Source organism: Sceloporus occidentalis, unplaced genomic scaffold (assembly GCF_023333645.1).
Source record: "Sceloporus occidentalis isolate IW3139 unplaced genomic scaffold, rSceOcc1.0.p SCAF_139, whole genome shotgun sequence".
Classification (NCBI taxonomy): domain Eukaryota; kingdom Metazoa; phylum Chordata; class Lepidosauria; order Squamata; family Phrynosomatidae; genus Sceloporus; species Sceloporus occidentalis.
This window is the reverse complement of record NW_028317119.1, coordinates 119026-188092: the sequence shown is the minus strand read 5'-3', so window position 1 is coordinate 188092 and position 69067 is coordinate 119026. Positions and strand designations below refer to the sequence as shown.

Below are 69067 nucleotides of genomic sequence, written 5' to 3'. Positions count from 1 at the left end.
GCCTGACCTCTCCTTGCCTGCGGATTTTGTACTGTTGCCTTGCTGATCTTATTGCTGAACCACGAATTGTCTGGCTACCCTCTCTGGATCTCGACCACGGCTTACCTGACTACCCTCTCTGGATATCGACCACGGCTTACCTGCCTACCCTCTCTGGATATCGACCACGGCTTACCTGCCTACCCTCTCTGGATTTCGACCACGGCTTGTTGTGTTCCTGTGTCCCTATCCTGGCTCGGCTATCCAGTCTTTGCTAAGCCTTTCACCTTATACTGCCAACTCCGTATCTTCTACCTATACCTACCTTATCTGGCCTCCTTGCTGTTGGGATCATCTAAATCCTGGAGTGCTGCTGCCAGGGGCTCCTCCTTTGGTCATAGTGTTCCAGGTGGAATAACTTCCGCGGTGAGTGCCAGTGTAAGGGAGGTCGTGACAAAGATACCCTATCCTTGCTTAAAGGAAAAGCGTCTGTGGATTTCAGCTCCTTACTCCATCCCCTGTGTTCCTTGCCTTGTTCCCTGTCCCTTTGTCCTGTTCCATGTATGTCTTGTCTGTTTGTTTCTTGCTCAGTCTCCCTGCTCCTTGCTCTGTCCCCCTTGCTTGTTATGTTTCTCCTGTACTATCAGTGCCGCCCCAAGCGTTTTTTGGTTTTTTTTAAGCGGAGGAGAGAGAGGGGCGCCGAGTGGTTTGGTATGTCTTGGGCCGGCCCTGTGTACTATGCTTAGTTTCCCTACTCCCAGCATGCCGCATCCTGTACATTCGTCTGTAGAGCTATGTCTCATACGCGCTCCAGGGTGCCTGCAGGTTATTACTTTGTTTTGAACTGGACAACATCCGCTGATATGTCAGGGCGCTGGTACGTGGCTGCACAACCCTAGGTGCTCAACACCCTGGAGTGTGCAGTCGCCCTGCACCAGGCCCTGTCCAACTCCGCTACTGCGCAATAACTCCTGAACACCATCTATGGGCGCTCTGGGTCATGGTAGCCGTCTGACCACAGACCCGGGTCCTTACAGGCAGACTGCTAGATGCCGCCTCATACATCTGACTGGACAAGGATAGGACACCCTGATCGCTTCCAAAGATACCAACAAACCATTACAGGTTTTATCTGTTTTAGAGTACCAAACCACGAGGGTAAGCTTGTTTCTGACACAACAACATCATTAAACTGCAAGCCTCCCCCCGAAACACCCCGAAAAAGGCAAATGAAAAACTTACGCAGAACAAGACGACTTTAAATTGTGAAGAGCATATTGAAGATAACTCCCCCATGAGGTGGCCTAAAAGCTCCACCGTAACCATCACCGACCTTAAAACCCCTGCAATAACCTTTGACTGTCTGCGCTACTAAAAATTATGAGAAAGGGGGGGATACAGGGTGTTTATGTATGTTAAAGCAAGTATGTCTAAGGGCAAGCAAGTGTGGATGCAAGGCTAAGCCAGGATGTCTATGTGTAAGGGCAAGTGTGAATGTGCGTGTGTTTGCATGTGTGTACATGCAGATGTGTGTGTTTATTAGCAAGCATTTTTAAAGGGTGGAGTTATGTGTAAAAGGGTAACACCTCAATAGGTTGGTCTGGAACCCAATAGCACGCACTGACAAAAAAAAACCAACAAAAAAGAAGTCCAAGAGTGTCAAATTCTATGGGAGTGAGAAAAGGCCCTAGTCAAACAGTACGAGTTCGGGGCAGGCAGCACAATAGCCGAGATCCAGATAAAGTTGGGGATCAATAAGCCAGGAGTCCAAAAGGTGGTACAGGAGCGGAGGAACAGGATAACAGAAACCAATGCTTGGTCTCTGGAAGCAGGGATGCAGAATAACCTTGCACTGGGTGAGCAGGAATGCCCCTGTTGCTGGAGTAATGAAGAAGAAGTCTCCCTAGCCCTAGCAGTGTGTCCTGGATCAATGGGCGTGGCTTCCGGATCCTCACTTCATATGCAAGTGAGGGGAGTGTGCACACCACACCCCGCCAACCCAAGTGTGGACTGTGACGTACATGCGCACCGACACAGAGCGAGCAGCTCCATCCTCGCTGCCCTGCTGGCATGCAGCGGGACATAAAGGACTATGTTACTGTTTGGGGCCTAACGGGTACAGAATTAATAAAAGGTGCGTGTGAACCAGACTGAGGGGATATCTGACTTAGAAAAGAACTGAGACTCTGAAAGGAGACCACGGTGTGAAATCTTGGTGCTGGGTAAATCCTGTGAATGCAGACTGGGCATGTCATGTGTCTGCGTGTAATCTGGGTGCTGGGGCAAGTCCTGTGGGTGCAGTTTGGGCAGGTCCTGTGTCTGTGTGTAATCAGGATGCTGGGGCAAGTCCTGTATATATTATTTAGTTAAAATTGGATGTCTAAAGCAGATAGACATAATTAAATCCTGACTCGACCAACATGCAATCAATCCTCTCCTACTATTTCACCTTCTCTCAACCACCTACTAGATTGTAAGGTCCTCTTCTCCCTTTGTACCAGTTTGCTGTTGCTTGTGATTTTCATTTATTTTACTGACTCTGTTGTTGGGATCTGCTGGCGCTATAGAAATTAATATAATGTAATGTAATGTAACGTAACTCTTCCTTTAATGAAAAAACCCATAGCGGTGAAAGGATCTAAGCAGCTCTGCATTGTGTGTCAAAGGACACATGAGGGTAGCAGAAGCATTATTAACCCCTTGATGACAATTGCCGGTCCGGGCACGTCACCGAAAATCGTGACGATTATGACAATTGACGTGCCAGGACCGGCACGTCTTTAAACGGGTGAAAAAATCGATCCGTGATCGATTTTTTCACTCAAACGGTGTTGCTCTAATGCCTCGACATCGAGGCATTGAGCAACACCAAAAAAAACATTCCTGGCCCCCCCCGATCGCTCCTAGGAGCAAATAAAAAAACATGTTTGAAAGACTGCACGTCTTTCAAACATGGCGGCGCCCGCCGCCGAAAAACGGGTTTAGGAAGCGATCGCGAGTCGCTTCCTTTGCTTAGCTGGTGTTGCTAAGATGCCTCAGTATCGAGGCATCTTTTCAACACCTGTTTAGCAAAGGAAGCGACCCGCGATCGCTTCCTAAATGCTTAACTTACCTTCCCGGTACCGGCGTCTTCAAAACACACGCGGTGTTTCAAGATGGCGGCGCCCATCAAGCCGGGGGCGGAGCCTGCTGTCATCATCGGGGGGGGGGGTGTTGCTGGATGTCATGGACATCCAGTGAATAACACCCCTAGTGGTCAGATCACTCATAAGAGTGATCATGATTTGCTAAATCAAAGGCAATGTTTTCTAAACATTGCCTTTGATCAGTATTGGATCTGCCTCCCTCCTTCACTTGCTTCTAGTGAGGGAGAGAGACAGATCAGTGTGTTTTCAGGTATTCTCAATAATATATATATATATTGATCCAAAGGCTCTTATAAGAGCCACCCATTTAATATTAACCCCTTCATTGCCATTGATCACTGCATAAACAGTGATCTTGCATAGTGGCAATTGTTTTTGGGGTTCTTTTTTTTACATTTTTTTTTACTTTTTTTTTTTTGTACTTTTTTTTTAGGGTTTTTTTTATTTTTTTTATTAGAGCCATTAACCCTTTCCTTCCCCACTATTTTTGCTGCAATTGTTGCCATGCAGCGGTATACGGCTGAGGAGGCATGTTCCAAATTTGGCCCTTTTGCCCCCAAACAATCTGACAAACCCATGCATGTGGGGTATCAATGTACTCAGGAGATGTTGCTGAACACATATCGGGGTGTTGTGTGACAGCAACAGCATACCAGGAGCTGTAATTTTACACCTGAAGTACAAAGTATGTTTAAAAAACAGCAAAAACAATTACTATCACAAACTTTGACAAGGGTTGGTGGTAGGATTAGTGCATGGAAAGGGTTAAACTATCAGCATCTAAAATACCCTGGGGTGTCTAGTTTTCAAAAATATATGGTTTGGTGGGGTAAATTTAATTTGCTGGCTTCAAAGATGCCCCAAATACCACATGGAGACAGAATTACCAGATTCAGAGAAAAATGGTTTTGAAATAGCAAACTTGTACTTATTGCCCCATAACGTGTAGAAGAAAGCAAAAAAACATAAAAACATTGGGTATTTCTAAACTCGGGACAAATAGTAGAATCTATTTAGCAGGTTTTTTCAGTAGTTTTTTATGATGAATAAAAGATTTTTCAAATAAAAGTGAGAAAATTTTTTTTTTTTTCAATTTTTCGTCATATTTTATTATTTTTATTATAGAAAATTACATCATATATAAAAAATTATGGTGTCTGAAGAAAGCCCTTCTTGTCCTGAAAAAAACAATATATAACTTGTGTGGGTTTAGTAAATGGGTTAAGAGAAAATTACAGCTAAACACAAACACCGCAGAAACGATAAAACAGCCATTGTCACGAAGGGTACAAAAAATAGAATCAGCCTTTGTCACGAAGGGGTTAAACACTACTCTACACCCACCAGACAAGCCAGAAGGCTTGTTTTTCCCTTACAAATCTTGTGGTGCTGCCATAACCACACGGGATTCTGGGTGGGCGTACGCACATAAGGTTAACAATGATCACCTTTCGCCTCTATATCCAAAGAACAAATTAAATTGACGGTTTCCCAATTCACTTTTATTTTTCTTCCATCCGCAAATCTGCTACTTGTTTCTATCTTTTTCAACTTTTCTTCTTTTCTTTATTCACACACTCTTTCTACGTCTGCCATATTTTTCCATTTTACTCTCAAATTCTCTTTTAATTTTTTCCATTCTCCTTTTTCTTTAACCATCTATTATTTTTTCCATTCTCCATTACTGTACTCTGCCCATGTCTTATACCCCCCCTCCCTCCGCATCTTCATATTTCTTTATTTAGTATTGGCTCTGTTTCCTTCTAGCTCTAGCCCCTGCTAACCTCTCTTTTTGCCGCTTGGCTCTTACTGACTCACTATGACTCACCATGTAAACTCTCTTTCCTCCCACACAGATTTCTCCAGCTGGACATCTCTCAATACCAAGGTCACATGCGTTTTGTGACTGCCAGCGCAGAATAGATATTTCCATGCACGCCACTCTGGCTCTGAAACCACATGAACCACTTTTCTTTCCACTCTTGTTACTACTTGCTGCAAACTTCAAAAAATACCTTCCATGTTTAAAACTTGAAATCTACAACAATAAAAATGTATTTCCATGTGTATTTACCTCTATTTATTGACTTTTTAAAATTCCTTTCCCCGGTCCAGGGTTTTTATTTCAGGCTATCCTCTCTGGTAAGACTCATTTTTAGAACTTGTATTTTTGAATCTCATAGTTCCCGTTGCAAAGTGAACACAGCTGTTTCACATTAGCATCACAAAGAAAGAGAACGCTGTGGTTCTCCATTGCTCAATCCTTCTGTGCATATTGAATTTTACAATTAATTTTTATGAAATACATTTTCCCTCAACAAATAGATATATATACCAAACAAAAATACAACATGTTACAAAAAACTATTTAATCAAAATATATAATTTAAAGCATATAACTATTAAAGGTCCTGTTCCAATGACTGTGCTTAATTTAACACCTTTTTACATTTTTTTCGGCAGGAATACTTTTATATGTTTCATTTTAATGTCACATAAGATCAGAATGTTGTTGATAGGAATCAAATTAGTTTTAAAATGTTTTAGTGTTTTTATGTAATTAAACATTCAGGGAAAAAATAAAATGTCAATTCTGGCAAGGTTTATTTGCCCAAGATGCTACAAAGTGTAATTAATGCCTAAATAGAACACATTTAAGTCCTATTAAGTGGCTCATGTCTATTATCTACTTTGATCATGATCACAGGATGACTTGCGCACGGCTCGCCTGCACCGCTCACGGGATGACGTGCACGTGCCACGCTAGCTAGATGGCTTATGCGGCAACGCAGCACACCTGCAGCGCTCACAGGCAGAGGTGCACGTCGACACTGCCCGTCCGTGGCGTTCACGACCTAATGAGCGAGTTGAGTTACAGTGCACGCCGACACAGTACATCAGTAGAATGACGTGCGCAACAACGCTATTCTATTGCGTTGCTTGTGATGGCATCATTCTCGTTTCCTATTGGTTGTTTTCTGCTCTTTTCCCGTTCAAAGGGTATTGCTGTTGTTTGCTCTGGGTATTTGTGTTTCCAGTTCCTTGTGCTATATCTGTGTCTACCGTGTACTGAACACTTAGCCTCCAGCCCAGTTTAAAAAAAAAAAAAAGCTCAGAAATAGACATGCAATCCTGATGAGGTTTGTGACTTGTTTCATGACACACCTTTTCTTTTCAGCTACATCCACACTTTTTTATTTTGGCCCGCTGTCATCTATGAAAATTCCATATTTGAAACTCATGAACATGTTCCAATGTGATGCCATTATAATGTACCAAACCAATGACTTACCTATACATATGCTAAATGCAAAAGGAAGTTGCCAAATGAAAAACTGAGTGATTTTCATGTGCTTAAAATATTCAACCAGAGAAAAACATGACAAGATTGTAAAATGTCATAGTTACCAAATGCACTGTAATGGTAACCTCAGAGGGACCAGTCATAAATAATACCAAAATACAGACACTCTTTCCTTCTTTTTTCTTTAACCCTTCAATCCCAGGGGTTTTTGGTACCTCAAAGCCCAGAGCAATTTTGCCATTTTTGCGGTATGTCAGTTAAGCGATGATTCTCTTTTCCTGTGAATAGTGTACCCATGTAAATTATATATTGTTTTTTCAAGGAGAGATAGAGATTTCGTTTGATACCATAGTTGGATGATTAGCTGAAAATTTAGAATGAGAAATTTAGTAAAAACTAGCGAAGATTAGAAAAATAAACTAATTTCTTTTACATTTTTCCTCTGAATCCTCACAAAATTAGGTAAAGTGATGGAAAATCCCCTCCAAGTTTATCAATTCAGGTGTCTTGATTTCAGAAATACCTAATTTATATAGATTTTCCAGACTTTCCCAGCACCAGGGAGCATACTATATGGTGTACAATTTTGTATAATTTTTATGCCTATGGCTTAACGGGTTTGGGGGTTGTGAACGGGGGAAGGAGGGTTATACTGGCTAGATGTTATGCTAGGGCAATGGGAAGTAAGGTTTTTTTAAGAATTTTTTTTATCTTTTTTTATGTTTTTTTTTTAAATTTTTTTACATTTTTTTGTATTTTTTATGTATTTTTTTTTACACAGTAATGGTTAGAGGTCCTCCTAGGGACCTCCTGAACATGCCAGCGATGTCACAGTGACATCACAGTTCACATTATAAATTTTTTAGTATTATTTATATTATTATTTTAATGATTTATTTAATATTATTTTTAAATGACTAACCGTTTTTTTTTCCCAGCTTTTCCATTTCAGGAGAGAGATGGTTTCTCACTCCCCTCCCCGCGATCCCCCTGCACCGATCACACTGTGACCTCTATGCAGGTCCTCACAGACCTGCATAGAGATCGCAGCGTCTCTTTGCCTCATCGGCAAATCCCTGCGGGGATGCAGGGATTTGCCTGGGTCAATGACCAGAATTTTTTTCCATTTATGATATGTGGTTGTTTAAATGTAATTTTATTCTCTCTCATTTCATGCACCCATACACGTTATATGTTGTTTTTAAAAGGACAGTTAGAGCTTTCTTTGGAAACCCTATTTGTTCACTATTTTCCCATTCATTTTGTCAGTCTGTTGTGTGATGCTGCAAGAAAATACCCCAATTTTTGTTAAGCATCAAAATGTTAAGCATCTCCTGAGTACAGTGATACCTATGATGCATAGGTTTGTCGGGTTGTTTGGGGGTAAAATGCCACATTGTGGACTTTCAACATGGGGTTTTGACATCTAGCCATCCATGGCCCATGTGTTATGTGTGATATCGTTGTAGCCTGCAAATTCAACCATATATTTTTGAAAACTAAACACCCCAGGGTACTTCAAATGCACTAATTCTACCACCAGTGTAATTTTTTGTTTGGTATTTTGTTTCTAACACATTGTAGTTCAGGTATGAATTTATAGCTCATGGTATATGTCACTGCCAATCAACACCCAAATATGTGTTCAGAACCATCCCCTGGGTACAGTGATACCACCCACGCAAAGGTTTGTTGGGTTGTTTAGGTGCTAAAAGTCCACATTTGCACGAGCAATTCAGCTTTTCAACTTGTTAAAAACAGCCAATTAAATTTTACCCCATCAAATCGTGTATTTTTAAAATTAGACACCTCAGTGTATTTCAAATGGTGGTATTTTATTACTTTTCTCACTGCCCATTTTACTCATCATAAGGATGCAAACGGGTTAACTACAAGAACCCCTTTCCTGTTACACCGGGTAATGTCATTGCCCTAAGTAGTGATCAGATGGTTACACTGGTGTTAAGTAATCCATAGCACATGACAATACATTGATTCATCCTCTTCTCCTGATGACTCATAATCCATCAATTTATATTGTTGCAGTAAAGTGATTATAGGACCACACTGAAAAGGGAAATCCGTATATAAGAAACCAGTTTTGTCTGTAGTTTTTAGACAGAACGTAAAGATGTACTACAGTCATTACATGGACTTTAATACATATAGTACCGTATTTGCTCGATTATAAGACAAGGTTTTTTTCCAGAGCAAATGCTCTGAAAAATACTCATCTTTATAATCGGGGTCGTCTTATAATCAGACCTCAAATAGGTCTGACTATGAGACTAAGATCCAGATCCCACTGCAGGGGACCTGGATCCTCCTGAGATCAGAGTTCCCCGCACCAGTGCGGGGAATTCTCCCTGACAGCCGGGGAAGGTCTGCACGATGGACGCAGACAACCCCCGCTGCTAACCGCACCTCCTTCCGGCTGCAGCGGAAGTTGCCTACGTGAATCGCATAGATGTCTACCTGCTGCCTGGACAACACACCGGGAGTCAGAAGCACCCGTAAATTGGGGGGGTGTTAAATGGGGGGCATATAAGACATTTCTGTAGGCAGAGTGCTCTATGAAATACCTTAATGCCACTCTGCCTCCTGAAATGCCTTATACCTCCCTTTATGCCACTGTGCCCCATAATATGCCTTAGGCATTTCTGGAGGCAGAGTGCCACATAGGGGGTCAAAAGGCATATCATGGGGCACAGTGGCATATAGAGGGTTAAAAGGCATATCATGGGGCACAGTGGCATTTAGAGGGTTAAAAGGCATATCATGGGGCACAGTGGCATATAGGGGGTATAAGGCATTTCTGGGGCAGAGTGGCAAGTCTGGGAGCAGATGTACATAACTGGGGGGCAGGTTGGAAAATAAAATGAAATAAAAACTAAATATTTTCTCAATCATAGCTTTTATTAAAAAAAATAGTTTACATGAATTAACATTTACTGGTAAAACTTTTTTCCAATAGGGTTGTCTTATATTCAGGCTTTTTCTTTTTTTTTTTCTAAATTAATATTCAGATTTTGGGGGGTCGTCTTATAATCAAGCAAATACAGTAGTTTAGTGTCATTCTATATCAGGGGAGTTACTAGGTCTCCAAAAATCCAGGACTACAACCCACAGCAGATTTGATAGCAATGGAGTCAGCTTTGGAAGAGGTCGCTACAGTAACCTCTGTGAAATATGCAACTAAGCCTATTTGTTTTAGACATGCCATTTAAACTCTATAATATGTACATAATGCCTTACTCTGCACATAGATTGCACTCACAGTCGTCTCTTCTAAAAATTTCACGTCTCCTCTTGATCCTCCCCCTTTCTCATTATGTCTTCCATTTCTCTTCTCATCTCAGCACTCCCTTTGCTCTTTATCTCACCTCCTTTCCATTTATGTCTCCATTTTTCCTTTATCTTTTCTTTTTCTTTAGCTCTTCTATCTATCTCTTCCTTTCTGTTCTATTTCTCTTCTTTTCTATCTCTTCCCACCGTTGTCTCTCTCTTTTCTCTCCTTTCTCTTCATCACACTTTGTCAGGGTTTTGGCCTACCTGCATTGGTTTTTCTTCCTCCTCATGACTTTCTGTTTGTTAGGCCGCATCCACTCCCTCTTGCAACTTCTGAATCCAAGCTAACCCCTCCTCTTCCTTCAGGCTGTGACTAACATTACCTAGCTAGTTCAGTTGCTGGTTCCAGACCCATGAGTGTGTTTTCCTCCTGTGTTTGCCTGACTCCTATTCTGGTTCTAAACTCCTGCCTGATTTTGGACTATGCAGATTTCTGGACTCCTGACCTCGGCTTGTGTGTCTACCTGTTCTGGCTCCCGACTTTGGCTTGATCCACGACCACCCGCTTATCTTACTCTTTGGCTTCTTCTTGTTATTTTTTAATAAATATTTTGACCAGTACCCACCGTCCTGATTCAGTGGTGCCCTGACACTCCTCTTTCTCTTTACCTCACCTTTATTTTCTACCTCCCCCTTGCTCTTTATCTCACCTCCTTTCTCCCTATCTCTGCCTTTTCTCCTTTATCTCTCCTTTTTCATTATATCTCTTTTTTATTTACCTTGTCTCTTCCAGTTCTCTTTATCTCTCCTCTGATTTCACTCTCTCCCTATATTCCCCACTTCTCATTATCCCTCTCTTTTGTCCCTATCTCTCCTCCACCCCATTATCTCTCTCCTTTCTCCGTTTCCTTTTACATAAACTCTCACATTTGCAGACTTACACACTTACCCCAATACACATGCTCACTAACACCCATGCACACATACACATGCATGCTCACACACATTTACAAATCGATGCTCGCACATACACATCCATACTCGCACATGCTTGCACATACATTCATGCTCACAGACCTTTGCTGAATATGGTATTATATTGTGGCACTCAGCATTCATTTAAAGCCGGTTACAGGGTGATCTAGGATCTCTCCAACTGGCCCATAGCCCGGTATGCCTAAGAGATTCGGGCCTTCAGCTCCAGTAGCCCCTCCAGGGAGACCCCTGCTCTATACTTGCTAGGAATCAAAGAGTGTAGAGTGGTTCTGAAGCTGCAATTTTTTTATGAGGTAAGAGTTTTAAGGCAAAGCAAAGAGTAACTTAATATATATATATGTTGTCACAGGAAAGACCTATAGACTGTTACTTTAAGAAATGCAGAGCTTTTGATTTTCCATGCATTGTTGTGGATTTTTCTAAATTTGAAGTATCTATTGATTTATCATCATTCCTGTAAAATGGGTAACATATTGTATCACACATTTCAGTTTAAAGCTGTGTGTAGAGTGGATGCTGATGTGCCAAATATTTTTAATTATGTCAAGTTAAACATTTTAACTTGAAAAAAAGATTTTCTGTTTGACTGTACTTCTGCTCTGTTCTTTTTGGGTTTTTATAACTTGAGAAGGCATCATGCTTTAGGGGCATGTTGCAAAAACACAAATGTCCAAAACAGGGCCTGGGTGAAATTTTGCGCTTTGTGGCCACAAGGTATAAGTACTTAAAATCCACAGAGGGGGATAAACAATGGGGGAAAATCGGCATTTGCCCCAGGGAGCCTGGTGGCAAGGGGCCACCACTTCCTGCTCTGTAATTTATGTATTTCCCTGCACTGCACAGCAGGCACACAGTTCTTAATATGCTGGATAATGTGGGATCCTAGATGGGTGCCATCTTTCCTGCTGCAGAGATATTTACAGAGACCCCGTTGTTTGAGTATAATCAGCTATGCCAAAATGAGCACCAACGTCTTGTGCCGTACCATCTTTACTTAGATTCAAGGTACAAGTTCCTCCAGGTGATGGCAAAATAAATGAGGCTGCCAGGAAAAGCAGACATCTGTTAGTCCATAGAGCCACCAGGAGACTGGAACAGATGTGATGTCACGTGACCCCAGGGTAAAAGCCAGGAAAAAAGCTGCGTATGAGGTAAAAGAGTGAGTGAAAAGGTAAATGAGGGAGCAGGTATGTATGCAAGAGTGTATATACGTGAATGTGAGCATTAATGCATAAATATGAGTGCAAGTGCATATGTAGGTTACCGGAGGGATGGCAGGGGGCCGATGGGGCCTAACACAAACATACTAACATGCAAACTCAATCTAACTACCACACAAAAACAGCCTAACACCATACAATTACCGTACACGCTCACTTATACACACAGAACCTAACACTGTATGCTCACATACACTTTCAACACCACCGACACACAGTCTTACACCATATACACACACCTCAACACATACACTAAGACACACACTCAAATAACATACGTTATTCTCTACTACCACAGGATCATGTAACCCTGCTGGTGCCTCCTTACTAGGGCACTACAATGCACTCCTAAAGCAATCCAAATAAACAAATATAGTTCTGAAGGTAATAGGCTCAGTGTGCTGTTTCCAGTCCTGTTCAATCAGCATTCAAAAAGCCACAATACAGATTAAAAACCACACAATGACCAACACCCAAGTGTCATTTTACTGCAATATTGGTAAAACACACACACACACGTTTGCAGTGGGCCAAGTTACCATTCCCCCGACGGTAGTGTTAAGGTAGGTGCACGGAACTGAGATGCCCAGCAGGGTCACTTAATGTGTATTATATGACCGTGTAGTGGTAGGGCGACACAGCACAGCAGCTAGCACACCGTGAGCGCCAGTGAAGAGAACGCTCAGTGTAAGATGGGTGTCCTAAGGCAGGTGGCACAGGCGGGCAGCACCCAGCGGGGTCACGGAATGTGTGTTACATAACAGTGTGTTGTTACAGGGTTACCATGCTTCCAGCAACACGTGGAATATTTCGTTGAGACTGCTGGACAATAAAATAAGTGGTTATATCCCAGACTGCCTCTGTTTTTAGCTATTAATTACTGGTCAAGACCAGTGAGATATCCCTTCACTAACAGGGCTGCTGCCTCCAAAGGGCAGTCAAACACATACGTATTAAACAGTAAGTTCCCGGACACCATTGCCTAATAACAATACCCCTTTCCTACCTTAGAGCCCTTTGGGAGCCGATCCCCCCAAGACCTCACATGGAAAATATTAATCTACACCCTCGCCTCCACTTTTTGGGTTCACACCCCTCAGAAGCGGCATCTCTTTTCTGATAGGCTCGGGGAGTGAGCTAAATTCAATATAAGGCGTAGGAGCCCAGAGCGCATTCAGTCAACGCAAGCAGCTGAAGATGGAGGTAAGAAAGAGAGACGCTTGCTGAGATATTGGGAGGGGTGCTCTACTTCATGGTGCATATTGACCTTTAAGATTAAATATGTGGCCAGTGAATAGTTTTTAATTTTGCAATGCGTGCCGATAGCCCCATTCGGTAAATCTGTAACTTAGGCTGCTTTTAGGCAACATTCCTCTTGAGTTTTCGCAGTGGATGATTAGTTATTGGGGATTCCGTTATACGGTGTTTAGCTCCATCTTTAATATAAATCCGTTAGAGAGTCTCCGTCTACAATTGTCTTCTAAAGTAATCTATCCCATGTTCTTTAGCCTCTTCTCTTTCTGTTATCCTATTGCTTCTTGTGTGGAAACTCGCAGGATTTGCCAAAGTCCGTTATTTTATAAACTACAGTCTTTAATTGGGATGAATAAATGACCGTGTTTGGCGAGATCAGAGTTTAGTCGTGGGTTTTTTTGTTCCGAGAGGTGCCACACCCTTGTTAGTACTGAGTGGCTGTGATTGATGGCACAGATGGTGGTATAGTCTCAATGGTTAAGATAATATTATATATATATATATATATATTATATACCGTGTTTGCTCGATTATAAGACGACCCCAGCCCCCCCCCCCCCCAATCTGAATATCAATTTAGGAAAAAGAGAGCCTGAATATAAGATGATCCTATAGGAAAAAATTTTTACCAGTAAATGTTTATTCATCTAAACAATTTTTTTTTAATAAAAGCTGATTGAGAAAAATATTTTGGTTTTATTTCCTTCTATTTTCCAACCTGCCCCCCCAGTTATGCACATCTGCCCCAGAAATGCCTTATACCCCCTATATGCCACTGTGCCCCATGATATGCCTTTTAACCCTCTAAATGCCACTGTGCCCCATGATATGCCTTTTAACCCTCTAAATGCCACTGTGCCCCATGATATGCCTTATAAACCCTATATGCCACGCTGGCATTTAGAGGGTTAAAAGGCATATTATGGGGCAGAGTGGCATATAGGGAGGCTTAAGGCATTCAGGAGGCAGTGGCGTATAGAGGGTTAAAAAGGCATTTCTGGAGGCAGAGTGGCATTAAGGGGGTTATACCACCATCTGTGCCATCAATCACAGCCACTCAGTACTAACAAGGGTGTGGCACCTCACAGAGTACTCTCCCTCCAGAAATGCCTTATGCCCCCCGTTTAACAATATTATTGTTTTAAATAGCGACATCATATTCCACAGTGTTGTACAATGACTTAATAGTACATAAAGTCTAATGTAATACATAACTAGACTTACAATCCCCCCCCCCCCCCCTTCTGACTCCCTGGTGTCTGGTGGAGGCCGGCATTAGTGCCGCTGAAACTTCTATGAGCACTGGAAGGTTATGTGAAGCCTGTGCTGTGAAGTGCCAGCAGTAGCGGGGGTTGCCTGCATCCATCCAGCGGCCGTTCGCCAGCTGCCAGAGAAGAGAATTCTCCGCAACGGTGCGGGGAATTCTCCTCTGGCAGCCGGGGAAGATATGTCCGATGCGCCTAGACAACCTCCGCTGCTGCCGGTGCTTGGTGATAGACGTACTGTGTAAGTGCCGGCAGCAGCTGAGGTTACCAGACGGGAGGATCCAGGTCCCCTGCAGCACTGAAGGGGATCTGGATCTTAGTCTCATAGTCTGACCTCTATTTGAGGTCAGATCATAAGATGAGGGGTATTTTTCAGAGCATTTGCCCTGGGGAAAAAAAAAGCTTGTCTTATAATTGAGCAGATACGGTATGTTAGTGGTCTATTTAGCAATGTGTGCCAAGTAGATTTTATTTGAGCATTTCTAGACTTTCCTTGCCACACATTAAGAGGGTTGTATATGTGAAGCCTGACTATTGTCACAAATGGACACTTTGCTATATTTATCTTTTTGCTGCAAAAAAGCATGACTCAAGTAAGGTCTTCTGATGCCATCTGCAGAATAAATATTTATGCAATTATGTTGTCATGTGACACTTCCAGATCACGAGAACCTGCTTCAAATAGCAGAGAGTCGTGAGTGTTTGCCATGGGAACCTGAAAATAAAATTACTATTTTACAGTGTTTCTTTGTAACTGTTAATTTCATCACAACTATGAGACTAACTAAACTATATAACACTATGGTGGAGGTTCCTGGTTTAAGCATGAAGTCACTGAGAAAAGCACATTCTGTAGGATGGTGTCCTATGTTATAGAATTATTCACAAATATATTTCATGCGGAGTTAAACGTTTCTAATCTAAACTATGGTTTTTCTTTCACAGGGTGTAGTCTTGAATAACCTTAATCTGAAGCAGGGGCATTGCTTAGAGCTGAAGGGTCTCCTCGCAAAAGATGCAAAAGGGTAAGAACCATTAGATTTCTTTGTTAAAAACCTCGTACCACCATGTATGCAAACTTGAGACCCTTAAAGAGTCCTGTTTTTTAAAGGCACACTTCTGTTTTATTTTAGGGATACATGTAAAGCCTTCTGGATTCATGTATGCTGTTTTAGACATTAATCTATTTTTCTTCACTCTTTATTTTTTCCTCCTAATTTATAACTTAAAATGTACACTTGTTTCACGTTTTGAGTTCTGTGCATTACATGAATAGCAATCAGTGTCTATTGTAATAAAATCACCCTTGTGATCGGATAGGCTGTGCCTTGTAAAACAAAAAACGTACAGTGCGCTTTAACCCCTTAAGGACCGGGCTCATTTTTCGTTTTGTACCCTGTGGGACCGAGGCTGTTTTGACACTTTTGTGGTGCTTGTGTTCAGCTGTAATTTTCTCCTCACCCATTTAGTGTACCCACATAAGTTATATATTGTTTTTTTCAGGACAAGATGGGCTTTCTTCAGATACCATTATTTTGATCGTATCATCTTATTTACTATAAAAAAAACATGGTGAAAAATTGAAAAAAAAACACATTTTATGACTTTTATTTGAAAAATCTTTTACTCACCTAAAAAAGCAAGAAAAAAAACTAGCTAAATAGATTCTACTACTTGTCCTGAGTTTAGAAATACCCAATGTTTTTATGTTTTTTTGCTGTTTTTTGTAAGTTATAGGGCAATAAGTACAAGCAGCGTTTTATGATTTCCAAATCTTTTTTAACAAATCTGGTCAGTCTGCCTCCATCTCCTCTTTGGAATATATTTGAAGCGGGTTAACTCAATTTAACCCGGTCAGACCATATATTTTTGAAAACTAGACACCCCAGGGTATTCCAAATGCTGTTATTTTAACCCTTTCCATGCACCAATTATAGAACTACACTTCGTCAAACTTTGTAATAGTAATTTTTTTTTTTTTTTTCACACAAATTGTACTTTAGTTATAGATACACAGGTCCTGGTATATGTCACTGTCAAACAACCCCCCAATATGTGTTCAGGAACATCTCCTGAGTACAGCGATACCCCACATGCATGGGTTTGTCAGATTGTTTGGCTGGTAAAAGGCTACTTTTGGGGCATGCGTAATCCAGGTGGTCATTTGGTCAGTCTGCCTCCATCTCCTCTTTGGAATACCTTTGAAGCGGGTTAACTCAATTTAACCCATTCAAACCATATATTTTTGAAAACTAGACACCCCAGGGTATTCCAAATGCTGTTATTTTAACCCTTTCCATGCACCAATTATAGAACTACACTTTGTCAAACTTTGTAATAGTAGTTGTGTTTTGTTTTTTTTTTCACACAAATTGTACTTTAGTTATAGATATACAGGTTCTGGTATATGTCACTGTCAAACACCCCAATGTGTGTTCAGGAACATCTCCTGAGTGCAGTGATACCCGACATGCATGGGTTTGTCGGGTTGTTTGAGATTTAAAATGCCACATTTGGGAAGTGCGCTTTTTTTTTTTCTCCATTTTGGTCAGTCTGTACCTATGCCCTATCTTTGAGCTCGGCCACTCCAATTTACCCCATCACTCATTTTTTTTTTATATATTAGACACCCCTTGGGTATTGGAAGTGCTTTTATTTTAACTCTTTGTTGAGATTTTTGAGAAATTTTAGCACTTGCTCAAAATAATAAACTTTATTTTTTTATCCTTTTTTAATACTTTTTTTTATATTTTTTTACACATTTTTGCTGGTACTGGATGGTTCATCAAGTGACATCACTGCATAATTATTTTTAAATGTTAGCACATTTTTTTTTATTTATTTTTTCCATTTTTTATTTATTTTTTTGAATATTTTACTAATCACATAGTGATTAGAAAGCTGGGTTCCATTGACTTGCTTGGTTGAATGCAGTACCTGTATTCAACCTGCAAGTGGAGCCAGAGTTCTCTAGAGGGTCAGGAGACCGTCTAGCGAACTCTTTCTTCTTTATTTATTTTTTTCCTGGGCCGCCGCCATCTTGCTTGATGGCGAAGATCACCGGCAGCTGCGGCTGTGACCGCTCTCCGGAGCGGTCACAGCCCATCCAAAGGTAAGTGTTTGGTGTCGCTGGATGCCTCCTGATCGAGGCATTCCAGCGACACCATTTAAGTTTAGGAGGTGATCGTTGATCGCCTCCTAAACGCTTTTAAAACGGGCGTCCGCCGCCATACAATGTATGGCGGCTGTTGACGCCCCGGGGAGGGGCCAGACATGGCCCCCGATGCCGATCTCGGCGTTACTGAATGCCTCTACATCGAGGCATTACAGTAACGCCGTTTAAGCGAAGAAAGTGATCGTTGATCACTTTCTAAGCTTATTTAATTTTTTGACGGTTCAGGACCGTCAAAGGTCATTTAGTGACCTTCTTGTCATGACGGTCCTGAACCGGCAAAGGTCGCGAAGGGGTTAATGGCCGATGAAAATCTCTAGTGATGTCTTCATGACATCACAAGGGTCTCCCATGTTTCAAAGGGATCCCTGGAATCTGAAAAGTGCATTGCTCTTTTATAGAGAGCAGTTCCCAAAATGATGATCTATAAATATTCTGATATAATATCCCATAGCTTCATCAAAACATGCCAAACATATGCAACATGAGTGTTTGGATTTTTGTACAGATCAACTGAAGAAATAAAAGCACCATTGCAACGTGAGCTAAAATGCTATATATATCTGAGAGCTAAAGGTAAAAACAAAGCCCTTGCTGCTCTCACATTGTGTTCAAGACTTGTTTCAACCAACAATCTACAATGTCTAATTTTAATCTTGTTTTGAATAGCATCTATCAGAACTCCCTTAAAATATTGGAAAATAAGACCATATTTAAGATCTTTGCATGTTCTTAATTAAATATATATTGTATACATTTCTCAATGTACTGTATGTTGATATTGATTATCATAGGTGACAGGCTATATTTTTATTTTCTAATAGTATATTTTTCAATAGCTGCATCACGTTCAATATTTCTCAAATACTTCACACACTCACATATATAACCAATACAGACTAAATATGCACATTCACATGTATTCACACATACTGAATGTATTTTTATTTATATTTATTCGGCCCTCTTATAACACTAAATGTTTGGTTTTTGTCTTTCCTTAGTTTTTGTGTAAACCTTGGGAAAGATCCTTCCAACATTGTCATCCACTTTAATCCACGTTTTGACCAACATGGAGACTCAAATGTTATAGTCTGCAACTCAAAGGAAGCAGATGCCTGGGGCACGGAGCAGAGGTCGACCAACTTTCCCTTTACGCTGGGGACTGAAAACACGGTGAGTTTGTCTAAAACTCCGTACAATATTGTCAACATTTCATCCTTCAAATATCCTTAAATCTGTATTCAGCATATGTTGTGCATCCCTTTTTCCATGCGTCTATGGATTTATTTTTATTTTTTTCCCCTTAGGTTTGCTTTGAGCACCAAGGAGACAAGCTGAAGATCAAACTATCTAATGGGGAAGACTTCACCTTTCCAATCCGTATGGCTGCAGACTCTATCTCCTTCCTATCACTGGAGGGCATTGAACTGAAGTCCCTTGCACTTCATTAATATAATTAAGTCTGTCTTGGTGTCGTCTACTACTGGAGACTAATGGTTTAAGATATGATAGTTTGGGCTACAGTAAAGTAACATTTACAAAATAACCATAATTTAAATTATGCACAGAGTTCTAGTTCTATTTGGTGGCTAGACAGCTTTGATATCTTAGCAGCTGCATGTGCATTTTTGGTGAACATTGGTCTCCAGAAGAAGGGATTGGAGTGCAGTCTTAACTGTCTTGTGAAATGACACCATTTTAATAAAATAACAATTCATCTGGTATAAAATGTTTTGTGGGTTTTATATACATCTAGTTGCCCTGGTTTATTTTAAGGCCAAGCCAGTTTCAGCACATTCCAGCTTGTATTATGTGCACACTATATCAGCTAAGGGATCTAGCCAGCTACCTAGTCTGTTGCCTCCAATGTATTGCAAAGTTGGCTTTATTGGCAAGATGTTGAGTTAAGCCTTAGTTCTACTCCCCAGACTCCTGATATTGCATTTTAACTAAACTGCAAGTTGTTACAAGTGAGAGCATGTAAGGGTATTAAGAGTTTAATGTGACCTCTCAAATCCTTGTCATTAACTTGCAAGATTAACCCTCCTGCTGTATTATAGAAAACATTTATACTCCATTTTATCATGTTTCAGTCAAAGGCATGCACGTTGAAAAGTAGCATGACTTCATCTGACATCTGCTGGATGACTACCCATCTTGCTGTATGTTGTACATAAATTAGCATTAATGAACTAAGGGGGTGGTACAACCAATTCCCCCACCCATTGTCCTTTGTATAATGGGGTATTTTAAAAGCCTATAAAAATATGGGAGACATGGAGCTCATTCTGTGCCTATTGGGAGAGAGGACAATAACTCATTAGCAAGACATAGACCCTATACACCGCCCCCCTTCAATTCCTATCCATAGGATTTTTCACTAATAAAATGTGCATGTATTTAAAGTATGGTGGTACATTAAAGTAATCCGTAACCCATTCAGTCCCAGAGCTTTTTGCCAGCCATTGTTTCTCACCTATCCCTTGGATCCCCCTACATTGTTCACCAAGCAAGTCTGTGTGATCGGCCAGCAGGGTCTAGACAGCCGAAAGATGTCGGCTTAATTGAGTGCCTTTTTAAGATGAACGTGTATGCCCATAGGGGACTGAAGTGGTTAATTTTGCATAGTGGTTCTATTGATCTCTCCCCTTCTGACCATAACGGTTGCCTGAAACTGTGAGGTTTTGGATTCCATCATGGGGTAGGTTTCCATGAGGGAGCAAACCTAATTAGAATGTTGAGAGAGAGAGAGAGAAAAAAATGTGTCTACAGTGCTTAACTAATAGTGAAGCTGCAATATGAACTGACAACCTTTTTCACAAATAAACATACAAATGGTAACTATGTGCTTCTCATAAAACACAATAGAAGAGGCATGCCTAGCCTAGAGGAAGCCCAGTTTGGCAGGTGAGACATGTTTTGACTTGTCCATTGATGCTGCGCTTTTTTTGCAAACCCTCACGTAAGATATTTGCTACTATTAAATGATATGCTTGTCTTGTTCAGAGGCTCCCTTATTACCACACTGGGAAGCTTTCGAGATATCTGCTTGGCATCCCTACAGAGAGCTACAGAAAGATTACGCAAGGATCAATGTTATCAGATATTTAGAAAGTGACAGCCGATAAGACCCATTAGCCCCATCCGGTCTGCCCAACCTGTGTTGCAGACTGGATTATTGTGCTGATTCCCTTTAAGGATTTAAACATTTCTATTAGATCTTCTCTCTCTTCCCCCCCCCCCCCCCCCCCCCCCTTTCACCAGTCCTGGTGAGTTTTATCCTGTAATCCATTTTAGTAGCCCTTCTATGAACTTTCTCCAACATATCTGTATCCTTCTGGAGATACTATCTCCGGTACTGTACACAATACTGGTCTCACCAGTGATCTGTACAACAGCATGAGTACTTCCCTCTTTCTACTGCTAATACCTCTCACTATTAAATTCTCAGAAATAATTACCCCTAAATCACTTTCCTCGCACGTTGAGGTTAGGACAGTATCAAATATTCTATACTCTGTCCTTGGATTTTGATGCTCCAGGTGCATTACTTTGCATTTATCCACATTACATGCCAGTTGCCACAGCTCTGACCATGTTTCCAGTTTACCGAAATAACTTGCCATTTGGCTTCTCCCTCCAGGAACATAAACCCTGTTGCAAATTTTTGTGTTGTCAGCAAATAGACATACCTTTCCATCAAAATCACTAATAAAAATATAGAGAATGGGTCCAAGTACAGATCCCTGAGGTATCCCACTGGTAACAAGACCTTGTTCTGAATATACGCCATTGACCACAACCCTCTGTTGTCTGTCACTCAGCCAATCCCTAAACCATTCAACAACATTGGGATCTAAACTCAGAGATTGCAGTTTATTTATAAGTCTTCTACGTGGCACAGTGTCAAAGGCCTTATTGAAATCCAGATACGCAATGTGTACTGCACCACCCTGATCAATTGCTTTAGTCCCCCAATCAAAAAATCAATAAGATTTGTTTGGCATGATCTTCCTTAGGTAAACCCATGTTGTTTTTGATCTTGAAACCCATGTGACTTACGATGTTCAACAATCCTGTCCTTTAACATAGTTTCCGTTACAGATGTAAGACTAACTGGCCTGTAGTTGTCTGACTCCTCCCTACTGCCTTTTTGACAATGGGCACAACGTTCCCTAATTTCCAATTCTCTGGGACGACACCTGGTACCAATGATTCGTTAAATAAATCAGTTAAAAGTTTTGCTAGTACACCACCAAGCTCTTTTAATAACTTGGGGTGTATCCCCTCGATAAACTCAAATACTTCAAATGACCATACCTGGGAACTTCTCGGCTCTGGCTACCTTCCCTTCCCTTACCTTGCGGGACGCAGCCAGTACTGCACTCTGACGTAAGTGGGCGGTCCCGCTGAAGTCAGGGGAGTTCCCGCTGATGTCGGTGGGCTGTCCTGCTGATGTTGGGGGAACACCCCCATGTAAAGGAAAAAATAGGCGGGTCTTAAACAGGAGGAGCAGTGTAGAGTTCCCAGGTATGCAAATGACTGTCTTTTTTCCTAACTGAGGTCCCATTCCTTCATTTTCATTTGTAAAAACTGAACAGAAACATTCATTGAGGCAGTCAGCTAGACCTTTATCCTCTTCTACATACACTCCTTTTGTTTTTAATCTAACTAATCCTTGTTTTACTTTTCTCATTTATATATCTAAAGAATGTTTTTATCTCTTAAAACTTGCTTTGCTTCTTTCTGCCTAATCTTATAGATCTGTCTATCTTCCTCGCTTTGGCTATTTTTGTATTAATTAAAGGCTAACTTCTTGTTTTTTTCTGATTTTGGGCACTTCTGCGGAGTACTACAGCGGTTTCTTTAATTTTTTACTCTTACTGACCAGCCTGATACAATTTTCTGTTATCTTCAATAATACAACTTTTAAATAATCCCATTTCTCCTGGACTCCATTTAAATTGCCTCAGTCTGATAATGACTCCTCTACACATATTCTCATTTTAGAAAACTCAGCTTTTCTAAAACCTAAAACTTTTTTTTCTGTGTGGTGCGACTCAGTCACTGTTTGTATATTAAACCACAAAGTCGGTTCCTCAACTACTTTTCTAAAGATAATCCCAGTAGGGAGTTCAGAATATCTGCACTCCGGGCACAACCAGCTACTTTCGTTTTCCGGTTCACATCAGGAAGATTAAAGTCACCATGATTATCCCCCTTCATTTCAGCTATTTCCTCCACTAGATTATCTAGTTCTTCTACTTCTCCTGGGGGTCTATAAAGCACACCTACATGAGTTACTTTACTTTTGCCAAATTGTACTGTAACCCAAACCGACTCTATGTTCTCCTCACCAACATGTGTTGTTAGATTTTATGTTATTTTTCACATATAGGGGCACCCCTCCCCCTTTCTTGGCCTTTCTGTCTTTTCTATATGAAGAGTTTCCTGGTACTGATATGTCCCAGTCATTTTTCTCATTATACCATGTCTCAGTAACAGCCACTATATCTCTCAGAGGATAATTATAAGCTTATGAAGGAAGCACAAGATAACTTGGCAGCGTTAATAACAGAGAAAGCCCAACATAAGTTATTTTTAGAGGTCAAAAGAATTTTGTAGAAGGAGGGCGGCCGGGGAAACTATTGGCGGATTTGGTCAAGGCACAGAAAGATAAAAATGAGATTTTGGCAATTGAAGACGAAGATGGTAGAGTAGTTAATGAACCTAATAAAATACAAGCTGCAGTTGTCAAGTTTTTCTCTAATTTATATCAAGCAGCCCCAGCAATAAATCACGGGGACATAGTGGAATATTTAAAGAACTGTGCATTGCCTAAGATTACAGATGAACAGAAGATGGCATTAGGAAAGGAAATTTCAGTGGAGGAGTTGAAAACAGCTCTTTTTTTCTTGTGCACCGTCATCTGCCCCTGGAGGAGATGGACTCCCTTTTGGGGTTTATCGGGAATACGCCGATGCTCTCCTACCCATGTTATCTTCTGTGCTTTCTGAAAGTCTGAAGAGAAAACAACTTCCAAGTTCTATGCTTGAGGCAATAATTATTCTTAATCTTAAAAAGGATAAAAATCCATTTAAAGTGGAATCATACCGGCCTATATCTTTGCTTAATGCAGATGTGAAAATTCTCGCTAAAGTGCTTGCCAACAGATTGGCAAACTGTGTTGCAGACCTGATTGGAGAAGATCAGTCAGGTTTTGTACCAGGAAGACTCTTACACTCTAATCTCGAAAGAGTTTTTGCCAATCTTCAACGGGGGGGGAATTCTTCCCATTCCATCCTGTCCTTGGACGCTATGAAGGCGTTTGACAGGGTGGAATGGGGATTTTTGTGGCATACATTAGAAACCTTTGGTTTTGGGGAGGATTTTTTGAGTTGGATTAAATTTATCTATAGCTCTCCAGTAGCAAGGATCAACTTAAATGGCATTCTCTCAGATGCTTTCTTGCTAAGCCGAGGAACTCGGTAGGGCTGCCCACTCTCGCCTCTCTTATTTATATTATATTTTGAACCATTAGCTCTGAGAATTCGGAGCAATCAGAAAATAAGAGGATTTGGGCTTAAAGGCAATGAAGACAAAGTTTTACTATACGCAGATGATCTATTATTATTTTTAGAAGACACTGAAAAAATGCTCCCAATAGTGATAAATACGGTAGAGAATTTTGGTAGATTCTCAGGTCTTAAAATCAATTGGGATAAATCAATACTTTTGCCACTGAATTCAGCAAAAATCCCCAAGGTTGAGGGTGTTAGGATTTTGAGACAAGGAGACCCTATGGACTACTTAGGGATCAAAATCTCGAGTAAAATCAATTTGTTTATGAAGCAAAATCTTATTCCCTTAGCCACCAAGATTAAAAAAAAAGTAGCGATCTGGACTAAACTTCCACTCTCACTAGCAGATAGGGTGGGTCTTGTTAAAATGATTGTTCTCCCTCAAGTGCTGTTCGCTCTCTCTGCCTCACCAGTATGGATTTCAGATAAATGGTTTAGAGGCTTAGAAGCCTCATTGAGTAAACTCCTGTGGGGTAGAGGTAGAGTTCACATGAAATATGCTAAGCTTACTGCACCTGAGGGGGAGGGTGGTTGGGCATTGCCACATTTTAAATTCTATTTTTTGGCTTCAAAGTCTCAGAATTTGAGAGTTAATCCACCTGGACCTTTAATACAATTTCTCTTAAATTCTACTGGGATCTCTAATCCTGCGGAAATGATGGAGACAGATTTACAGCTGGAAGGGGATTTGGAAAACACACTTTCGGTGAAACTATATAGGAAGATTTGGGATGAAATTAAATATATTTGTAAAATTGAGGGGAGTTTACCCTATACACGAATATGGCACAATTTAAAATTTCAGGAATTCCACAAGGGATTAGGTAGTGATTTTTGGAAAAAAAAAGGGATTAGTTTTGTTAAACAGTTGTTTGTTATGGGACAGATTAAAGACTTTAACCCCTTAAGGACCGGGCTCATTTTTCGTTTTGTACCCTGTGGGACCGAGGCTGTTTTGACACTTTTGTGGTGCTTGTGTTCAGCTGTAATTTTCTCCTCACCCATTTAGTGCACCCACATAAGTTATATATTGTTTTTTTCAGGACAAGATGGGCTTTCTTCAGATACCATTATTTTGATCGTATCATCTTATTTACTATAAAAAAAAATAAAAAAACATGGTGAAAAGTTGAAAAAAAAACACATTTTATGACTTTTATTTGAAAAATCTTTTACTCACCTAAAAAAGCAAGTAAAAAAACTAGCTAAATAGATTCTACTACTTGTCCTGAGTTTAGAAATACCCAATGTTTTTATGTTTTTTTGCTGTTTTTTGTAAGTTATAGGGCAATAAGTACAAGCAGCGTTTTATGATTTCCAAATCTTTTTTAACAAATCTGGTCAGTCTGCCTCCATCTCCTCTTTGGAACATCTTTGAAGCCGGTTAACTCAATTTAACCCATTCAAACCATATATTTTTGAAAACTAGACACCCCAGGGTATTCCAAATGCTGTTATTTTAACCCTTTCCATGCACCAATTATACAACTACACTTTGTCAAACTTTGTAATAGTAATTTTTTTTATTTTTTTTTCCACACAAATTGTACTTTAGTTATAGATATACAGGTGCTGGTATATGTCACTGTCAAACAACACCCCAATATGTGTTCAGCAACATCTCCTGAGTACAGCGATACCCCACATGCATGGGTTTGTCAGATTGTTTGGCTGGTAAAAGGCTACTTTTGGGGCATGCGTAATTCAGGTGGTCATTTGGTCATTGTGCCTCCCTCTCCTCTTTGGAATATCTTTGAAGCCGGTTAACTCAATTTAACCCATTCAAACCATATATTTTTGAAAACTAGACACCCCAGGGTATTCCAAATGCTGTTATTTTAACCCTTTCCATGCACCAATTATAGAACTACACTTTGTCAAACTTTGTAATAGTAATTATTTTTATTTTTTTTTCACACAAATTGTACTTTAGTTATAGATATACAGGTCCTGGTATATGCCACTGTCAAACAACACGCCAATGTGTGTTCAGGAACATCTCCTGAGTGCAGTGATACCCGACATGCATGGGTTTGTCGGGTTGTTTCAGATTTAAAATGCCACATTTGGGAAGTGCACTTTTTTTCGCCATTTTGGTCAGTCTGTACCTATGCCCTATCTTTGAGCTAGGCCACTCCAATTTACCCCATCAGCCATTTTTTATATATATTAGACACCCCTTGGGTATTTGAAGTGCTTTTATTTTAACTCTTTGTTGAGATTTTTGAGAAATTTTAGCACTTGCTCAAAATAATAAACTTTATTTTTTAATTTTATTTTATTTTTTTAATACTTTTTTTATATTTTTTTTTACACATTTTGCTGGTACTGGATGGTTCATCTAGTGACATCACTGCATAATTATTTTTAAATGTTAGCACATTTTTTTTAAATTTTTTTTTCCATTTTTTATTTATTTTTATTTTTTTTGAATATTTTACTAATCACATAGTGATTAGAAAGCTGGGCTCCATTGACTTGCATACAGGTACTGCATTCAACCAGCAAGTGGAGCCAGTTCTCTAGAGGGTCTGGAGACCCTCTAGCGAACTTTTTCGTCTTTATTGTTTTATTTCCCGGGCCGCCGCCATCTTGCTTGATGGCGAAGATCACCGGCAGCGGCGGCTGTGACCGCTCTCCGGAGCGGTCACAGCCCACCCAGAGGTAAGTGTTTGGTGTCGCTGGATGCCTCCTGATCGAGGCATTCCAGCGACACCATTTAAGTTTAGGAGGCGATCGTTGATCGCCTCCTAAACGCTTTTAAAACGGGCGTCCGCCGCCATACAATGTATGGCGGCTGTTGACGCCCCGGGGAGGGGCCAGACATGGCCCCCGATGCCGATCTCGGCCTTGCTGAATGCCTCGACATCGAGGCATTGCAGCAAGGCCGTTTAAGCGAAGAAAGTGATCCTTGATCACTTTCTAAGCTTATTTAATTTTTTGACGGTTCAGGACCGTCAAAGGTCATTTAGTGACCTTCTTGTTATGACGGTCCTGAACCGGCAAAGGTCGCGAAGGGGTTAATCTTCTTAAATCTGAATTTGAATTGGATAATAGACATAAATTTTGGTATAATCAATTAATACACGCACATAATTCCACGAAAAATAAGAAGATTTTTGATGTTAGGACACACGATTTGTTTGAATTTTTGCAAAAAAATGCTAAAAGGAAAAAGACACTTAGTTTTATTTATAAAATTTTGATCAGAGAAATGGAAATAGAGTTCCGTGGTAATATTAAGAGGAAATGGGAAGAGGACATTGGTACTATTGATGAGGCCTCTTGGAACCGTATATTAAAATACACAGGGTGTTGCACTACAAATAAACAATACCAATTTACACAACTCAAAATTATCAGCTATATTATTCTCCATTTCAGCTATGGAAAATTAACTGTAGAGAAAACGCAGACTGTCCTAGATGTGGCTACCTTGATGCGGGCTTACTCCATCTTTGGTGGGAATGTCCTATGATAAAAACTTTTTGGGAAGATGTATTTACCTTTGTCAAAACAAAATTTAGATGTAACGGTATAATGGACCCAAAGGTCATGATCTTAGGAGATGTGGAACAGTTTGGTAGATTTAATAAAATTTTTAGAAAGATTTTTTTCTTGGGGAGATTATTGATTCTTAGGTATTGGTTTAATAAAAAAGCCCCTTGTCTTGCTCAGTGGTTAAAATTGATAGAACGAATTATAAAATACGAACATTATAGAAGTTTGGAGTCGAGAAAGAAAAAGAAAGAGTTCCATCTCACTTGGAGTTTTTGATAAAATAAACTCCCCCCCCCCCCCCAGACCTTGCCTTGAGGGGGTGGGTGGGAGTTTTGTAATTTTGTAATTCGTATAATAATATTTATGGCTGATATATTGTTATTGCATTTAGGCTCAGAAATGTGAGCTTTTTGTAATATTTGTATTTTTGTATAAGTCATGTTAGCTCGCAATAAAAAAATAAAAAAAATAAATAAATAAAAAACCAGCCACTATATCAACATTCTCAGTTGCCACTACTGTTACAAGTTCATGGATCTTATCCCTAAACTGCGACCATTTGTAGACATGACCTTAAGCTTGTCATTTAACACTGATGCTGCAATCGCTTTCTGTCCTTGCTTTGGGGGGCAAAATATATGCTTCTCCCTATTATCTGTATAGACCAAGCCCCCAGATCCACCCCCCTGGTTACTAAGTAAATCGCCTTCCCTTTCTATATTGTCTAGCCCGGTATTTATTCCCCCTCCCTCCATTCCTAGTTTAAAATCTCCTTCAACCGTCTAGCCATTCTCTCCCCAAGCACATTGGACCCTCTTGCATTTAGATGCAATCCATCACGACTATAGAGAAACCCTGCAGCATTGGCAGTAGCAACTCGCATGTCCAGTTCCCCACAGCTTTCACTCATGCAGAGCAGCAGCAATAGCTCTACCAGAGCATCAACCATTTGGTCACCAACAGACGGAAATTACTTCCCAAGCCCTCCTCCTATCACATCAATATTTTAATGCTCTGGCCTCAAGTACTAAAGAATTTACGGTTGTATTTACATACATCTGTTTTACTCAGAACTTTTAATACAAAATGTATGCACAACATTGTCACTTGGTTCATCTTGAGGTGAAATTCAACTGCTTAGTTTGCTTCCCAATGTTTCATCTTTTGTTTTCAACCAAACTTGACCAATACTTTATTCTGTATGTGACTTGTCAATGCATTATTATAGGAACAATGACAAATCACACGTTTTACTTTTACAAACAGTGAAACACACTGCTAGACTGACCGCTAAGCTGTCATCAGGAAAAAGCTTACAGTCGAGATGTTCATATGGTGTCAGACGTGTTACGGTCTACGTTTAAACTGAGCTTCAACTGAAAAGAGAGAGAGAGAGAGAATACAAATAAATTAGATTCATTGCCTTATATGCTTTAACAGAGGAAAGTGTCAACAGTGATTAGTACTCTGTGGTTGCAAATGAAAGGAAAAAGGAAAGGGGAGCAATTTCAGTACTGAGAAAGAAAAAAACTAGAAAAAAAAATATATATATTATAAGTATAAAATATGTAAAAAAGCAAACAATATAATTAGTAAACCCAATACCAGAAAAATAATTAAAGCTTTTTACTACAGTCCAGAATAAAGTTGGGCCTCCAATATATATAGAATCATTACATTCACTAGCAGGAATAGGCATGGCTCCAGCTATTACAAGTGTGTGTCAATGATTATTGTAAACACGCCTAAAACAAAGCAAGAATTCAGGGCATACCCAGCAAATACCATAAATATTGGTGATTCAGTTACACTGTATGGCCATATATTCCTTAGCCCGCCACCACGTCGAACTACCCCAAGTTTTGAGAGTGCTATCTACATTTTCATGGCTATGTTGTTTACCAAGGAGCTGAATCATTGGGACTGCTTTGCATTTAAATACAAAAGAGATTCTCATGCAATTTAACTCCTTCTCTTAACAATATATGGCCATATAGTGTGACAGAGTTCATATGCACTGAATTCTTGCTTTGTTTTGTGTATTTGTTGGTCATTATCATTCCTGCAGCAAACCAGAATCTGAATTTGTATGCCTTTAAATCCTTTTAGGTTGTGCACTCTTCCAGTTTTGTATATTTATTGTTTATGCTTAGACTTGTGATGTATCTTTTTACAACAAATAGAATAATTGATGAGGGTGTAGTTGTGAGGATCAGATAAGTCATTTTAAACATTGACAAATAAAGACTAAGTAATATAGTGAAAGAATTAATGTGAAACTAGACATATAGAACAACATAATAAAAAAAAAATAGAAATTAAGTGCGTTCAAGGAAGAGAAGTGAGTAAAATCTGGAGTTTCTGAAAAGATTGTCATACTAGTGTATTCGCGGAGTGTCATGGGTTGACTTATAACACTCTTAAATGCATGGATCCAGCTCTCCCGCTCACTCTCAGTTTCACAGCTGAAAAGATACGTGCGCTCGGGTGTACTGATAGAGATTCCATAATTCCACATTGGGTTCCCATGACTGCTTGAGATTGTCTCTGCCATCACATGATAACCATTCTCGCTGCTTCCCAAGAACACCTCACCTTTTGCAAAAGCATCCTGAATAAAATTTGAAGAAACAAAGTCAACTAGGACCCAGGACCTTTATAAAACCTATACTAACTTGAAGTTAATAAACAGCATACCAAAGGGTCTTTGAAGTACATCAGTCTACGGTTATCAAGCGTAAACCACCTCTTCTTGAATCCATCAGTCAGCTAAAGATAAAGAAATTGTATATTATGAAATGTCAGGTAGACAACGTCAGACAACGAGATGAGGGTTGCCAATAAATATGTGTCAATTTTGGTATTTATGCCATTGCTCTTGTATTTATATGTAGTTTTGTCTGTCTTACACTTACTGCCTACATGGAAATGAAGTGCCTTCTTATGGCACCACATGTGGGCATTTCTGTTTTATAATTGAATTCTGGTTACCCTTACCTTTCAGTGCCAGAAATACACAAGCACTATTACTCAATTTTTATAGAAATAAACCAGTCACAATAAAACCTAGTTTGACAAAGCCCCAGAGGCTTATTTCTATCTGAATGAAATTTAAGCACTTGCACCTACATCGATCCCATTTAGAAAAATGAGAGAGAATTGAAACCCTGCAGCATTGGCAGTAGCAACTCGCATGTCCAGTTCCCCACACCTTTCACTCATGCAGAGCAGCAGCACTAGCTCTACCAGAGCATCAACCATTTGGTCAGCGGCTTTGATGCTTTGGTAGGTACCACCCAAGTTCCCCAAAGTCAGACTAGAGCCTCTGATATGGTCAGAACCTTGAGGAACTACTACTTCCTCCTAGTATTGACCCAATTGGGGTCAGAACGCTGTTTTCCTGTCAAGCCTCTCCTGAGAGAGGTGGCTCTGATAATTGACTTGCATGTCTCCACCAGAAGCTTGTCTGCAGGGACCCTGTAAGAACCTCTGAGAAATGGTTCCTAAAGGGGTATGGAGGCACTACCAATAGTATCTTTACCTACTATCCAATCCTAATGCAAGAAGGCTTTAAATTTTACCTTTGGTCCAGTCTTCTCCATGTAACCTTCCTTGATGAAATTCCTGGTCAAGCGTCTTACTATCTAGGGAGTAAAATATCTTTATGTGGTTTTTTGTTTCATTCCACTCTCAAGTCCTGTTTACAAAGTACCCCATCCTTTGTAGTTTTCGTTTCACAACATGCTCTTACCCATATTGCATGTTTCTTTGAATTACCTCATTGTCACTTGCTGTAGGAAACGCAACTTGCATATAGCGATACTGTGCTGAACGGATAGCATTAAACCAGCTGACAATTTCCTGCATTTGACAGACAAGGATATGGACCGTTAGGTTACTAACAGATCTCCCACTTTCACATACAGTATATAACCCGCTAATATACAACCTTGAGGTACCTTTCACCCCTACTTAACTTAAAAAGCTTTCACAAACCTATAAGATCCTGTAGACATCAATACCCACCATTCTATCTTTCCTTTCCAACATCCCTACCTCCTCCTTCCCTGATGTTTGTCATATCACAGTACACTCATACCTTTGCCTACTGTAAGTCCTAGATGAGGCTGCTGCTGCTGTGCACCACCCACCACACCTTCGACATCATCCATGGCACTCTAAACAGACTACCACCACTAAAAGTGCTGGCCTCTCCATCTCCTACCTTCTACCATTGCATTATATTATGAAAACATCTAACAGACTAATTTTTTTTATTCTATCACGCATTCATTTGCAGCCCCATTGTGCTAGTTTTGTTACTGGCTCCACATACCCTCCAGAGCAAAATGTATAAACTATAGAGCCTTTGCCAACATGATGTAGCCCTTTTTGTCTACTCTTATGTATAATTAAATATGTTTGCAAGCATGAATAAGTGTATGTGAGCATGACTGTCTATGAATAAAAGTGTATTTGAGCATGGATGTGGATGTGCAAGTGTGTGTGAGCATAGATTAGTATGTGTAAGTCTTTGCGTATGAGCATGTATGTGTAAGTGGTGTGAGACGGAGTGTGCGTTAGCATAACTGGTGTGAGAGGGAGTGTGTAGATTAGAATGAGTATGTGCTTGCGTGTTTGAGAGTATGAATAAGTGTGCTTACATATTGTCTTTGTGCGAGATGATGGCACAGAAAAGCTGTTTGGGGGCACTGACAAGCTGGAGCAAAGATAGCACAGGCAGGCTGTGGGACATCTTGCTTGGTGAAGTTGGGTTGTGCTGTGGTTTCTATGTATGCTCTTGCTCTCCCCTATTCTAATAGGAGCCATGGAATCTGTAAAGTCATGTTCTTCGTCATGCAGTACTCTGCACAATGATGTAATATACACCAGACACCCAATTCACCTGTCCATCAGAGTGGTATACAAATATATTCCTGGTCCTGTTGTCTTTGATATATGTGATCTGCAGTCCATTAACTTGTTTCATCTTCTCTGGCTGGAAGGAGGCATTTATTGAGTCAACTTTAATCACTGCTTTTGGCTCTTTGGCCTAGAAAGATGATAGAGATAGGTTTTAGCCAGATAAAAAACAAGACAATATGGCTTGCTTAAAATATATTTAACTGTCTAACTGACTGGATTGGGTACAATTAGCATCTTTCTGCCCATTAAAAAGTGGATCCGTTTATTGTTTACAGTGGGGAAATACAGTATATGATATAGGAGACTTCTTAGCATCTTCTTTAAGAACTGATTCAAGGGACACCCTAGTCCAGGGGTGGGCAATTAATTTTCCCATGGGGCCACATGAGAAATTGGAATGGTTTTAGAGGGCCAGACCTCTACAAACTACAAACTCCGAAGCCTTGTCCATTTTGTTAACTTATGTGCTGTTTAATAAAGTTATTCAAGCCTACGTCATTGGTAGAGGTGCTTGAATAAGTAAGGCCTGAATAACTATTAGCACAGCACAGAAGTGAACAAAATGAACAAGGCTTCGGAGTGCATACCGTATTTTTCGCTCTATAAGACGCACCTGCTGATAAGACGCACCTAGATTTTAGAGGAGAAAAAAAAGGAAAAAATATTTTGAGCTAAAAAATGGGCTAAAATATTTATTACAATAACTGAATAAGCTATGAACACAGTAAGACACACACAGACACAGTAAGACACACACAGACACAGTAAGACACACACAGACACAGTGAGACACACACAGACACAGTAAGATACACACAGACACAGTGAGACACACACAGACACAGTAAGACACACACAGACACAGTGAGACACACACAGACACAGTAAGACACACACAGACACAGTAAGACACACACAGACACAGTGAGACACACACACAGACACAGTAAGACACACACAGACACAGTGAGACACACACAGACACAGTAAGACACACACAGACACAGTGAGACACACACAGACACAGTAAGATACACACACACAGTAAGACCTCCCTCCCTAACCCCCCTTCTCAGTATCTCCCCTCTAACTCCCTAACCCCCCCTTCTCAGTATCTCCCCTCTAACTCCCTAACCCCCCCTTCTCAGGATCTCCCCCCCCCGCCCCGGTCACTTACCTTAAACTCCTGTGTTGGAAGCGTGAGGCGTTTGTCTCGGGTGCCGGCGCTTCACTGCTGATCGCCGGCGTCTGACGTCATATGCCGGCGCCCAGCGTAAAGCGCCGGCACCCGAGACAAACGCTTCCAACACAGGAGTTTAAGGTAAGTGACCGGGGCGGGGGGGGGACACCGGACTCATTGGTGAGTCACCAGGACACTCTTTGCGGGCCGGTCCGAGCTATTCAGCGGGCCGGATGTGGCCCGCGGGCCGTGCTTTGCCCAGGTCTGCCCTAGTCCCTACCCATCATATACACTTTATGATAGCTGAATGTCCTTTTTAAATTTTATTTTGGTCCCCCTTTCAAGTACATACATTTTTGTCTTTTTTCCCTGTACTAATGAGCCCCCACGTGTGCATAAATTACAAAACAAAATCCTGCCACTGTACCATTGTACTTAATATGCATTGGTGGTAAGGTATGGTGCACTGGAGTGTCCCTTAAAAAATGAACAGTACTAGATCATTCACTGCTACTTAACTCATTAAATGGCAAGTTTTGGTTTTTTATGGTTATTTTTTTAATGCTAACCACAAAACAATTAGCTAAACAAAATAATCTATAATTTCATTACACATCCCTAGTTAATATTCTTACATCTGGTCTTGTGAAGTATTTAAGGGTGCCATCCATCTCGGACAGGATAAACAGTCGAGAAAGGTACTGTCCATTATCTCGCCCTCTCTTAAAAAGGTTTCCTTTCTTCACACCTGCAAAGAAGCATCTAAAGATTTATAACAAGCCATAACTTAAGTTTAGGTCAATTTAGTTCTGCAAATCTGGCATCTTGTGAGAAGATTCCAATATTTTTAATCATCTACACAATGGATAGTTTGGTCGACCCACCTAATGTAAATTCCAAACAATCTGCTGTTATATATGGACTTATCATATTTGCGATGGTCTTCACAAAGAAATTAACTTAGCTGTGCTTAGGACAACATGGCAGCCATGGGTGGGCTGGTGGAGAGATAGAGGAAGGAGTGGTGTGCTCTGGGGCCTTTATAAGGAGTGGGCAAGATGATTGGGGCTTCTTTTTCTGATGAGAAAATAGCATCCCACTCTTCCATCCCCATGTTATGTCTGTATCTGGTGTGTGTATGGTTGGGTCTCAGGAGGCTCTGCTTTTGTGTGGGGGCTTGCTGACGGTGGAAGGCCAGCCTGGGCTACACTGGTCGGAAAAGCTTGACCTGGTGCTGGGGGCTAACCCCATCCAGAGGTTGCCCTGGTCATACATTGCTGTGCTAGGAACAAAATAGATGAAGCAATGTCCACCCTAAGCAGACCTAGAAACCAAATTACTGTTATATGGTTATATGGTTTTCATTGTGTTTCATTAAAACCTTGTGGTTTTTGGGGATTGGGAGGGATGTCAGAGTTGGTGTTTCCCTGTCATGTTGTTCTGCCCCTTCTTTCCCAATCTTAGATCCATATGTATATCTGTTTGGTTAATCAACAGTTAAATACACATTCTCTTCAGTGCTCTAACACTGATCTGATTCATATAATCATTTTGCCTTGCTCTGCTGCAAAGAACATTGTTAAACTGTTCTACTGAATACAACATTTTGACACTACTCTGCTGTATTCCACCTTTCTTTGCACTATTTAGCAGACACTTTGACTAAAATAATTGACACCAAGAGTGACTGCTTAAAGGGACACTCCAGCCACCATATGCAGTTTAATGTAAATTCATGAGTGAATCTGAAGACCCCTGCCCCCCAACTGTCCCGATTTACGTGTGGCAGGGGCAGAGGAAGGGTGAGGCGAAAGAAATACTCACTTCAGGTGCAGCCGCGGGGGGCGCACAGCCATCCCGATCAGCAGCTGCAGCCAGCAGACTAGCTGGGAGACCACAGTGTCCCTCTAGTCGGCTCAACATTAGGGAGCACAAGATCTGTCACTTCAGACCTCGTTTTACTGCTCCCTAATCAGTTGCGTTGGCAAATAATGCTGAGCGTGGGGATACGACGTCATCCCTGTGCTCAGCAGCAATAGCCAGCGTGTAGTGATGGGAGTAGTAAAGCGAGTGACAGAACTCGCGCTTCCACCGCAGGATACAGGATGGAGGCAGAAGGCAGAAGGATGGTGGAAGAGGTAGAGAAAGGGGTGTAAGGGCAGTGTATGTGTATATATGTGTTTGTAAGCTTGTGTGTGTGTGTTTGGGCCGGTGTGTGTAAGAGCAGTATAGGTATTTGTTAGCTAGTGTGTAAAGGCAGTGTATGTGTGTTTGTGTGTGTAAGGGCAGCATACATGTGTGTGTATATGTGTGTGAGGGCAGTGTACGTGTATATGTGTGTCTAAGGGCAGTGTATGTGTATATGTGTGTGTAAACAGGTCTGGTAGGAGCCCAGGTGCAGGGGGATACAAGGCGTTCCTTGTGTACCCTGCGATGCATAATGACTTGAGGGTAGTTACAGACAGGCGCAAAGAAACAAACCACAGACAGAATACGTTGATATGATCTGTATTGAATATGCTAGCATGAAAAACAAGCACAGGTGGCAAGTCTCTTGGCAGGAATGCGGCGCACGGTAGGTAGCCCTCTGGATGGGGCGCACAGCTTGGGAGCCCACTGGCAGGGCACTCGGCTTGGGAGCCCACTGGCAGGGCACTCGGCTTGGGAGCCCACTGGCAGGGCACTCGGCTCGGGAGCCCACTGGCAGGGCACTCGGCTCGGGAGCCCACTGGCAGGGCACTCGGCTTGGGAGCCCACTGGCAAGGCACTTGGCTTGGGAGCCCACTGGCAAGGCACTTGGCTTGGGAGCCCACTGGCAGAGCACTCGCTGGAAGCCAGGAACAATGGAAGATCAGGTACGAAGAAAACCAGGAACAAGTCAGGATCAGGTAAACAAGAAGCCAATAGCAAGTCAGAATCAGGTACAGGGCCAGAGTAAAATGGTCCACTAACTTCAATGCAAAGGCCCTGACTGAAGGGCTGGCCAGGTGCAGCTGAACATGGTAATTAAGTCTGAGTTCTTCAGAGTGACAAGGGGCGGCCACTAGTGGTTACTTAAGGAAATCAGCAGCACAAAGTTGGGAGTATTCCAGGCTGCGAAGGGTGGAACATGGCAGTGTGTAAGGGCAGTGTATGTGTATATGTTTGTGTAAGGGCAGTGAACGTGTATATATGTGTGTAAGGGCAGTGTATGTGTATACGTGTGTGTGTGTGTGTGTAAGGGCAGTGTACGTGTATATGTGTGTCTGTAAGGGCAGTGTGTGTGTGTGTGTGTGTGTGTGTGTGTGTAAGGGCAGTGTACATGTATATGTGTGTGAGGGCAGTGTACATGTATATGTGTGTGTGAGGGCAGTCTACGTGTATATGTGTGTGTAAGGGCAGTGTATGTGTATATGTGTGTGTGTGTAAACGCAGTGTATGTGTATGCGTGTATTTATGGGCAGGTGTTTGTAAGGGCAGTGTATATGTGTGTTTATGGCCAGGTGTGTGTAAGGGTCCTGGGAGGGAGTCTAACATTAGCCTTTTTTCATTTACAAAAACTCTGCTGCTGTGGACTACTCTTCCAATGATCAGCCAGCATTATGGACACCTGGCTGGCTGAGAATCATGGGAATTTTTGTTCACTGCTAGCATCTGCAGCTTTACTGTTGCCACACTTCCCATGATGCTCAGCCAGCATCATGGAAGCAATATGTCTGGCTAAGCCTCATGGGAATTCAATTCAATGTGTTGGTTATTTTTAATATGCATGACTGCTGACAAAAACGAAGTGTGTTTTAAGTGGTGATGCAAGCGTGACATTGTAAAGTGCAATCGCTTGTATTGGTGAGTTCCAAGAGATTTTTTTTCCCTAAAAGTGTCCCTCTTTCAATTTTTGAAATGTTGGGAGGTATGCTAACATGCATTCACCACTTTTCCCACCCAAGCCATGTGCCATGCAGGAGACCACAAATGCCACAATGCTTCAGACACGGGGTCTAACAAGTATGCTGAATACTTTAACCCCTTTGCGACAATGGCTGTTTTAACATTTCTGCGGTTCTCGTGTTTAGCTGTAATCTTCTTTCATATGTACTGATCCCACACAAGTTCTATATTGGGTTTTCTCAGGACAAGAAGGGCTTTCTTTAGATGTCATTATTAACTTAGCATTTTTTTTCCACGCACACTTCAGGTATGAATTTACTGCTCCTGATATATGCCACTGTCACACGACATCCCAATATGTGTTCAGCAACATCTCCTGAGTACAGTGATACCTCCCATGCATTGGTTTGTCAGCTTGTTTGGGGGCTAACAGGTCACATATTGGGCATGCACAATTTCGCTTTGCAACTTGGAATTTTGACATGTTGAAAATTCTGCCCCATGCCCTATTTGGGACATCACATGGGGATTGTCCTAAAAGAGCATAAAATATGCATTCTTCCAAAACAAAACAAAAAAACACGACACAGAATTTGCAGCCATGGTGCAAATTCTTGACGCTGATCAGTAGCAGGACTGTATTTCCAATGAAATCTATGGGAGTATTCCCGCCACTGAATGGCAGTTTAAGCAATAGAAAGACTTTACACATGTGCACTGGGGTCTAAATAGTGAAGAGACAGTGCTGCATCTGACTGGAGGTAAGTACATCAAATGCAGGAAGATGGATTTGGAGCTCCTGCAGGGCATTGAGCTGGGTGGTGGGCAAAGGGGCAAATGCATTTGGGGGATTCTGCACAATCCCCCATACATTTGCAAACTGGACCACATTAAAGTGCATATGCAGGGCCGGCCCGACAATGGAGCTGAGTGGGGCAACCGCTCCAGGCGGCACTTTTGAAAGGGCGGCACTTTTTTTTTTTTCAAAGCCGAGAAGAGAGAGAGAGGGCGCCGAGTGGTTTTATCTTACCAGGTTGTCAGTACCCGCTCGGCGCCCCTCACTCTCTCCTCTGCGAGCCCTCTGGCTCGGTCTCGGTGCCGGCTTGTAATGTTGAGCGCCGGAAGATGACGTCATTTCCGGCGCTCAGCATTACAAGCCGGCACCGAGACCGAGCAGGGAGACTCACCGCAGGACTGCTGAAAGGTAAGTACAGGGGGGGGCGGCAGGGAGAGGAAGGGTAGATAATGGGGGGGCGGCAGGGAGAGGAAGGGTAGATAATGGGGGGGGCGGCATTTTAAACTTCGCCCCAGGCGGCATTTTGTCTTGGGCCGGCCCTGTGCATATGGTCTCTTTAGTAAGTCCTTGGTCTTGTCTTAGATTCAGGATAGCCAGCCTTCAAGGGGTGGCTGCTGGCCTTAAAGTACCAGGGCCGCCAAGTATGCTTTAGCCTATTATCTACCATCTTCTCGTTTAAGTAATGTGGAGGGCTCACATGTGATATATACTGAATTGTCCAGTAAAAAAGCACAGGTTAACCTACTACACTTACTAATATGTATGTCAGGAACCACTTTTTTGCTGCCTGAACCATGGCTTTTTCATACCTGTGGCAATTAAATCTGCTACCACTAGTGGCCACCCTCTGCCCTCTGGAGCACTCAGAACTCTATTACTAGGATCAGGTGTGCCTTGTTACCTGGGTTGAGCCCTAGTCAACACATCCAGCTGGGCCTTGTTACCTGGAGTACTCTGCCTTTATGAACCTGCCCTGCCCTTCAGGCAGGGCCTTTGTAATGAAGTCTATGGACCTTGCTGCTGTGGCTCTGCACCTGTACGGTTCCTGGTTCCCTGCTTTGTGTCCTTCCAAGCGGGCTGTGTGCCTTTCGTGCCCTTCCAAGCGGGCTGTGTGCCCTTCCAAGCGGGCTGTGTGCCCTTCCAAGCGGGCTCCCTGCCAAAAGACTTATTACCTGTATTTTATTTTGCCATACGTCCGGTTACTTGCTTAGACTATATTACCCTTATTTTCTGGTCCTGTTATATACATGAAATACACTGCATTACCTGGATTTCTGTTTGTGGTGTCTTTGTTTGCATAATCATGCACCGTAGGTTACATACTGAACCCCAAGTATCCCCTGCGCATGGGCTCCTACCTGACCTGATCACCCGAGTCCTGACAATGTAATAATATCTGGGCAGATTTAATGCCAGAGATAAATATAACAAAATAAACTGAGTACTAATACTAATTGCTATGGACAAAGAAATAAAAACAGATGTATGGGATCATAATACACATAAAATGCAGCAATTGTTTACCTCGTTTGTTTCCATTGCAAACTATATTAAGATTGCTATTGAATTACCTATAATGGATTTATTTGGGGCATATAATTTACCCATTTGTGCTTTCTGTGGAATGACACAGTTTATTAAGCTTCTTACCATAAGAAATGTTTGAAATTCCTTTCCCAACAAATTCTTTGCGTTCATATTTTGAGCGAATCCATTGTTCTCGTAAGACACTGCAAATCAAAACAAAAAAAGAAGTTAGGAGGAGTAGTTGAAGAATAATTAGCATTGCTTGCATTGTTTAATCATATGTTAATCGCCCTGCACCCTACACCAGTCACTGACAGAGTGTTATCCTTAAACAGGTCAAAAAAGGGGGGAGCCCAGGCTTATTTTAGGGCAGCTGGCCCTTGGGCTCTCTCAACGGGAACCATAGCCCTTTGGAGGTCTGTGTAACAGAACTCTTGCATCCTGTTGGATAGTGCCGGGACATAATGTCATAACTTGTCATTCAGGAGCACCCGGCATGCAGGCCACTGAGAAAATGTTAGTTAAGGGTTCTATGTCAGTAGTTGCAAAGACTTCCATTTAGGTACTGTTGGTTGGGCATGTGGGAGGATCCCCCATGAAAGCCCTGACCTTAAGGTAAAAACAAGTAGATATATAAAGCATAACTTTTAATAAAGTGGAACTAAAATGGAGTTTCTCTGTATTGTGTGCATAAAATTAAGTAAAATGAAAACAAGGAATGTAATCTTTTAATAATTAGGCAGCCCCATAATAACTGAAAACAACAGATATTGGGATTATCACTTTCATTAATGCAATAATCAATTGAAATGCTGAAATGAAGCAAGTGGCTTAACAAATTGTTGAGGAAATCTGCAAGATTTACAGTGAGGTTCCTCAAGTTAAAACACTCGCGCACACACAGAGTAACATACTTACACACATACTAACACACACACTAATATACTAACAAACTTAAAAACTCTAATGCTGGGGAAGTCCTAGGTGTCCAATCAGGGTGCTGGGCAAATCCTATGTGTGTAATCTGGGTGCTGGACAAGTCCTATATGTCCAATTTGGGTGCTGGGCAAATCCTATGTGTGCTATCTAGGTGCTAGGCAATTTCTATGTGTACAACCTGGGTGCCAATAATGCACCATTGCATTATTTATTTGACCATACCTCCAATGATTTGCTTGTGATTTTTTTCCAGTTGCTGTATACCTGCAATGTTTCCATGTGTTATTTATTTAATCTATCCCTGCAAATGCAGGGTTTGTATGTCTAATTCATGTCTTGTTTATTTTACCTATACTTAAACTACATGATGGGTAAAAAGAGAGGTGTAGCACAGTGAAGGAGGGGACAAAGGGTGCCTGAACACCTAAGACTGGCAGCTGTTGTGTCCCGACACAGAGGATAGAGGCACAACACTGAATAAGCAAGCACCTAGAAAACCTTCTGCCGCCACAAATCAATGGAAATTTAGGCACCATCCGGGGGGGGGGGCTCAATCTGTATGATGCGGGGCACAAATGGGGTGGAGCCAAGGGGTGGTCAAATTAGGTTTTGCCTTAAATGACAAAAATCACTGCACACTCATGTAAAGGTCTGTAAGTGTTTGGCAAAGACGAAGTTGCATCAAATACAGTGCTGTATACAGTCGTTTAGGTTAGTGTCACGTTCTGCCCAGGCTGCGGAGCTGCATATCTGTCTTGCTTCAGTTTCCCTGTTTTGCTTCGATCCATTCCTGGATTTCCTTTTGCTCTGTTCTGATCTTCCATTCCTTGCTTCTGCTTCAGCTCTGTTTCCTTTATAAGGTGTGCCCCACCCGTGTGTTCTGTTTGTCTCAGTCTGCAGTCTAAGGTATGTCTCAGTGCTATGTGTTTGGTTTGTTTCGTACCACTGTCAGCAGGGATTGGCGTTAGGACCCACCGTCATTGGAGTACTTTGGCATAGTGGTGGGCTAAGCATACTATGGCCATATGATGTGACGGAATCTCCAATTGTTATCATATAGTTCTAGGCTAGTTCCTGTATTCATGTTTGTTTGTCTCTTATGTACCTTTGCCCTTCTTCCTTGTATCATCTGAGGATTCTGGTTCCTCTCTCCTCTCCCTTTGTCCTAGTCAATATGGCCTATCCTTGCTTAAAGGAGAAGCGTCCGAGGATTCCGGCTCCTCACTCCTTCCCCTGTGTTCCTTGCCTTGTTCCCTGTCCTTTGTTGTGCCCTGTATCATGTATATCTTGTCTAGTAATGTTTATTCCTTGTCTGGTTCACTGTAGTGCCCTGTAACATGTATATCTTGTCTGGTTATGTTTCGTGCCTGGTCTACCTGTCCCTTGCTTGTTATGTTTTTGCTAAATCCTTTGCTTAACTTCCATACTTCCAGCCTGCAGCATCCTGCACGTGATTCCAGTGATTTGTTTCATGCCTGCTCCAAGGTGCCTGCAGGATATCACTTTCTTTCATTCTGGACTTCATCTGCTGCTATATCAGGGCGCTGTTGTTTGGCTGCATAACCCTAGGTGCTCAACACTTGGGTGAGTGTGGTCGCCCTGCAACCAGGCCCTGTCTAACTCCACTACTACACTGTGACTCCTGCACACAATCTTTGGGCGCGCTGGGTCCTTTCAGTCATCTGTTTGACAGTTAGTATTGGCAAAAGCCTAGTTTCATGTTGAAGATAGCAGAGCTACAGCTCATACAAATATTCAAATATGTAGTTATCTTAAAAATATGCAAAAACAAGATTTGAAAAAACAATATAATATGAAAAACTTTTTTACTGTGATACTAAAAATATACAATAGTGGAGGTTCCTTTAAAAAAAAAAAAAAAGATAAAAAGCACACAGTAAATTAAGTAAGTTACACATGATTTGAGGAATATCACTTACTGACAATCCTTATGTGTCGGTTTGTAGTAATACACAGGAACATTAGCCTCATATATTTTTTTGGCTACGTCGTTTCCATGGTTTTCAAGAAACTGAGAAAAAAAGTGGATACAGTAAATATAGAGAGTAGGTGTGTATATCCATTATATCATGACCCAAACAAAGTTTCCTGAAGCTCTAAATTTAACATTACTTTTATAAATAAGAGCATGTTATAAATAAACATTTTACAGTATAGGAATGCAAAGGTGGCAAAAGATAAGAAGAGGAACTGAAAAGAAACAGAGGACTGATGGGAGAAGATAAATGAAAAAATAGAGCGGGGGTCACAGAGTAAAATGCATTCATTAAGAGTGAATAGGTTTTTAACTTGCACTGTCCACTATTTATGACATCATACACAAAATAACAGGGATCTTGAAGACAAACAGTTGTATGATTAAATAATTATCCAAACAGATGCTAATGATCATCAATTTAGGTTACAACACAATCATTATCTGAAACGGAAACATCTGTGTAGATGGAATCAAACTGGATGAGGAACAGCCAAACTCACAAAACAAAGGTGAAGTGGCTGAAGACAGTTTAATATCAAAAGTTATACACCATGGAAAGACTGAGCACAACAACAAGACACAAGGTAGCTATACTGCATCCGCAAGGAATCTCCCAGACAGAAATTGCAAAAGCAAATGTTCTGTTCAAGCTCTTTTGAAACGTACAATGTTGGAGACTGTAAATGCAGTAGTAGGTCAAGGAAACGGCAGAAGTGCAGCAGATGAAAGACACATCATGCTTACTTCCCTTCCCAAAGATGTCCAGCAGTGCCACCACCTCAGCATTGGCAGAAAAGAGTGGGAAAAGAGTGGGACCCTGGTACACCCATCTTCTGTCCAGAAAAGTCTGGTCAGAAGTGATCTTCATGCGGCCTAAAACCATACCTCCGACGTGGAAACAAGGCCAAGCGACTCAACCGTTCATGAAAACACAGGAACTGGGTGCAAAAAATGGCAACAGGCACTCTGGACTGCTGTTGAAATTTGACATATTTGGCTGTAGCAGAAGGCAGTTTGTTCACCAAATGGCTGGCGTTCGGTACTAGAATAAGTGTTTGGAGGCAACAGTGAAGCATGGTGGAGGTTCATTGCAAAGGAGTTGGGGATTTGGTCTCCAATCCATCATGCAACTGAGGCTGCCTAAAACCGCAGAGGAACTGTGGTAGTTCTACAAAATGTTTAAAACAACCCACCTGCCGAGTTCTTAAAAATACTGTGTGCAAGCATACCTAGAATAATAGATGCTGTTTTAAAAGTAAAAAGTGGTCACACCAAATCGATTTGATTTGGATTTTTCTTCTGTTCTCTTTGCATTTTGTTAAATGATAAAAATTAACATGTCTATTTATGAAAGCATTCTTACATTGCAAATTTTTTTCACACCTGCCTAAAACATTTGCAAAGAATTATATTATACGTCTCTCAGTTTCCTTTTTCTAAATAAGGTCCCTTTCCCTTCATCGAGGCAGTCCGTTAGACCTTTACCCTCATTAAATATACCCTATAATTTATGTTCAGTCTAAATATCCTGTGTTTATTTTTTTCTTTAATTTATATATTCAAAATATGTTTTACCTCTTTTCTTTATTAAGTAAGCATTTTTACTACAATGGTTTTCATTTTCTTTTATCGTAACCAACAAGTTCAATGTAGTTTTCTGTTGCCCTCTGTCTCTAGTACTGTACAGTACAGTACTGGAGGCACTTCATGACCTTCATGGGCTGCATGTATGTTAAACCACATCTTAATTTAATAGGGGGATGGGGGCTTAAAAAAATGTATTCTTTTTAAGCTGCTTTTACTACTTGCTTTGGAATTTATGGGGAAATAACGTGGGGAGTTCCTTTTTTGTTTGCAGATTTATCATTATACCAGAATAGAAGAAGTTAAAAAAGACGCTGGTTGCTGGTTACTCTGATACAATAATAAGTAAGAAACAATAATTCTTCCCCAATTAAAGTTTAATTTGTGTATAGGATTGTCACCTAAATGTAAACATACCAAAAATATCAAAATTGACCCAGCCTCTGTTGGGGAAAAATCTGACCCGTCCTCAGGACTCAAACAGTTATACCACACTGATCACTGGAGCCCAAACATTCCACTATAGCGACAGCCGAAGTCAACCCTGCATTTACAAATAAATAAATCTAGCATGGCCTCCTCCTTTATTGGCTCCACCGTTGTTTGCTTTAGAGCTAATTCCTGTAAAGATCTTAGAATATCTCTATTCCTGGCTGAACCAGTTACTTGATTTCTCCAGTCCACACAAGAGAAATTAGTCACTCATAACGATACACTTGTCTTTCATTTTCACCAGTTTTTTCTTTAACTAACATATAATGAAGCTTCTCCTGTCATATAGGGATCTATAGATTACACATATTTTTTGTAGATTCTAAAGTTACCCAAACTTTTAGAATATTTTTAATTTAAAGGGCAAACTGCCTTTCTTCTCCATTCTTCTGGTAATTGCCATTTAACCCACATTCAGTCTTATTATAAAAGTAAAATAATGTCTCCAAACCTTCTATTTTAACCTAGGTGTCACAGGCATACATGCAATAATGTGGGTGGCAAGTGGATTTAACCAGTATCATCCCACTGCCAATTTTTCTAGTTTAAATGCAATCTTTTTATAGAATTCATTGTTACACCAATTAGTACTGGTTTTAATATGGCTAAAATTATTAAAAAAATGAAAACAAAAACATGCAAGACCCAAGGGTTGCTACCCGCTAAAAAAAATATGTGATTAAGTATTTTCACATATTTCTGCAACCTTTTCAAGGCCTTCATCATAACCCTAATAAAAATCCATTGGTGATTATGCACCTATAGTATTAAATGTCCTGGTCTACCACAAAGGAAACAATGCAAAAAGAACAATTTTGTTCACAGAAAACATGTTAAATGTATTTTTTTTTATCTATAAGAATAAAAATATTTGTTTACATTGTTTGCCACCTAGTGGTGACAGAGGAGAATTTTCTTTTAGGACACAACAAACCTTTCGAGAGTATTAGAGTATATACCGTATTTGCCCGAATATAGGTTGCACTTTTTCCCTCCACTTTAAGTCTTTAAAGTGGGGGTGCGACCTATAATCGGGGTTTAGCGCAGGAATGCGTAATTCGCAGCCTACTCTCCAGCAGCCGTGGACGTCTACACAATGTGCTGAGACAGCCTCCCCTGCCAGCACTTTCCTCTCTGGATATCTCTGGGGAGGGCAGAGTTGCAGCTAATATGGTATAAATGGCATTAAAACAAACAAAAACAACATAAAACTCTGAGACTAAAAAGTATATCACATTAGTGTTCTTGTGGTCTATAGATTTGTATGGTCAAGTATTACGGTTTACTTGCGTTAAATAAAATAGCAACACTTATCACATTATGTATACTACACCTTGGAGGCATTACATTATAACAGCCTAGAAACTGTGTTGGTTTAAATGTATAGTTTTTGTTGCTACTATATTACTGTATTTTGTATCTTTTAGTTATTTATTTTATTTTTTTTCAAAGAAAACAGAAAAATGTTATTTATTGTGTATATTAAAATTCAATGTGGGCAAATAGGCCGCAAAAGTATGTGGCAGGAAGACGAAGAGAATATTATTTTTCTACCATGTTTGATGGACAGCAGCTTCCTCGGAGAGGGATTCCATCAGAATCAATCTTAGTTTTTACAGCTTTTTTGGTCTGAACTGTGTTTTGTTGCCATGAGTTCTCTTCCAGCTTCCCAAGATTGACAAACTTCTTACCCACATCTTCAACCTGAAAGTAGATCATATCCCAGAAACCATTGAGATCTGTGCACGTCGTTTCCTTTTCACCACGCTTGAATTCACAGTTGTCCACAAGTCCCTCAAACTGTTTAAACCGCTCTGTAATTAGGAGTCGTGTTTGCCCAACAGTTGTGCGTATCAGACCCTTTGCATCCTCTGGAATGTCTGCATCAACTTTTTTTTCCCACTCCGTGGACAGTATGAAAAGCCGCTCAGTCTCAGACTTCAGTATGTTTCGGAAGTAAGGCACATCGTGCTGCGGCTCCTCTAGTTGCTCCAGCTCTTTGTTCTCCTGTAAAGCATCTGACATAATAGTCTGAGATGGAGGAGACTGTTGAGCAGATGTACAGGAATTCTGCTCAGTCACGCATTCAGCAATACTTTTAGGGGGCACTTTAGCTGCAGACGCCATTGTGGTTCTAAGAGGTCTTGTAGGTGGCGGGAAAACTGCAGCTTTGGTGAGCAGCAAAGAAAGCTTTTAGTTATTATTTACTATATATTTTATTGGTGAAGAAAAACTGATACATAAAAGTATTTCAACTCTGGCTTTAAAAGTTAATTCCAAAACTGTTAGCAGTTATGAATCCTTGATTTGAGGTTACCATTGCAGCACATATAATTAACACATGGGTCCAACTTGGTCAGCTTTTTGATCTTGGCACATGTGATGAGATAAAAACAGAATTACCTGAATCTGTGTTTCTTCCCAGTGGTCCATGGTTAAAGACTTCACTTTACTGATTTCCGAGAGATTCCGGTGTATGCCAGAACAATCCACACAAATGAACACACCTAGCGGGAAGGAAGCCCATCCTGGATCTTAAAGACAGGAACATGTTGGTTAACACTTCATTCTCTTTCCTCACAACAACCTTGCCTTACCAGAGACCTTTGCTCTCTCAATCTTAGAAATTCTACCCACTCTCCTCTCTCCTATCACAAATGTTTTGCCCTAGCCTATTTACCTCTTTCTATAACTACACCCTCACATCTGCTCTTGTATGTAGCCCCAACTACTACTCCCTTTTTACACCGCTCACGTTTCCAACGGTGACACACGACACTGGCCAGACACCTGTTCCTGCACTGCTGAACTTAGATTGTGGAAGTCTCATTCTATGTCTGATTTCTTGCACTATAAATTCATGCTACGTTACTACTGCTATTCTCTCACCCTTGCTAAGGAAACCTGCTTCATCACCTCCTTTATTTCTTCCCTGTTTCCAAATCCTAAATGTCTCTTCAGTACTTTCAATTCCCTTCTTCACCCTATTACAACTACCCCTTCCACTAACCTTACTGCCTTTGACCTTGTCACATACATCAATAGTAAGATTGAAACTATCGGATGTGAAATATCTGCACAGTGCTTTTAGTGCCCTTGCCCTCCCTCTGACTCTGCACCCCCCCATACACTGAACACTCCTTCCTCTTCTACATTTAACTGAATGTCTCTTGTCACTGGAAGTGAGGTTTGTGCTTTCTGCTTTCTTCTTGTCCAACCACATGTCCTTTTGATTCTATCCTTTCTCATCTAACCCAGTCTCTCTCTCTCACCTACTCTTGTGTCAACGCTAGCTCATACCTTCAATCCCTCCCTCTCTACTGGATCTTTCCCATCCTCCTTCAAGCATGCTACTATAACTCCTATTTTCAAAAAGCTCTTAGTGGACCTGACATATCTGTCCAACTGTCGGGATCCCTAGCCGAGACCCTGATGGAGTGACTCACCTGAGTACCCGCTAACCGCGGGTACCGGATCCAATGATGCTGCTCTTGCTCCCTCTCCGTTCGCTGCCCATATGGCCAGGTCTGGGCTCGCACGTGCACCCCCAGTCCACTTTATCCGTCCCTTAATGGAGACGTCGGGGAACGCATGCCAATGACGCCACTCATGGGGCAGCGTGTCCCCTGGCGGCAGGTTTACAAACTGGCACTGAGTAACAGTTATTGCTCAGAGCTCTTTCCTGCCTTTTGTTATTTGATTTCTGTTGCTGACCCTGGATTATCTTCTGACTATGCTGCCTTCTGTGACCCTGACCTTGGCTATTGTTTATTGGATTACTGCCTTCTGTGACCCTGACCTTGGCTATCATTTACCGGACTCCGCTGTCTCCCTTGACCCTGGCTACATTACTAGACTTCACTGTGTTTAGCAAGTCTGACCCTGCCTACCCTCTTATCTACTTCCAATAAATTGTTAAAAAAAGGTTTTGTACCGTGTTAGCCGTTGAGAAAACAGGAGAAAAGTATAGTTAAAATGATACCATTTATTGGCTAACTGAGAGTTTGATTGCGAGCCTTCGAGACCAAGTTGTTAGGTCCCTTCCTCAGGCATTAATGAAGCTAACACAGACTTTTCTAAATACAAAAGCACAATTCACATGTTAACAAAGACTTTAGATAAACACAGAGGTATTGGGGAATTTGTTCAGCAGTAAATTAGTTGGACTAGCAGAGATCCAATGGACAGATATGGTTCAATCAAAGCATCGTTGGTCAGTTCACTCCCTGGTTAGAGGGGCCATTAGACCATTAGACATATGCCAGATCCATGAAGGTGTCAAATGTTCCCAGGAATAAGTTGTTTGTAGTTAATTCGAATTGTGAAGACACCATGTACGAGACATGGTCACCATAAAATGATATATGTTCCCTTAGAACCACTCCCTTAAACATAAAAATCTGCCAGAGACAGCAAATCATTGCCACCTTCTGGCTCGAGGGGGGGGGGGCTCTTAGGTAAAGCCAAGTGACCCCATTGGCTCCTTAAACCTAACATTCACACTGGCACAAATATTTACACACACCCTCTTACACTAAAGCAAACTTACACAAATGTACACACTTATAGACTCTCAAACACACACATATTCACTTTCACACTAACACATACACAGACTTCCTCTAACACACTTACACAATCATGCTAACACACTTCCTCTTCCACACACTTACACATATTATAAACTATACATATTGTACATTCAATCCCTCCCTAACGCCCTTATCCTTTAACTCCCTTACTCCCTTATCACTTTACCTTGCCTGCACCCTTCTTTCTTGCACACACTGTTACCTGACCCTGCCTTGTTCCCACTGCAAGTGGGCTGGTCCAAGGATTTTGGGAGTGTTTGGGAAAATGTATGATTCAAAAACAGGTTTCAATAGAAAAAGGAAATCTCAACATTAACAAGTAATTAACAGACCCTCACTAAACTGTCAGTTGAAGATGAGTTGCTACAAGGAGACAAATTTCAACTCACATCATTTATTTATGACCAAAATACCTGAATACCACACCTATATGAGTTTACAAACCCATGGGCATTCATTTGGAACACCATCCCTCCTTGCCACTATAAAAGCTTCCACTCTTCTGGAAAAGCTTTCGACAAGATTTTAGAGTGTACCAGTGGAAATTTCTTCAGGGCTCTGCACAGGCCACTTGAATTCCTCCACACAAAACTCATTAAATCATACACTTATGGACCATGCTTTGTGCACAGGGGTATAGTCACACTGGAAGAGTTTTATTTCTTCTGACTCTTTCAGTGCCTGTCTTACCATTAAGGCAAATTAGTCAGTCACCTAGGGTGCTGAGCTAGTATGGGGCCACCATGATGGTCTTTCCTACATTAATACGTAAGTGCATACAGGAGGGGGCAGCAGAGACGTACTTCACCTAGGATGCTGGAAATCATATGGCCGCCCCGGATTCTTTTATTACTCATAATGTAAAATTTTGATTTTTTTTTTCTATTGTTTCTACCATTTCTCAGCTAATTTATTATTCCCATTATTTACACTGTTCTCTTAGTATTATGTCTCTCAAACTTTCCCTGTGGCATTGTGAAAAGGCTTACGATCATTCTTTGTCGCCTACACATTCCTCCCCCAGTCTCATGTTCCATTTTCTCACTTCTTACCTGGAGCTCCACAATCTGCACACTTTGTGTTCCATTCTTTTGTGATCAAATTCCGAATACTTGTCTTATTCCAGTCATGTTCACCAGACATTTTTCTGTATAATCTATACAAGGAGGCTGTACTTTTCACAAGATGTCACAATGGGTGTGAGGCAAAGCTTCGATTAACAGGATATACTATAGCAGGATACATACACACTGGTGTTCTCATACAGTTCAAAGGAATGAAAAAACAAGGGGTATCCCCAGAGCGTGAAAATTCAACCCTCATAGAAAGAGAATACATGCAATGACTGTGCGGCAACACTTCTGTAGTCATGTTAAAACAAGGGGGAGGGAGATTTTAATCAGTAAACCAGTTTTTCAACATTTCAGTCTCACAAGAAGACTAACACTAAGAGCCAGGGGAAAGTATTTGTCATGACTTGTATTCACACTAACAGATTAATTCAGCCGGATCATTATGGTATCCAAATGACTTGTACATTGTTTATCTGCATGTGAAAATATTTTTCCCAAAATTTGTTATTACTTAAAAATGCATGAATGGATTATGCAAACCCCCAGGGCCGGCCCTACCACAGAGCTGAGTGGGGCAATTGCCCCAGGCAGCACTTTTGAAGAGGCGACACTTTGCAGCTCCAAGCGCTTCTTTTTTTTCTTATTTCTTGTTTTTTTTTTTTAAAGCGGAGGAGAGAGAGGGGCGCCAAGTGGTTTTCGCTTATCAAGTTGTCAGTACCCGCTCAGCGCCCCTCTCACTCCTCTGCGAGCCCTCTAGCTCGGTCTCGGTGCCGGCTTGTAATGCTGAGCGCCGGAATATGACGTAATTTCTGGCGCTCAGCAGTAAAGCATTGCACACCGTGGCAGAGCAGGGAGATTCACCACAGGACTGCTGAAAGGTAAGTGAAGTACAAAGGGGGAGGATAGGGTAGATAATAGGGAGTGAGGGAGAGGAAGGGTAGATAATGGCCCCTGGCGTCGGCCGTGGGGGGGGCCGCATTTTAAACTTCGCCCCAGGCGGCATTATGTTTTGGGCCGGCCCTGCAAACCCCTCATATGAATTTGAATATTTCCCCAATCCAGCTTTCCTAAGAGTGTCTTCTAAACACATTGCAGCAGTATAACACCAATTATCTACTAGACTTGTGAATTTGGATTTCTACAGAGTTCATTTTTAATGAAATTTGCTAGTTTTGTGCCTTTATACGAATCCCTGATAACCAGGTGGGTCCCCAGCGAAACATTAGAAAAAGAAATGGCAAAAAAATGCTGATTTGTCCAATAGATTGACACATTTTTCTGCCAATATAATCCATTTATAATGCACTCTTTGTTGAGGTAAAGTGGGAAAGGTCTGTGTGTAGGAAGTAGTGATGTCCGGTTCTTTTCAATGATCCGGATGAATCGGTTCACTAGACTGAACGATTCATTTGTAACAGATCTGTGTGTGAACTGCAGTTGTAACATGAGTCATCTGCACAGCACATAGACACGGACTCTAGGATCAGGTTACAGCTCATAGATTCTCTGACTCCTTTGAATGAACTATGACTCACGACTCGTTCAGAGACTCGTTCACTGACTCGTATACAGCACACTGACACAATACTTTTATAAATACATACAATATTAATCTTCACTGCCCCCAGGATTTAGATTCCCTTTAGTTTGCACCCCTCTAACTGCTCCCTAAGTTAATTAAATTAATTTAATTAATTAAATTAACGCTCAGTCCTCAGAATTAAATTAACCCTAAAGACCCCATCGACCATAACTGCCCTTAAATTAACCCTAAAGACCCCATTAACCATAACTGCCCCTAAATTAACCTTAAAGACCTCATTAACCATAACTGCCCCTAAATTAACCCTAAAGACCCCATTAACCATAACTGCCCCTAAATTAACCCTAAAGACCCCATTAACCATAACTGCCCCTAAATTAACCCCCACCTCCCCTAACTTTCAGCAGCCCAAATATTAATGTTATACTTACTGTTAGATTAGTTGCTGAGCAGTGTGGATGCTATAAGTAAAGGGGCGGGGGTAATCATCCGTGAGACTGCAGGGAGGGACTTGGAAACAGAAAGGGGTGGGGCGAATCATCCATGTGACTGCAGTGAGGGACTGGGAAGTAGTAACTGCTGCGAGTGACATTGAGTGATCCGATGAATCGGATTATTTCAATGAACAACTTTAAATAATTCCTACTGTAAGTTAAGTGCCAGGAAACAGATGACCAAACACACACACCAACACAGGCTCTGTCACACCGACACCCAGACACACACACCAGGACAGGCTCTGCCACACCGACAACCAAACACACACACACACACCAGGACAGGCTCTGCCACACAGACACCCACACACACACACCAGGACAGGCTCTGACACACTGACACCCAAACACACACCCTAGGACAGGCTCTGCCACACTGACAACCGAACACACACCAGGACAGGCTCTGCCACACCAACACCCAAACACACACCAGGACAGGCTCTGCCACACCAACACCGATACACACACACCCGGGGACAGGCTCTGCTACACTGATAACCAAGGATACACAAACAGCAGGACACAATCTATGTCACAGACGTCTACATCAGGATGGATTTTTCACACTGCATTGTCGTTTATACCCCCCTTAGTGTTTTTGCCCCTTGTGTATTGATGCCCCTGCTGCCCATATATATTAATATTAGCCCCAGTTGCCGATAGCAGGTATAGATCAACACACTAACACACAAACCAAGCTTTGCATGTATAGATCAACTGAAATTCACTTGTGATCTCAGCACTGAAGGTATATATCAAATAAACAGAATCAGACATACAAATCCTGTATTTGCAGGTATACAATAGTATATGAAAAGTAGCATTGCAGGTATAGATCAAATAAATACATGGAAACAGCATTGCAGGTATTAATCAACTGAATAAGACATACAAACACTGTATTTGTAGGTGTACATAAATAATGTATGGAAAAACAGCTTTGCAGGTATAGATCAATTGGAATTCACATAAAAACACGTCATTAAAAGGTATATTTAAAACCCCCTAAATTACAGGCATAGATCACAGGTTGCACACCCCAAAGCCAGCCCTGGCGTCCACACTGCCCACACAGCAATCACACTCCTATCATACCCAGGCAACCAGTAAATGCTGGTACCTAGGCATGATGGGACTGTGCTTGCTGTGATTGCTGTTAGCAATCACACTCCTATCATGCCAGGTCAGCCAGTACATGCTGGTACAGGGTGGCTGTAAGTGATGTGTAGACCCCATACTGCTGGCAGCATCAATACACAAGGGGGGCAGCTAGCTAGGTTTCAGCATGTACTGGCTGACTTGGCATGATAGGAGTGTGATTGCTAACAGCAATCACAGTCCCATCATGCCTAGGTTCCAGCACTTACACACCCATGCTATCACACACACACACTCATTCATTCATATACTCATTCATTCACAGATTAATTCCCTCAATCACGCATACTCATTCAAACACCCTCCCCACCCCCTTACCTGCACTGCAGCTCCTCGATGCCGCTCACAGACTTCAGCAGAGGGCGCGGCCTCCCTCTGCGTTCTCTGGTACTGCACAGAGGAAGCAGGACTGGAGCAGAGTCATGTGATGTCCCGTGAACTCTGCTAGGTTCCGCTTCCTGTATGCAGTACAGAAGACCCTCCCACAGGTAAGTAGCCTGGCTCAAGGTGCGGGCCGCGTAAGATCGGTTGCTCTGGCTGTCCAACCTACGCGGGCCGCACCCTCTCTCTCCTCCGCATTAAAAAAAAAAAAAAAAAAGACGGGATTTAAAGTCGCATTGCGTCTTTATTCCAAATTCGGCAGGGGGGCAACCGGGGGGGCAAGACTTAACCTTGGGGGGGCAATTGCCCCCCTGTAGCGACGCCACTGCTGATCCGAACGTCCCATCATTAGTAGAAATCACTGATAGGTAGTACCCAATAAATCGAGGATTGTCTCATTGATGGTTATGGCTGTGATTGATGGGTCCAACAACCTGTGGGGGGGTTTCCTTACGTTTTTTTACTCTGGCCAATCAGCATTTACAAGGAAAAAGGAAAAGCAGCAGATATATAAGTGTGCTGATGCCATTTTAGCTTATCAGTAGCAGTTACAGACTGTTGGCGTCAGAGAAAGTCACTGATAGTTAACTTAGTAGAGGCTGATATTGATGCTCATCTACCATACTGCAAGTGCCAATTCAATAGTGTAGTGCAGAAAATGTACTGGGGTGGTGTATATTGGAGAAGCTGTAGTGTACTGTATATTAGTTTGTTAATGATATACAGGGACTGCAGCAGACCTTTCTTTATCTTAGTTTATCTCAGGGCTATTTTTTCAATTAAAAATTCACTTAGCCAATACTCTAGTTTATGGACAAGACAAAACTCATTAAAAATATTGGTGACAAAATTAGGCATTTGACAGTGCTTGTTAAAAATTTTCCTGAGTAGAGGTTATTAAGATAGTTGCCCATATATACTACTAGCAAAACCTCTAACTTGTGGACAACACAAAAAAATTATATATATTGATAAATATTGGTGAGAAAATTAGGTATTTGACTGTGCATGCTCATAGCATGACTATGTTTTAGTTGTAGAAATAATGTTCCTGAGTAGAATTTATTAAGACGTTGCCCATTTACACTACCATCCAAACCTCTAGTTTGTGGACAACACAAAACAATAATATTCATCAATAAATATTGGTGACAAAATTAAGCACAGTGTTACTGTGTTTAATTTGTTAAAATACTGTTCCTGAGTCGAGTTTATTAAAAAAAATTGCCCATTTATGGCCAAATATCGGTGACAAATTAGGCATCGGACTGTGTGAGTAGGGTTATACTTTTTTTTTCCATTTTTACGGGGGAGACCAAAAAATTGGAAAATGTCCGTGAGAACGAGTGATTCCAGTTTTTGTGAGTTGGGCAGAGCTGGCGGCAGGTGTGTGCAAAAAAGTAGTCAGGTGACCCCTAGTATACCAATCCCAAGTAGGCTGAAGTCTTCCACCCTCACTCAAGTAGTGCTAAATTCTTGTCGACCCAAGACTACCAAGGACTCAAGGAGGGGTCATGTGCTGGTGACTTGATGAGATCCAGGGGGTAGAAGTTATCCTATGGTGAAGCATGGAATAAAACAACTACCAGTGCCACCACAACCCAGAGCAAAGATGGGCATGCACAATCAAATGATAGGTACAGATGTATTTTTGGTCCAGAAGAAAGTGAGGAAGAGGAGTGAGGAACTCTTGCAGCAGGGGTGGATCTTAACCTGCCTTGTGCCCAAATGGAAAAGGATATAGTCATCGACAATTACACCGATTTAGATTATGAGCCAGATTTGGAGGGGTCAAACGACACATCTTCCAGTAATTTAGAAGATTTAGTTAGATGTGTTGCTTCTTCCTGTAAGGCACCTACCTTAAGTGGCTCCCGGACATCCTCTCCTCCCTCCCGGCAGAAACGCCGGCACCGTTCACTGGAACATGAAGCAGCTGCTCGCGCGCGGCCGCTTCATGAATACTTATGAGGCTGACCGCCGGCTGGATTCCGCTGCGTCGCTATGATCACGTCCCAGACGTCAGGGAACGCCCCTCCGGGCTATTTAAACCTCACTTACCGTTTCCTCAGTGCTCAGTTATACCGATTCCTTCCGTATATCGTGAGCTCCTCCTGTACCTGAAGTATTTCTCTCGTTATCCCGGTATCCGACCCTGGTCTGCTAAACGGCTCTCGTGTTTCTCTGGCATCCTGACCCTGGCTATACTCTGACTCCGTGTATCTCTGGCATCCTGACTCTGGCTCTCCCTGCAACGTTGTGTACCTCTGGCATCCTGACCATGGCTATCCATACCGACTACGTGCACCTCTGGCTTCCTGACCCCGGCTATCTAAACGGTTCCTGTGTATCTCTGACGTCCCGACCCTGGTCTACTAAACGGCTTCCCTCTGACCATTCGTGCTTACAGTTAGACTGCCAAGTACCCTGTTATCCTCACCAGGCCCCTTGTGTGTGTTCTGTTTTTGAGCAAGTGTGTTCCAGTCCTGCATATCGGATTCCTCCTTGTAAGACGAACCTCACACTTCCACTCTGTAGCTATGCCACAGGTTCCCCTTCATACACTGGCATCACCACAACCATCACTAATACTATCATGGAAAAAATTTCAGGTCCCGATGCGTCTGCAAGCTCCCGCGGTCACGTGACCCCACCCTGCGAGCCGTTTGTTTCAGCTCTCCAGCCAAGTTGGACGCAGCCTGACGACGTGGGAAGTGGTTGCTGGGCAGGTAAGTCCTTACAACAGCAAAACCACAACAGCCGCCAGCAGCAGCCAAAGCAAAGGGCATGGTGAGGCCTCAGCCTTCTCTAAGAATCTGACTGGTTCTGACTGGTTTCCAGAGACAAGAGAGGCATCCACTGCACCAGTGTACCCTTTGGAGATCTCCATTGAATGGGCATTTCAAATAAACTGACACAACTACTTGTCAGCTGTTGGAGGTGCTTTCTTCTCCATGATTGTGGGGGGGCTTTGGTCCCCATTATTGCCTCCCCTGTCACACCACCTAGAGCGGAACTGTAATGGCCTCCTCTTACCAGTCTTGTGCCTCATTGTTGAAGAACAAACTGTCCAAGGCAGCAGGCCATACCTGGGAACTTCTGGGCTCTGGTTACGCGGAGCCTACCCTTGCAGGACACGGCCAGGACTGCCCACTGACAGGGACGGTCCCCCTGACAGTGGGTTGCCCATTGACGTTGGGTGCGTTCCCACTTACATCAGGGGTGTTCCTGCTGATGTCAGAAGGCATTCCAGCTGACATCACAAGAAATATCCCCATTTAAAGGGGAAATGGGCAGGGAGCTGGGCCATGTCATCCCCCTAATTACCTACCTTAAACAAAAATTGCATGACGAATAGAAAGCAGTGTAAAAAAAAAAGTAAAATACATTTAAGAAAATATAAAAGAAAAAAACAATATAAAACAAAATCCTTGCTGCTGAATACTTCTGTCAAACTATAATAGATTGCTGATAAAATATAAAATAAATAAAAATAATAAGTTTGCCTGAAAAGTGTCAAAATGGGTTATCTTCTTCTAATTAACATATGGTTTTATGGAGTGGTTTTGATATATACTATTGAAAGTGTTTCAAAAATGTCAACCTAGATGAAATTCCTGGCCTATAGGACAGTTTCCAAATCATAGCAACTTACTGAATATATTTTGGGTATTTTGTCCACATTGGCTCCAGCTGTTTAAAATTGATATACCTATAAAAGTGTGTGCGTGTGGGGGGGGAATCTTAATTAATTTTATTCGTATAAAATAATACCTTGCATTAATGAAAAAGCAATATATAATTTTTGTGTGTACGGTAATTGAGAAAGGGTAGAATTACAGTTGAACAGAGACGTAATAAAAAACGTTTCACCAGCTCTGTAGCGTAATCAGACCTATATGGACAAGGTTCAGAGACCTATAGACACATTCTTACTCTTCTTTGTAAGGGGCACAAAACATTTGTGCTAGAATAGCCAGCAGCGGTATAATAAATACGATTAGGGCGGGAATTTCATATGAAAAAGGAAAGGAATCTTTGTGGAAAGAGCTCTAAACGATCTCTAGTGCGTACCACATGCGTGAACTCATTTAAAACAGACAGGGCCCGTCTCGATTACGTCACTGCGTCGCAAGTTACGGTAATGGAGTACTTTGCGCATGCGCAACAGAAAAGAAACAACACGCGAGCGTGTAGCCGGTATGTTAACGTGGGTTTGTACGTCCTGTAAATCATCTGGTAAGAGGAGAAACGTGCTAGTGTCTGTGAGACCGAGTCTGGGTTGTATTCGCTACGAGTGCGTATAGCAATGTGTGTCACATGTCACTAACTGGCTCAATAAACATTAAGCCCCAAAATATTACGTATCTATTAGGTAGATTAATCATAGCTTTTCAGTGTGGTTATTGCAGTGACTACTTTTAGGTGTTTCACAGTTATTTTAATTAAATTGTATATGTTTAGGTTTATTTACAGTGTTAGTAGGAGTATCTGGCATGTATAATTAGTTACAGTAATGTTTGTAAATACTGTGATAATTTGTATAATATTTGGGGGGTGGCGATTGGCCTGTTCATTTATTTTTTAGCAGGATGAGTAAGTCACATGGTCACTTTGAAAATTATGGATTCATGTGATGTGATTTTATTTTGGTTAGGATTGCTGAACAAAATAAACATAACTTCTCCCTTATTTCACTGTCAGCTGTTTTATAGTTATACTCTTGAAATAATTGCTATATTTGTTTGAAATATATATATCTAGACATACTTCCTGTGCTTGCCAGACACATAGGATGTGTTCATTAGTAGTGAATATATATTCTGATGCTTCTGTTTGTATTGTAATGCAACATAACATTTTTTTCAGAAACCTCATCTAGTCTACCTATTTTGTATTTGTTTGCCCAGCCCAATACCCACAGCTGTTTTCTGAGCAGTAGATGCGGTTGGTCAAAGTTATCTCCTGGCACATGACATACTTACTGCCAGTAACTGGCACTGTTTCTGTGAATGTTGCAAGTGGGTCTAACAAGAGAACACTTTGATCTCAGTGGGGCACTTTCTTACCGCTGACTGGCACATAGTACTTCAATAGGTATTTTTTGTCTGTGAGTCTGTCAGGGACAATAAACTGTGCCTTTACCTTGCCAGTTGTGTTCAAGCTGCCTTTCTGTAACTGCAGATTAACTCTAATTTGTAGATTGGTTCTTGCTATCCCTTTCAAAACAATATATGATAAGCTTCTATTAAGTACATGCTTTGTTTACATTTTCTTCTTTGTCTTGGTTCTTCTTTTTAGGAGTCCTAACCATCATTTTCACAAGTAGTGGTGTATGGTGCAGGCAATTAAAGAATGGGGAAAAAGAAACAGAACAAGCGTGCTGTCAGCAGACGGGAACTGGTATTTGATGAGGAGATGAGACGGTGAGTAACTGAATAATTTCAATATGTATTTAGATTAAAATAGATTAGTAGCTTCAGAGAATATTTGACGGTTTTACTTCAAAGGTACCGTGTGTAGAGCTGTAAATCCCAGAAACAAATGTATGCAACATGTAGGACAGGCACAAATTATAATGTATGATGAAACGCTGCATGATTTGATAATCCAGCCTGTCCTTCAAGCTAGGATGCAGATGGTACACCAGTGTATAAGCAAATAACACCAGGATCCCTCTGTTTTTAGTGAATACCTGACTGGATTTCACAAGCGAAAAGTGCAGAGGAGGAAAGCAGCTGTTGAGGAAATAAAACGTAAGATAAAAGAAGAACAGAAAAAGATGAAAGAAGAAGTAAGACTATTACTTACAATATGCATAATCTTTCTAGAGAGTACTTCCAACAGGTGTAGGATATGCAAAGTATCTTGCAAAACGTACCTGTTGAATCACAGTGAGCTTGTGCAAGAAGGGTTTTATAAGAGGAGGTTAAATCTATCATGCAGGATTGGCATATCCTTTTGCCCAGGAAAAACTTTTTGCCCCCCTCCATAGAGACAGCAAGTTGAAAACTGAAGCGTGGAAACAGACTGTTTATTTAGTGACTTAAACTACAGTCATCAAACATGGTTAAGGAGTAAGTTTATTTTTTTTTGTGTGAAAAGTTCAGACATGTATAATGTACAGGGCCGGCCTTTGGGGTGTGCGACCTGTGCGACCGCACAGGGCGCCACACTCCAGGGGGCGCCGCTGCCGCCAGCAGCGTACCTAGCGGGGGGGGGCGAGCACCCGGTGCCGCTCATCAGGGGGGCACCCGGCACCCCTCCAGAGACGGACAGTAATGAGAGTGAGAGTGGGTTGGTATGTGTGTGGATTAGTGTATATGTGTGGATTGGTGTATGTGTGTGTGTGTGGATTGGTAAGTGTGTGAGAGTGATGGGTGTTATGCTGTACCATTTCCAATGTCTTTTTCATGATCTAATTATGCTCTAAAAGTACATCATAACTCCCATCACTCTATACTGTTCCATACAGTGGCAGAGGCCTTGCACCCCCACCGCAGGACTCCTGAAAGGTAAGTGAACTTCAAAGAGGGAAAGGGTAGATAGTTAGGAGGGCGTATATAGGGAGAAGGGAGTGAGACAGGGGAAAGGGGGTAGATAGGGAGAAGGGAGTGAGAAGGGGTAGATACGGCAGAAGAGAGTGAGAAGGGGTAGATAAGGCAATCATACTCCTATCATGCCAAGTCTGCGAGTAAATCCTGGAATCTGGGTATGCCTGGGCATGATAGGAATGTGATTGCTGTTAATCATATATATATATATATATATATATATATATATATATATATGATATATATAGACTTGAAAACCGAAGTTGTTTGTGTGGTTATTTGGAAAGTCCCTGGAGTGCCGGTAACTATTTTTGGACTTATATATATATAATATTATTTAATTGTTTTGTCCTAAGTTCAGACATGTATAATGTACAGGGCCGGCCTTTGGGGTGTGCGACCGCACAGGGCGCCACACTCCAGGGGGCGCCGCTGCCGCCAGCAGCGTACCTAGCGCGGGGGGGGCGAGTGAGTGGATTGGTATATATGTGTGGATTGGTATATACGTGTGGATTGGTATATACGTGTGGATTGGTATATACGTGTGGATTGGTATATACGTGTGGATTGGTATATACGTGTGGATTGGTATATACGTGTGGATTAGTATATGTGTGGATTGGTAAGTGTGTGAGAGTGATGGGTGTTATGCTGTACCATTTCCAATGTGAGAAGGGAGTGAGAAGGGGTAGATACGGCAGAAGAGAGTGAGAAGGGGTAGATAGGGCAATCATACTCCTATCATGCCAAGTCTGCGAGTAAATCCTGTAATCTGGGTATGCCTGGGCATGATAGGAATGTGATTGCTGTTAATCATATATATATATATATATATATATGATATATATAGACTTGAAAACCGAAGTTGTGTGGTTATTTGGAAAGTCCCTGGATTGCCGGTAACTATTTTTGGAATATATATATATATATATATATATATATATATATATATATATATATATATATATATATATATAATATTATTTAATTGTTTTGTCCTATTTTGGTGTGTTACTTACTTTAAATAAGTGTTAGATTTTTTATGGTGTTGGGGGGGGTCATATTCGGTTTTGGCCAGGTAAATGCTGCACTTTCGGTTTCAGTCCAGAATTCGTTTCGGTGCATCCCTACTACTAAGCCAGACAATTAAGTGGTAGGCCTAGACCACATCAATGTTTGGCGTAGTATATAGTGATTGGGGTTTTGTTACAAGTTTTGTTACAAGTTTTTATTCCTTTCTTTTTTTGGGATGGGGGGGCGCCAGAGGAGTAGTCCGCACAGGGCGCCAGAACACCTAAGGCCAGCTCTGATAATGTAGATACACTGTTGCCTGACCAATGTACATGTTACTTCTTTCTCAGAGGCACAAGGAATATATGAGGATGCTAAAGGAGAGAGAAGATGCTTTGGGTGAGCACTCATCAAAATTACGTCGGTCTTCAGTGTTATTTCCTTTCTTCTGTGAATTTTCATTCAAGTCCCTGTATGTGCTTTTTCTTTTTCTTTTCGGTAAACTTGCTGTTTCAAGGTGGCCCATAGCGGGTCTACCCACAAATTACCAACATTTATAGAATTGGCTATTGAGTGAAGCTTCTTAGGTCAGTTCAACTGTGTTTATTGTAATGGAGCATCTCATGGATATACTGCACAGAACCTGATTATTATTAAATCACAAAACAAACTTCCTGTAAAGAAGCTCTCAAGTTAAAAAGTGAATGTTCATGTAAATCCGCTAGAACAACTATTTCTACATTAGAAATAATCCTAGTGATTTTTTGCTAAAGTGGTTTACTCTTCTCTGAAACATTTCTTTTAATCTTTTTGTTCTTTTCCTGTAGAAGAAGCAGATGAGTTGGAAAGGCTTGTTACTTCAAAGTCTGAATCTGTACAGTATGATCACCCGAACCACACTGTAACTGTGACAACTATCAGTGACTTAGACCTGTCTGGTGTTGGTCTTTTGCCTGTTAAAAGAGCAGAGGTATGAAATATGTATTTTCATTTTTACCTGTTTTCCTTTTTATAGCAACTGTTTGGATACTGTGGAAAGCTAGTGCTTTGTCCATTACAGTATTTGCTCGATTATAAGACGACCCCCCCAAATCTGAATATTAATTTAGGAAAAAAAGAGCCTGAATATAAGATGACCCTATAGGAAAAAAGTTTTACTAGTAAATGTTAATTCATGTAAACTTTTTTTTTTTTTTTCTTTCAATAAAAGCTATGATTGGAAAAAAAAAATAAATGTTTTTGCTTTTATTTTCCAACCTCCCCCCCCCCCCCCAGTTATGCACATCTGCCCCCAGGCTTGCCACTGTGCCCCATGATATGGCCCCCTATGTGCCACTCTTCCTTCAGAAATGCCTTATGCCCCCCATTTAACACTTCCCCCCCCCCCCCCCAACTTACCGGTGCTTCTAACGCCCTGGTGTGTAGTAGAGGCAGCGACTTCTGCTGCAGCCAGAACGAGGTGCCGTTAGCAGCAGGGGTTTTCCTGCGTCCATTGCGCATACACCCTCTGGCTGTCAGAGAGAATTCCCCAGCCGGGGAAGGTCTGTGCGATGGACGCAAACAACCCCTGCTGCTAATGGCACCTCCTTCCGGGTGCAGCGGAAGTTGCCTAAGCGAATCGCGTAGACGTCTACCCGAGTACACACCAGGGAGTCAGGAGCACTGGTAAGTCTTGGGGGGGACTTACCAGACAGAGGGATCCGGGTCCCCTGCAGCGCTGCGGGGGATGTGGATCTTTGTCTCATAGTCAGACCTATTTGCTCTGGAAAAAACCTTGTCTTATAATCGAGCAAATACGGTATTTACCTGCCTTGTGTGTTCACCCTGCAGTTATTAATGTTATATCTCATAGTACTTTAGTTCAGGAGACTGAAATTCACTGAAACGCCTAGTCAATTCAGTGTATAGTATAATGAACGAAAGTGTGTTTTAGCAGATTTGCATGTTACCTCCTCGTGAAATCTCGGGGATCTCCATTGAAACTAGAAAAAGCAAAACTCTTGTGATGTCATGATGACATTACAAGGGGGGGTGTTTAAGCATTTTTTTTTCTATTTAAAATGGGAATAATTTTGTGTCCCCTCCTTTGGCTCTTCTATATTTGGCTCCTGAACACATAGTAATAATGAGGCAGCACTCTGGAGTCATGTCTGCAGGGTCTTTCCCACTATTGGATTCCTCCTGCTATGTCAATGACAAAATCCTTATGTGGAACCTGACTTCCCAGGACCATCAAAGAAATCCCCCCCTTTCAGGATAGGTGACTGTCCTGGCCTTTTATGGGTTAAGTGGGTTCCATATGTCACTTGCTTAAGGTGTTATTTTAAACCTTGCAACACTATAATTCCAGACATTTTGTGGAATTTGTGTATGTTAATGAAACATGTTGTTAATATTCTAATACTTGTTTCCTATTTATCTGCTGATTTGGCATGAACTTAGTATTCATCTATCTGTAATGTATGTGTAACAATCTCCTAGGAAGAGAAGGCAGAGGAGCAACTTCAGGAAGATCAGCCAAAATCATTGGTATCTGCACCCAGGAAAGCTGGAGACCCGCTCCTGTCTAAAAGGTAAACACGCCTGATGCTTATTTAAATGGAGATCCGTACTTTATTCGCTTGTGTTTACTCTGGGATTTTGTTCATTTTTATAAAATACTTCTTAACAAGGTTGGATATTTGTTCCAATAATTTGTGTAAAAGCCACCCTACTCTTATTCTTTATATCCCATATTGGCTATTTCCCAAATGAACATCATAAGGAAAACATTAAAAGTATCTGAAAAACCTTTGCCGCCAGCATGGCTGAGGTTGTATGACAAGGTGACTGCACCAAAATATAACGGCATAATACGATATGCAGACAAAGCAACTTTAATATGATGTTTCTTGTTTTATATTCCCAATATTCATTTGCTTTTACATTTAATTATAGAATGTGACAGCAGATTTGGCCTATCTACTCTGTCCTTGATATAATCTTATTTTAGGGTTGATTTATGTCTATCCCAATGTGTTTTTAAATTTAGAAACACGCTCATACATATGCTCACATACAACCACTTACATACTCTAATGCACACACAGTAATACATGCATACTTCTTCCTTTCCCCTTCCTTCCTCCCTCACTAACCCCCTCATCTCAACCGCAGCTTTCCCTCGGGCTGTGTGCAGCCTCGTGTTTTCTGACTACACTGCTTTCGAGAGGGCAGTATACCACTCATCAAGGGGGTGCCCCCAAACCTGGTCAAAATTGTTCACGAAGGGGCAGGCCACACCTGTAGGTCAGTGTAGCACCCCTGAGGTGCTCCCTCCAAGTCACTGCTCCTGTATGCCTAGGCTATGATGCAGCGCTATACTTACTGCTAATCAGCTCCAGTGCTGCCTCTGCGAAGGGTTCCCATTGATTCAGCCAAATAGCGGCATGTAGCGAGTAAGATACTTTGGTTTTTTTTAGAATTTTTTAATTACTTACAAAAGTACTAGGTATGCCATGCCCAAGTGGGCTCATCACATCCGTGATCGCAGGGGCACTGCTGCCACCCTGAGTAAACACATGCCCCTCCCCCCCCGAGCCTTTGATCACTCCCACAGGAGCAATTCTGCAGGCTCAAACCAGCCATCGTGTTCTCAGATGCCACAGGCAGCTTCAGGGAAGGAGTTGTGTGTTTGTTAGCCACAACATTTCACTGCTGCCTGATCGCTCCATGAGCGGCATTTTAGTGGTTAATACCAGTTTTGTACAGGGCTCTGCTGCTGCTGGCCTGCCTGGAAGCCCACTGTGCGTGGGTGCACTAAATGAGTGGGTAATCAGAGCTGAATAAAGTCCATAGCAAAAGCACATAAACTGCTCTGATCATTTAGTGCAAACATGGTTTAAAAAAAAAAAGGTCCTGAAGGGGTTAATATAACTGGATTCAGCACTGATGGAGTAGGAGAATCCTGGGAGTGCGGAACATTTAGACAATACCATACACTGACTATATTAATAAGATATATCCTCTCTCTCTCTGTAGGATCTGCTCTCTTACGGCATCTCTTCATTCACGTAGTCAACGTAAATCCACAAAACGCCCTTCAAGAACCCAGGACAGCAAAAAGCAAGTAGGTGCCAAGGTGACTGGCCGCACTAGTAGAGTGACTGGACGCACAACTAAGGCCCAACGGAGGAGGCAAACTGGCAAATCCCGGAGGAATAGAGACTAAAGAGTGTCACTAAGAATGGTGGCACAGATGTGCTTATGGGTTGAAGCTGCATTTTAAGATTATTCCAAAGATCTATGATGCATCGCAAGACAGCTGCTGAGTTGTTCATGTTGAAATGCTTTTTATATGTTTTCTTCCTCTTCCTTGCATAACTTTTTTGTCCCTCAGGGCCATGTAAGAATTAAGAGATTCTTTCTACTAAACCTTTGTAAACTATTCTTACTTACATGTATTTGTTTGATGCACGTTTTTTATTCCATAAGAACGTTTTTAAATAAAAATAACATCACGCTGACAACCTTGGCTCTGCAGGATTTCTCTGTACATTACACAAAATACCACCTGTTTAAAGTTGGGGATACAGCAGCGAATAGCAATACGGTATTCTAATCAGAGGCCAGTGCTGCTTCCAATAAGAGAGGAGGGGCTGGCATCGTCTTATTTAAAAGGTCCCCGCGTGCTTTGTGATTCATGTGTATGAAAAGGACACTTTCCCAGTGTAATGATGCAGGTAACCAATGGAAAATGGGTTGTAAAGACAAATAACTGTTTCATTTTTGGCAGGATATAGTGTACGTTTTGAAATATGCAAATTTAAGGTAACTTTTTAATGTAACTTTATGGTAAGCCTATAACATACTGTATATAGCATACACGCATTATCTGAGATACCTATAAATGGTTTAATAACTGTTTGCTCGGTTATATGACAATATATATATGTCATATTTATGCATGTAAGCAATCATCTGTACCCAGATCCGTTTCTACCATGCTTTCTAACCACCTCCTGTGTCCTCTACCTGCTGGATTTAGTAAGTGGATTTTGAGTGGCTTCAGTTGACCTGCTGTAAGTATCTGAACATTATCTTTGTTATTGATGTTCCCAGAATACATGTCAAATTATAGAGTGGAAATTGCAAGGGTTACGTGAAAGGTTGCTGTGTGCTTTAACCGTGTGTGTTACCAGGAGCAGGGACGGGAATAAATACAATGGAAGCATTTATTTCTTACAGCAATTGGTGGTGTACAACAAATTGTGCTTTTAATGACGTGACATTTGTATAGAAATCATTGGCTGGACTCATGGTAAAGGTGGCTACATTGTATGGTTGAAGTTTAGGTGCTACAGACAAGGAGCCTTGGAAGTATGTATACTTAACTGTAGTATTTAGCTTAAATTGAAAATTTAAAATGTACTCGTGCTCAGTATGGCCACTGATGCGTTATATAGTTTTGGGATTGTGCTAGGTGTGGTTTTTTTTTTTGTTTTTTTTTCTGTGCTTACCTATGGATTTGCCTGGAGCAAGTGAGCTTCCTGGTGAATTCTATGATGAATAGCAGTGGCAGGAATACTGTGTTCACACCAGAACCCTAAGAACGTTGTTCAAAAACAATTGTGACCCTTGATGTTTTGTTTATCGCTACAATTGCTATGCAGCATTTGTGATGACAGCAGGGTGCTTATAGCTTAAAATAACACTGGCTAGAGGGCTATACAAATACACCACTCTAGGCTGAGAGATGAATGAGGTGCTTGTAACTTCTTTATAGACGGATCACTTGTTATAGAATTTGTTCTTTGGTCTGTTATGCATATTAAGACCCCATTTGATTGGTAATTGTTTTTTTTCTCGTTTTGTGAGTTTTATTTTTTGCAATTGCATTATTGTTCATTAAAGCCATTCCACTATTCTCATCCTGTATAAATGCTTGGTATGGCCTAATGTCATAACACCCTCTTTCTTACTTTGTTAACCCATTACTATGATTGGATAAACTCTCAAATTTGTAAATAATCACAGAAAGAGGGCAAAGATTTTACCCCAATAATTAACATTTTTGTGACTATACACTACCATACAAAGGTTTGGGCTTGCTTTTCCATTAAAATAACATCAAAAATCAAATACAGTGTAGATGTTGTTAATGTTGTAAATTACTGTTGTAGCTGGAAATTGCAGATTTTTAACGAAATATCGTCATAGGCATACTTTTATCAGCAACCCTTTATCAGCAGCCATCACTCCTGTGTTCCAATGGCACATTGCATTTGCTAATCTAAGTTTAAGTTTCAAAGGCTAATTGATCGTTAGAAAACTATTTTGCAATTATGGTAGAAATTTCCATTGATTTCCAGCTAAGTGACCCCCAACGTATGAACAGTAGTGTATATTAAAGTTTTGAAAGGGCAATTTGGCTCTACAGACTGGCTGTTTATTAAACTCAGTGTATTTAGTGCAATATACAGAACTACTTTTTGTATTAATATATTTATCCCTTTTGAAGCAGTATTTATTTCTTTTTAAGGCAGTATTTTGCATGCCGCCTCGGGGGGCAAAACGGGTTAATAAAGTAGAACCTCTTCCTTAGATGGCGATTCTCTCTTCTCGGGTTTACACGTCTATTCATCAGTGTCATTACTTATTCATCAGTCTGCTTTGAGCCGCATTATTCTCCTCTGTCACCATTACGGTCACATTACTGTCATCTGCTGTGTGCTTGCTGCTACACTGAGGGGGGTCCACCTTTCGTGAGAAGCTTCGTTAAGCGGTATGGTCTGTGGATGAAGGTGGGGGGGGACGCTGTTTGGATAATATTTATTTTGTACGGTGTAATATAAAAAAACACAGATAAACATAGTTATAGCTGTAGGTAGTCTCCGTCAGAGCTTTGAAGTTCTGGTTTAAAAAGCATTGCATTCATGACATTTGGATGGCAGTGGCATGATGTTGTTTCAGCAAGACCTGTTTTATGTTACTGTAATATTTCCTGATTTATGATAGTTTCCATTTCAAGTGAAATTCACCTTTACCGTTCTGCAATTTTCCCCGATGTAAAGAATCTGAATTTAATTATTCATTGGTATTGTCTTAGATTCTGAATAGCTTTATGCCTATCCCATGCATGTTTAAATCCCTCACTGTATGAACTACCACTTCTGATAAGAGGCTGTTCCATGTATTTACCACCCTCTCTTCAGCTTTAGACTATGTCTTCTAACATTTTTCCTCTGAATAAACTTC

General features: G+C 41.3%; 3 protein-coding genes across 3 annotated transcripts; 2 read left to right on the top strand and 1 right to left on the bottom strand.

The window, feature by feature from the left end:
* Window positions 1–15379: 15379 nt before the first annotated feature.
* Window positions 15380–19078, top strand: LOC149281068 (galectin-1-like). The gene is made up of 3 exons (XM_089499762.1): window positions 15380–15477; window positions 18629–18800; window positions 18935–19078. The coding sequence occupies exons 1-3, from the start codon at window positions 15380–15382 to the stop codon at window positions 19076–19078; spliced, it is 414 nt and encodes a 137-aa protein (XP_089355888.1).
* Window positions 19079–29056: 9978 nt separating this feature from the next.
* Window positions 29057–50754, bottom strand: LOC149281067 (arf-GAP with dual PH domain-containing protein 1-like). Its single transcript, XM_089499761.1, has 11 exons — window positions 50664–50754; window positions 47423–47553; window positions 42885–42976; window positions 40129–40208; window positions 34451–34563; window positions 32616–32762; window positions 31487–31570; window positions 31291–31353; window positions 30407–30478; window positions 30089–30320; window positions 29057–29085 (listed from the first exon to the last, which is right to left on the bottom strand). Exons 1-11 carry the CDS (start codon window positions 50752–50754, stop codon window positions 29057–29059), a joined length of 1134 nt encoding a protein of 377 aa, XP_089355887.1.
* An 8867-nt stretch (window positions 50755–59621) lies between these two features.
* On the top strand, window positions 59622–66041 carry LOC149281066 (nucleolar protein 12-like). The gene is made up of 6 exons (XM_089499793.1): window positions 59622–59692; window positions 59955–60060; window positions 62182–62230; window positions 62659–62801; window positions 64340–64404; window positions 65852–66041. The coding sequence occupies exons 1-6, from the start codon at window positions 59622–59624 to the stop codon at window positions 66039–66041; spliced, it is 624 nt and encodes a 207-aa protein (XP_089355919.1).
* The last annotated feature ends 3026 nt before the right edge of the window (window positions 66042–69067 follow it).

Bases quoted from the DNA above. Each gene is read 5' to 3' on its own strand.
- LOC149281068 (XM_089499762.1), top strand. From the start codon at position 15,380: ATGGTTTTTCTTTCACAGGGTGTAGTCTTGAATAACCTTAATCTGAAG. The intron at 15,478-18,628 runs GTAAGAACCATT...GTCTTTCCTTAG, and splicing joins CTCGCAAAAGATGCAAAAGG to TTTTTGTGTAAACCTTGGGA. The intron at 18,801-18,934 runs GTGAGTTTGTCT...TTTTCCCCTTAG, and splicing joins CGCTGGGGACTGAAAACACG to GTTTGCTTTGAGCACCAAGG.
- LOC149281066 (XM_089499793.1), top strand. From the start codon at position 59,622: ATGGGGAAAAAGAAACAGAACAAGCGTGCTGTCAGCAGACGGGAACTG. The intron at 59,693-59,954 runs GTGAGTAACTGA...CTCTGTTTTTAG, and splicing joins TTTGATGAGGAGATGAGACG to TGAATACCTGACTGGATTTC. The intron at 62,231-62,658 runs GTGAGCACTCAT...CTTTTCCTGTAG, and splicing joins GGAGAGAGAAGATGCTTTGG to AAGAAGCAGATGAGTTGGAA.
- LOC149281067 (XM_089499761.1), bottom strand. From the start codon at position 50,754: ATGTCTGGTGAACATGACTGGAATAAGACAAGTATTCGGAATTTGATC. The intron at 40,209-42,884 runs GTAAGTGATATT...TTTGATTTGCAG, and splicing joins CCGACACATAAGGATTGTCA to TGTCTTACGAGAACAATGGA. The intron at 34,564-40,128 runs GTAAGAAGCTTA...GCTTCTTTGCAG, and splicing joins AATTTCAAACATTTCTTATG to GTGTGAAGAAAGGAAACCTT.